Source organism: Solanum pennellii, chromosome 7 (assembly GCF_001406875.1).
Source record: "Solanum pennellii chromosome 7, SPENNV200".
NCBI classification, from domain to species: Eukaryota; Viridiplantae; Streptophyta; class Magnoliopsida; order Solanales; family Solanaceae; genus Solanum; species Solanum pennellii.
Window position 1 is genome coordinate 68,004,445 of NC_028643.1, and position 62,896 is coordinate 68,067,340.

General features: G+C 32.8%; 5 protein-coding genes across 8 annotated transcripts in view; 3 read left to right on the forward strand and 2 right to left on the reverse strand.

Moving 5' to 3' along the window:
* LOC107026194 (polyamine oxidase 2-like) overlaps positions 1-6,321 on the forward strand; it is a 6,451-nt gene extending 130 nt beyond the window's left edge. The window contains exons 1-10 of the mRNA XM_015227074.2: positions 1-306; positions 1,580-1,695; positions 1,780-1,868; positions 1,986-2,099; positions 2,270-2,357; positions 2,519-2,604; positions 2,710-2,812; positions 4,151-4,248; positions 4,359-4,788; positions 5,590-6,321. The exon at positions 1-306 is cut by the window's left edge and continues 130 nt beyond it. Of these exons, the coding sequence (XP_015082560.1) occupies positions 267-306; positions 1,580-1,695; positions 1,780-1,868; positions 1,986-2,099; positions 2,270-2,357; positions 2,519-2,604; positions 2,710-2,812; positions 4,151-4,248; positions 4,359-4,788; positions 5,590-5,898 (1,473 nt within the window). The 5' untranslated portion in view covers positions 1-266 and the 3' untranslated portion in view covers positions 5,899-6,321. The remainder of the gene's footprint in view (positions 307-1,579; positions 1,696-1,779; positions 1,869-1,985; positions 2,100-2,269; positions 2,358-2,518; positions 2,605-2,709; positions 2,813-4,150; positions 4,249-4,358; positions 4,789-5,589) is intronic.
* Positions 6,322-13,949: 7,628 nt separating this feature from the next.
* Positions 13,950-20,361, forward strand: LOC107026130 (pentatricopeptide repeat-containing protein At3g59040). Its single transcript, XM_015226990.2, has 7 exons — positions 13,950-14,146; positions 14,727-15,039; positions 15,177-15,467; positions 17,602-17,850; positions 18,670-18,794; positions 19,348-19,446; positions 19,596-20,361. Exons 1-7 carry the CDS (start codon positions 14,082-14,084, stop codon positions 20,185-20,187), a joined length of 1,734 nt encoding a protein of 577 aa, XP_015082476.1. The 5' UTR covers positions 13,950-14,081; the 3' UTR covers positions 20,188-20,361.
* A 2,574-nt stretch (positions 20,362-22,935) lies between these two features.
* On the reverse strand, positions 22,936-31,245 carry LOC107025966 (auxin response factor 6-like). Of its 3 annotated transcripts, none has more exons than XM_015226783.2 (14): positions 30,568-31,245; positions 30,352-30,464; positions 29,975-30,073; positions 29,840-29,896; positions 29,611-29,769; positions 29,366-29,450; positions 28,352-28,442; positions 27,769-27,933; positions 27,572-27,694; positions 26,286-26,361; positions 25,986-26,133; positions 24,773-25,890; positions 24,438-24,628; positions 22,936-23,390 (listed from the first exon to the last, which is right to left on the reverse strand). In XM_015226783.2, the coding sequence occupies exons 1-14, from the start codon at positions 30,608-30,610 to the stop codon at positions 23,189-23,191; spliced, it is 2,670 nt and encodes an 889-aa protein (XP_015082269.1). In that variant the 5' UTR covers positions 30,611-31,245; the 3' UTR covers positions 22,936-23,188. The 3 variants fall into 3 exon arrangements, with proteins under 3 accessions (XP_015082269.1, XP_015082268.1, XP_015082267.1); XM_015226782.2 differs by having other exon boundaries at positions 30,352-30,467; XM_015226781.2 differs by having other exon boundaries at positions 30,352-30,470.
* Positions 31,246-39,152: 7,907 nt separating this feature from the next.
* Positions 39,153-40,025, reverse strand: LOC107024196 (40S ribosomal protein S25-2-like). Of its 2 annotated transcripts, XM_015225117.2 has the most exons (2): positions 39,854-40,025; positions 39,153-39,462 (listed from the first exon to the last, which is right to left on the reverse strand). In XM_015225117.2, exons 1-2 carry the CDS (start codon positions 39,971-39,973, stop codon positions 39,256-39,258), a joined length of 327 nt encoding a protein of 108 aa, XP_015080603.1. In that variant the 5' UTR covers positions 39,974-40,025; the 3' UTR covers positions 39,153-39,255. The 2 variants fall into 2 exon arrangements, with proteins under 2 accessions (XP_015080603.1, XP_015080602.1); XM_015225116.2 differs by lacking the exon at positions 39,153-39,462 and having other exon boundaries at positions 39,543-40,025.
* Positions 40,026-42,692: 2,667 nt separating this feature from the next.
* LOC107024117 (probable acyl-activating enzyme 1, peroxisomal) lies at positions 42,693-44,770 on the forward strand. The gene is made up of 2 exons (XM_015225016.2): positions 42,693-43,073; positions 43,153-44,770. Exons 1-2 carry the CDS (start codon positions 42,732-42,734, stop codon positions 44,608-44,610), a joined length of 1,800 nt encoding a protein of 599 aa, XP_015080502.1. The 5' UTR covers positions 42,693-42,731; the 3' UTR covers positions 44,611-44,770.
* Positions 44,771-62,896: the final 18,126 nt, after the last annotated feature.

The window sequence follows — 62,896 nt, forward strand, 5'->3', positions numbered from 1 at the left end:
CCGATCATCGCCAATTTGATTTCAGAGATTATCTGATCAGAAAATTTATATACGCATGAGCTGCTGTTTGGTCAAGCTGGGGTTCGCTTCAAATTCCAATAATAATCACTTGTTCACTTGTCTTTTGATCTTCCTTCTTCATTATTCACCTAATTCTACTAATAATAATAATAATAATTGTGCCAGCAATTCTGTTTTACTCAGATTATTATTGAGATTATTGACTTTTAGTTTACTAAATCCACACTTCTCTCGCAATTTATCTCATGGATTCTCAACACAAGAGTAATCGTCAACTCCAAAGAGGTTCGTATTTTTTATTAACGTTTTCTCGATGATTTTTTTACTTGATTCCGTTGTGTTTTAGAGTGATTGATTAGATTCTGGCGTTTAATTTGAATTTTTGTTTTATTTTAGTATTTTGAATTGAATTGAGCTGAATTTTTTTTAGTGTGTGTGGATATTTTAGATTCTGCAGGGTTTTCGTATGGAAAACTTAATTATTTTTTTTCTTGGGGGGGGGGGATTTGTTTTAATATTTCAATTAAGTTTGTATTGTTTGAGTTGTAAATGATTATTGAACTATGATTGTATAACCCGTTAAATTTTTTTTAAAAAAAGTTAAAAAGCTTTAGTCTATGATGAATCATATGGCCGATTTCAGTTTGTTTGGGATGGAGAGATGGAGAGGTAGTTGTTATTGTACATAAAATTAAATAAAGCCTTTTGCAGTTTTCAAGTGGCAAAGAATATGTTTTTTAGTATACCTGTTATTGTGACGCGGGCTGCTTTTGTTTTTTATGATCAAACACTTTTTTAGCTACTAAAGTATGCTAAAAAATGTCCACTGAAAGGTATAAGGGACCCTCTAAAAATCTTTTATTGGCTACTTTTGATCTCGCTTACATCTCGATATCTTTTGCTTTAGTTAGATGACTATAATCACACAAAAGGTAAAACTTAGCCGCACCGGGTGTTTACACCGAGCCAATACATGCATGTCATGTGTTTAAATTTATAGTTCATTTTACTTCATTAAATCACGTAATAATGGAAATTGCATTTGCTTGATGTAAACACCAGGTGCGGGTAAGTTTTTTCCTTAGGGAAATTGATATGGCGTCAATTTTCAGCCTGCTATATTGGTTCTCTACGAATTGACTAATGAAGAATAAATTACTTTGATCCGCTGCGTTTTGATTTTACTGGACTATGAGGGATCATTGGTGTCCTTCAAGTTATATTTTGTTCTTTTAACAAAATGACCCTTTGTTATCTAAATCCTGATACCCGGAGCATCTGATCATTGTGAGATTTATCTAAATGTGATTGTTAGTCCTAGTACGGAATTTTAGTCGTTTACTTTAAGAAGCACATTAATATATTTAGATAGTATAACAGCAAACAATATGGTAAGCTTTTATTTGAAGGATTTGCATGTCACTTTGTCACTTTTTGAGTCATTTGCCGTTTATTTAATGACCTTAAATATTCATGCTTGCCTAATTACAGGTTTCTTGCTGTCTTCTCTGTTACTTTAGCAACTTTTGTGACTGAGTTTTTTGGTTTTGTCTTCTAGCTCCTTGCTTCTCAAGTGCTGGACAGAGGGCTGAGGCCTCACCATCTGTCATTGTGATTGGTGGGGGAATTGCTGGCCTTGCGGCTGCTCGGGCACTTTATGATGCATCATTTCAGGTATGAATGTACAAAAACTTGTCTTCACTTGGTTGGTGTAAGTGGTGATGTTTATGTTTAACAAGGATAAGTATATTTCTGTAGGTGGTTGTTTTGGAATCTCGAGATAGGATTGGAGGCCGTGTGCACACTGACTACTCGTTTGGTTTTCCTGTTGACTTGGGTGCATCCTGGTAATGACTTCTACTCTTGCTTTTGCTTTACAATCAAGACTTCCCTTTTCATTGACAAAATTAAGTACAACCTCTTTGCTTGCTGGAAAGTAATTGGCTGTTTGCCGACTGTTTTAGGTTACATGGTGTCTGCAAAGAGAATCCTCTGGCACCTCTCATTGGAAGACTAGGACTCCCTCTCTATCGTACAAGTGGTGATAATTCTGTGTTGTATGACCATGATCTAGAGAGGTTTGTATTTCAAGTCCTTCTTACCTCTCACATGCCAGTTTTTCTTAATGTACATCAGATTCACACACAAATAATGTATATCTAAGTTGGGTTATATTATTGATTGCATAACTATTTCCCTGACCTTATTAAGAAACGCATACTCATTTCACCTGGCTTTGATTCTTCAGCTATGCTCTTTTTGACATGGATGGTAATCAAGTTCCCCAAGACTTAGTGACTAAGGTTGGCGAAACATTTGAGGGCATTTTGAAAGAGGCATGTTCTCTCTCTCTCTCTCTCTGCACCTTCATTTCTTTAAACTTTGAATTGTTGTATATCTTTTCCTTCTTCATGGAAAAGAAGTGTTTGTTACGTGTCTTTAAAATGTGTGGTGCTATGGATATTTTCTGATAAGAGCTGATTCACTTTTGTTGCAGACTGATAGAATTAGGCAAGAATTCAGTGAAGACATGTCTATTGGTCGCGCTATATCAATGGTTTTTGATAGGAGACCCGACTTAAGGTACCATCTAGTATTGTTTTATTGATATACTGATCTCTTCCCCTAAACTTAACTGAAAAGATTAAGAAAAGTACCACTTCGGCTAAGTGACATTTTTTGCTACAGGCTCGAAGGCATTGCTCATAAGGTGTTGCAGTGGTACCTTTGCAGAATGGAAGGCTGGTTTGCTGCAGATGCTGATTCCATCTCACTCAAGTACTGGGACCAGGTAGATTTCTTTGCCCCCTTTTAGGATAAAGACGATGCTTATATCTAACAGAGTATTACTTGCTGAGACCACTGGTTTACAAGGTTAATATGTAGAAATGTTCTTGATGTAGTAAAACAGTTTGTTCAGAAAGAGTGCGACATTTCTTCCCTTTTTTCATATGGATTCTATCATCTATGACACATGTTCGCAAAGCTCATTAGAAATGATATCATTGGATGAAGAAAGAAGCATTTTGATGATGATATATGATAGAAATTGGATTTGATATTAGTGGAGCATAATGGTTGCAAAGATTGAATATCATTAGGGTAGAGAAAGCCTATATTAACAACAATAGTTCCTAACTGACTGTCAAAAATAATGTCTACCATGTTGATGCATAATGTTAGTTCTGCTAATTTCACAAGATTTCAGCTCAAAAAATTGTTGTATTTGGTTGTTTAATATCTTTAGTTCTTGTTCAGTAGTAGGACCAAGTTAAGTTTGAGGGTTACCCTTCTTGGTATATAAAGCCTAGCACCCATTGTCACATCTCTACCCAATACAGATGTGCTGTGACTCCCGACATGCAACCCTGTATGTCCTACGGCCTACACCTCCTATGGTTATGGCACCATCAAAGTGGTGAACCCTGGTCTAACATTAGCTTATGTAAGAAGACTAATGCTTTGACCAAATAAGGACCAATTACTTATGATTACCTTGTGATAATAGATTCATTACTACCTAAGTACCTTCCTTCTGAAAAGAAGGGGTTCCGTTGTACCTCGATTGTGGTCAGTGGTAAGTACATGCTTGTATAATTTAACCATTCTAAATTTATGTCAATCTCTTTCTTTGCTTAGGTCCACTATATCCAACATGTGTCTATGAGTAGGAGGATAATGATACTTATAATTCATACAGATAGTAGGTGAGAGTCATTTCATTGTAAGACCAATAGCTTTTCTCGTATCTCCAGGTTCTAGTTTGTATTTCTGTTGTTATGAGAAGTTTGACATATATGTCTCTGCATATACATAGAATGAATCCTTCTACTTGGTATCATGTTGATCGGTTAAAATGCAAAGCCCATGTATTTGAATGAGTCTTCCTAAATTTAGAGATACTACACTAAGCAAAGCTCAGATCTTGTAACCTGTTTGTGTCAAAAGTAACCTTAATGTAAGATGTTTAAGGTTCTGGAAGATAAGAATGTTTTTACGTGTGTTATAGATATACCCGTATTTTTATGCTTGTATCAGTAGATTAAAGGAAAAGGTCAAAAAAATTCCTGTTCAGTCTCCTGTCCCAGCCAACATTACTGTCTTACCAATTCAGTTTTGTAATATACAGGAAGAATTGCTTCCTGGTGGGCATGGTCTTATGGTTCGAGGATATCGTCCTGTCATCAACACACTAGCAAAAGGGCTTGACATTCGCTTAGATCACAGGTTAGATAAACCTACCTCTTGACATCTCTGTTTCTGCACCTCCTCCTCTGAATAAAAAGGAAAAAAGCAGTCTTGAATGACTAATTTGTTGTTTCCGGAACCTTTCTCAGGGTTACACAAGTAGTAAGACGTTATAATGGAGTGAAAGTGACTGTTGAGGATGGGAGAACTTTTGTAGCTGATGCTGCTGTTGTTGCTGTTCCTCTTGGTGTTTTAAAGTCGAACCAGATAAAGTTTGAACCCAGATTACCTGAATGGAAGGAGGCTGCCATCAATGAACTAGGTGTAGGGATTGAAAACAAGATTATTCTGCACTTTGAAAAGGTGTTTTGGCCAAATGTTGAGTTCTTGGGGGTAGTTGCTCAGAGCTCATATGAATGTAGTTACTTTTTGAATCTTCACAAGGCCACTGGCCATCCTGTCCTAGTCTACATGCCTGCGGGGCAGCTGGCCCGTGACATTGAGAAACTATCAGATGAGGATGCTGCCAATTTTGCTTTTAAGCAACTGCAGAGGATTCTTCCCAATGCGACTACTCCGGTAATGTTTTGTACTCCCGTTTTTTTAACTTCTTATCTCTGGACATGTTCGCTGCATATGTACCCTATGCTAATCAATATAAATATTGTAAAGTAATACAGATAATATTATAATAAGTATGCCATGGCTACACGAAATTCGAAGGGAAAAAAATGCAAGTTCAAACTAGTGAGCTAATTGCATTTTTGATTGGTATCCACATACTTGAGTGTACACTACCCAACGAAATACAACTTAGATACTTGCTCAATAGAACCAGAAGAGAGATAAGCAACTGCAGGAATCCATTTAAATCGAAATCATCTTTCAACTTTATATAGCAAACAATATAAAGGAGAACTATTTTTGAGAATTAACCAAATGTCTTAATCCTCCACCATTAAGCATTAGGGATTAGTGAATACTGTGACTCTCCATTCTCTCCTGTTACAACTCTTCAGTCTCTGAGGACCTTTCATTGCATTCAACTATCGCTTTTTTTGTATGATAATATATATATATATATATATATATATATATATATATATATGATTTTTGTTTCACATCAACCTAGTAAGAATCATTTGAATTTTTTTTTAACTAAAACTAGTTGAGCCTTCTGCTATTTCCAATCTTGACTTCTGGAAATCGGTTGAACTTTTTCAAGAGAGTGCATTTGGTTAGCCTGAGATTGTTAGTTGATTGGTTTGCTACAGGAGAAAGAGAACTACTGTAGGAAGCAAATATTGTCTGTGTGTTGCTTTTATATTGTGTAATGATATTCAAATAGCTAACTATCTTTTCCTCCTGGTCTTTCTGCAGATCCAACATCTTGTTTCTCATTGGGGTACAGATGTAAACTCACTCGGATCCTACAGCTACGATGCAGTAGGGAAACCTCATGAGTTCTATGAAAGGCTGAGGATACCGGTGGATAACATATTTTTTGCTGGGGAGGCGACGAGTATGGATTACCCAGGTTCTGTGCATGGTGCATATTCAACAGGACTAATGGCTGCTGAGGACTGCAGGATGCGTGTCCTAGAGCGGTACGGAGAGGTGGATCTGTTCCAGCCAGTCATGGGTGAGGACACTCCTGTTGCTGTCCCCTTATTGATCTCCCGGATGTAACTAATTATATATGTATAGACACAGTATTCAAGTGTCATATGGGATTGGCTTAACACATCATGTGCTGACTGTTTAGTGAAAATTGTGGAACCACAAGGTTCCTCAATGAATGATCAAGCGTCAGCGCATTTGTATAGCCAACTGTATGCAGTGTTTATGGTATTTCTAAGTGAACTAGGAGACACGACAAGATCTACTGATATGTAAGGTTATATTGTACGATGGTGCAGCTGTGGAAGTCGCCTGTGGAGATAGGGTCAGACTGGTTACATCTGCAAATCGCGGTGTTTAACTGCACCTTTCAGTTTAATAGCTATTAGCTACTGTGTGTAACATGAACTGTGCTTGTATAAGATAATGTGTGATTTTCTAAGACAATTTATTCTCATTTGACATAATTTTCATAGTTGAATTCTGAATTTACATCATGCATGAAGTCGAAAAATTGTCAACTTTGCTAACACCCTTCAGTTTTAAGATTGTATTAAGAGAATCGATCAGTCCATATTCATATGTAAGTAATTAGATAGTCCTAATTAATATGAAATATGTCTACTTTTGTCCTGGTGGGTTATAGTTTGGTTCAATTTTGAGGTAAAAAATAACCGGAGATATTGATGAGCCAATGGAAGAAAAAGTTATAAGGGGTAAATTCAACTTTTTCCCATTCTAAATCTAATGTTAGTGTGAATTTTCATGTATATGGGCATAAATTTTACTTTAAAATTGGCCAAATACATAGATAGTTTAACTTACCCACAATTTTTATTTTGGCATTCTATCTTAACCTTGTTTCATTTTAATTCTTCAAATTTATATTTTTGTGGACCATTAAAATTCAAAACATTATCTTTTATGATTTTCAAAATTTTTATTTATGCTTTTTAGCGCAGCTTTGCGTTTTAGAATCAATGTTTTTCTTGTTATTTTTTGTTAAAAAAATTAAAAATTCACGGACAAACATTTAATTTTTTGAAATGGTAATTACTTTTTGAGATTTTCTTTGTATTTTTACATGAAAAATAATCGGAAAAGGTGCAACAGTTTTTTCTCTTAAAAAAACTCAGCTAAATTTTAATTAAAACCCATCTAATTAATTATCTACACATTTGATTCCCCTCCCACATAAATAACCCACGGAATTTCACCATCTTTAAAATCATATATTTTGAATCTGCGAATTCGACTCCTTGAATTTTACGGTTCTTCTAATCTATTTTTTTTAGCTTTGTAATAAGGTTGTGTATTGTGGTAAAATTGCTAAATATTTACTTCCTTGATTCCATTAAACACCAACAAATCAGTTAATTACTATCCTAAGTCTGAAGAAATTGGATCAAGTAAAATAATTGAAACGAGTTTTTTTAAATTAGTCTAAATTTTTAGAATTGAAATGGCTTTTCTTAATTTAGTTTTATGTTTAGTTTTATGTCACTCCATGCACACTTATTTATTAAAGATTAATCTTTTGTACTATTTTTACAGTTATAACTTCCGTTTTTTAAATAATAATTATTATTATTATTATTATGTGGTTTCTTCCTGCTAGATAACATTAAATATTCAGCCTTTTAATGGAAAAATTAGCAAATTAGTTAAACTCCGTAACATAATTATTAAAAACATTTATACTTTAAAATAATTAGTGAAATTGTCAATATGTTAATATTTTACCAAATAAAATGTATCTAATAATTAATTTTCTTTCCTTTTATTTCTCAAATCAGGCCCCACATTTCACTAATTTTACTCCCGAGTAAATATCTTAAAAGATCACTCAAGTATGTGAAATTATTTCAAAAAGTCACTTAACTTTGTTTTGTATCAATAAAGTCACTCAACTTATGGATTTTCTTTTATAAAATCACTTAACTTGAACTATTTTTCTAGGAAATCATTATAACCAAAAAATAAAAAAACTAATTACACAACTCACCCTTCAAGTTTAGTTTTGTAATACTTATTTTCATTATAGTTTATAATATTATGTTTAACTCTCTTATCTTATTTTCTTTAACAAATATTTTCTTAACCTAATAATTATTATTAACATAAAAATTTAGGATTTAATTAAATTTTGTTATAAACAATTTGTAGTATAGTGAATGTCTAATTATGTGGAGTCCTTGTAGGATATGGTTAGGAATCCTACTTGGGGACCAAGTAAGGTTTTCCCTATAAATAAAGAGTTTTCCTTCATTGTAAATAAGATTTGTGAAAGATCTATGAATCCTTAATATACTTCAAGAGGAATAAGAAATCTTTCTCTTCTCCTTACTTTATTCGTAATCTAATTTCATATAGTATCATAACACGTTATCAGCACGATTGTTCTATTCTTAAAGAATTATGAAGAAGAAGGAAAAAGTGCAAAAGATATGTTGCATAAGTTATGCAATAAGGTTCTTATATCTTCAAGGTATGATTTATCTTTATGTTATAATTATTTATATAACAGATCTGGAGATACCATCTAAAGTAAGTATTTAAAGAGACTTGTCGACTTTCTATACGTTTAATTTTAATCGACTCGAAAGAGAATTCCTTAATTTATTTTAATAATTAAATAAACACAATTTAGTGAAAGGTATGTTTTCAACCTTTAAATGAGGTATGTGATCTATTAAGTTATATTTATTAACTACTAATGTTGATTATAATAAATCAATAATCTCAATTTTGTGTGTAATTATAATGTACGATCATATTAATTATCATCAAAAGTGATAAAATTATAATTATTTTGAAGGCTTGAGGTTGAGCCTTATTATGGGTAAGACGATAGATTTAAGTTTTATCGCACCAAAAGAATAAGACGATGGATTTATGTCCAATCGCAAAAAGAGGGTAAGACATGGGATTAAAGTCCTGATGCACCATGATGATAAGATATTGGGTTCAAGATCCATTGATTTATGACCTAAGACACTTTTATATGGATAAGACATTGAATGTGAGTCTCAATGCACCATATTGATGATATAATAATGACTAAAGGGAAACTAATATGTTTTTGATGAGGAATCATGAAATTTACTGAATTTGCTCCATTACGTAAAGTGAATGTGGGTGTAGTGCATAATATGTCTGAAAGAAGACAAGTAATTGAATAATGCACATAGATGTGGAATGAGGTACTAAAGTTATCATTATTTGATATGCTCACATATTTGTGTTTCATTCATGAAGAATAAGAATTTTTGATAAATGCTACAAATATAGATCCATTCTCTAAAAGGAATGAGGTGTAAGCCACCATGCTAGGCATGAGAAAGATTGTGATCTTTGATTAACGATGTGGTATTATCAAGAATGTCTCTAAGAAGACATGTATTATAGAAACGTTTTATACTTTATCTTCAGGCTTGTATTGGACAAGAATTAGTTCAATTGAGGCACATTCTATGATAAATAAGAAGTTTTTTAATTTCAATACTTTCTTAATTTGGCATGATTGTCTGAGACATCATTAGTCTATAATGTTTAGATGAATTGTGGAAAATTAAAATGGACATCCGTTGAAGAACCTAAAAATTCTTTTAAATGGTGAGTTTTCTTGTAATGATTGTTAGCAAGGCAAGCTAATTGTGAGACCATTATAAACGAAAGTTGAGATTGAATTCTCTGCATTCTAGGAACGTATACAAATATTTGTGGACCTAGTCATCCGCCTAGTGGATTGTTTAGACATTTAATGGTCCTAATAAATGTTTCTTCTATATGGTCTCATGTGTGCCTATTATTATCTCGCAACTTGATATTTGCAAAAATGTTGACACAAATAATATGTTACATGCACAATTTTCTTCAGATTAGTTCATTCAATGATGGGATCATGACTCACCTAAAGGGTGAAGTAATTGAGAAAAAAATAAATCTGAAAATTACTCTTGGATTAATAAAATTGAAATTTACTCATATAATAGTAAATTAGAAATTTACTAAAGCAAAAGGCACATGACGTAGCAAACTTGGAGTTTACGAGCACTAATAATTTTATTAGTTGGCATGAATAACTTGGTCATCCCAAAGATGTGCATACTGAGTAATGGACATACATTGAAAAACTAGAAGATTCTTCAAGAATTTTTTACGTTGCTTGTTCTCGTGATAGAGTTGATTGGATCAACTAAAGTTGGGACTAAATCCCTAAATTCTGAAAAGTATAAAAGGTGAATATGGGCCCGTTCACCTATCATGTGATAATGATAAAAAGATGCATCTATAAGATAATCACATGTATTTTGTTGTCAACATGTAGTTTGACATTCACAAAATTGTTTGTGCAAAAAATAATTGAGTTAAGAGCACAATTTCAGAATATATAATCAAGACAATTTATCTTGATAATATTGATAAATACTCAAGATGATGTGACACTAAATGTCTCAAATAGTAAAATCATTGTTTATGAAAATAAAGCTTCATATGTCTATATGAAATACGATATTTCATACAAAAATAATTGTATGCATCAGACCGATAAATTATGATTTCTTTCAATTAATTTATGGTCGGGATCAAATATTTTTCAACTGATTACTTTGATATGTGGTATATAATCAATGAATATACATTGATGCACAAGGATAGATTCTCCAAAGATTGAGATATATGTTAGTTTATCTAACATAAGGGGGAGACTAGAAGCAACACAAAAGTTGTAAATACTCCTATTGAATGTCCCTTAAAGATAGAGTCTACGACATGCATGAAGCATGATAGACTAATCAATTCTAAATATAATAATCCTTGAAAAGGGGAGAGGATCAAAGAATCAAAATGATCATAATAAGGAGACAATGTGCCCTTGGAGAGCCTACGACATAACACTTTATGAAACCTCATGAGAGGGGTAGCTACCTAAAAATAATGAAGTGATGAGATCTCAATAAGTTTTGTCGTATTGTGAATCGATACAAAATGGTATATAGTTGACGATATATTTGATACAATAGCGTGCAATATTGTAAAAGATTATAAGGATATGAATTCTACATCTATTAAAGCATGCTTGTGTAGAAATAATTATCAAGTGAAAAGTGGAATGATGCATCTTGGTAAGCGTAAAGCTTATTTGACTTGCAATCTAGGCACTAGAAGATGTCATACATCTAATAGTAAATGTTGTTACTTGACGAAATTGATATGAAAATATCCAATGGGTTCAAAATCTAAAGCATATACAAGTTTTTGGAAAACTTGTTTATCATCCTCATAAGGATTAAATAGATTCAAAATGCATAGAGCATATACAAGTATTATTATGCAAGTTGACGACTAGAATTAAAACTCTTGAAGAGTTCTCAAAAGGCAATATATTATTTGCTTAAAGAAGTAGAAGTAAGGAACTTGCAGAAATCTTTGATCCTTAAGGAAAGATTCATAAAAGCAGATAGAAGAAAGTATATTTCGTCAAGGTTTTTTTACACTCATAAGCTCCCAAGAATGGTGATATCAACATGCAAGAGGTTTGTTCAAGTAATATTATTGTTGATTTATTCACCAAGTCTCTACCAACTACAACTTTCAAGAAGATGGTGCACAAGCTTGAAAAACGAAGATTCTAGTCTCTGAATTGATGTTGTCGTTAGGGGGAGTTAATACGTGATGTACTCTTTTTTCCTCACAAGGTTTTGTCCCACTGGGTTTTCCTTGTAAGGTTTTTAATGAGACATTCATAATGTGTATTATTAGATATGTGTACTCTTTTTCCTTCACTAGATTTTTTTCCTACTGGGTTTTATCTAGTAAGATTTTAACGAGGCACATTATCTACCGACATTCAAGGGGGAGTGTTATAAACAATTTGTATTATAGTGAATGTCTAATTATGTGGAGTCCTTGTAGGATATGGTTAGGAATCCTACTTGAGGACCAAGTAAGGTTTTCCCTATAAATAAAGGGTTTTTCTTCATTGTAAATAAGATTTGTGAAAGATCTATGAATACTGAATATACTTCAAGAGAAATAAGAAGTCTTTTCTCTTCTCCCTACTTTCTTCTTCTTCTAAATTTATATAGTTTCATAACAAATTTCCATTTATCACACATTTATTAAATTGGTCAACATATATGCAGTTTCTTAAGAAAAAAAAAGTTAAAGAAATACTTAAACGAATTGCGTAGATTATGAAAAGAATGTATAGATCAACTTAATGAAGCCAAAATCAGCAATAAATATATCCATTTAATCATTATGGATGCAGGTCTGTAATCATATACAAATAATCGACAAGGTATATATTAATGGAATGAAGAAATTATATCAATCATAAAAAATTAAATAAACGTATGATAGATAGAAATTTAATCAAATCATAAATTTTTATGTTAATATAATTAGGTTAAAAAAAATATTTGTTAAAGAAAATAAAATAAGAGAGTTAAAGCATAATATTATAAACTACAATTAAAATAAGTATTACAAAACCAAACTTTAAGGGTGGTTTGTGTAATTATTTCTTTTATCTTTTGGTTCTAATGATTTTCTTGAAAAATAGTTCAAGTTGAGTGATTTTATAAAAGAAAAGTCATAAGTTGAATGACTTTATTGATACAAAACAAAGTTGAGTGACTTTTTAAAACAATTTCACATACATGAGTGACCCTTTAAGATATTTACTCTTTTACTCCCCAATACGTGTGAAAAAAGAAGGAAAAAAATTTCATTACTCACTTTTCCCTCTTTCTAGGTTCTTACTCTCAATTTTTCTCTTCTCTCTCTTGAGTTTTTCACCATTGTTCTCTTCTTTCCTTGTGAAAATTACCTCTTCTATTTTCTTTCAATTTATTCAAGAAATCTCTCAATTCTTTCAAAATATTGTCCACCCAATGATAAAGGTACATACATTGTCGTATCTTTTGAGATTTCCCTTTATTATGTAAAGACACTATCTATAAAATATAAATAAATTTTTTTGGGTGCCTGAAAATTTCAAAAAAACTTGTTGAAGACCACGAACAATTTCGTATGTTGAAGATCAAGAACAATTTCGTATTAGTTTGTTTTGTATTTATAATTTTTTCTTAGAATTTTGTATCCTTTCTCAACTAATATTCAAATTAGTATGTATGCTATTAATAAATGTATTCATTCAAAATCTCATATTGTATAGTTTATGAATCTTGTATTTGTTCCCAATTGAATCCATCTCAAATGTATACAAACTACATATGTATTTTATTTATATGAAGAACAACTTCCTATTAGTTTCTTTTGTTTTTTTTTTTGTAAAAAAAAATATTCAAAATTTCGTATCATTTCTCAATTTGTATTTAAAATCGTATGTATACAATTAATATTTGTATTCATTCAAAAATCATGTTGCATAGTTTATAAATTTGGTATTTGTTCGAAAATTGTATTCATTCTAAAGATATGTCAACTAGTTTTATATTTTATTTAAGAATGATTACAACAAATATTCATTTATTCCTTTTTTCAATTTTATATTTCATTTTCACTTTTTCATCATACTATTTGTTTGTATTTTATATATTACTATACAAAATTCTAAATAAAAACTAGAACAAATAGAAATACAAATAAAATACATATTGAAATGAATATAAAATACAAGATTTTTAAAGAAAAAAATAAATAGACATGAGAAAAATATATGAATACAAATATGTTTCTTAAATAACTATAGATTCATTTGGCATACCTATTGAAATGAATATAAACTAATATAAAAATATAACATAAAACTATAATGAATATAAATAGAATACATAGTGGAATGAATACAATTTAAAAAAGGTTAAAATGCTGGAGAAAAAAATAAAGTTTGAGTTTTCTTTGAAAATGTAACTGATGAGAAAATTAAATAATCGTTATCTTTTTTTGAAATATTTTCTCCCTTGATTTATTTTATTAAATATTAAACTAATAAACCTTCTTAAATATTAAAATATTAACATTTTGAAAAATTTTCCTAAAACTTTTTTAAAGTGAGAATAAATTAATAGAGAGAAAGAGTGTGTATCTGTTTAAACTTGGATAATACTAAATTATATTTGACCCTTTCCGAAAATTTAAAACTAAAACAGTATTATGTGCTTGGCTTTTAAAAATAGGATAAACAAAATGAGAAGAAATATCCCTTAAACTCCATGAGCATGAAAGTTGGAGTCTTGTAGAGCAGTGAAGGTGAAGGGGAACCAAATTGTAAATTGTAAATGCCTCAAACAATGATGATATTCCTCAAACCATTCATTTCTCCTTCATCTTCTTCTCTTTGGAGGTATGTTTTTTCAAATTATTTACTCATTTCTCTCTTGTGGGGGTGCTTCATATTGTAAAATCTTGTATGTACTAAAGGGTTTATTGGGTCACCAAATTTGGAATTTTTTTTTTATTTCAAAAGGGTTCAAGCTGGGTGTTGAGAAAATTGAGTATCCCCTTTTGTTGTTTTTTTAAATTCTGGGCCTTATTTGTTTGCTATTTAGAATTGGATTTGTATGAAATAGTTGAGTATTGTAAATTTACCAAAAAAATCTTATCTTTCAAGATTTATTGGATGAAAGATTTGATTTTGTCTTACTTTTAGTTATTAACAGTGTGGCGCTGACCATATCCAACCTCTGCCAAGTTATGGCTCTATTGAACCAAGATAGCTGTGTTAAGTGGTTCTTGAATCTTATACCTGATTCTTTTGGCTGTTACCCTTTATTTTTGCTGCAAAGAAACGTAAGATTTTTGCAGTTTGTGCTATTTTGGTACATATATGAAACACTATTGGATTTAAAGGGTTGTCTTTGGATTTCAGTTTTAATTCCATGTTGTGAAGTTATGCTTAGCAAAACACGTCATTTCTAATGCAGTAAATCAAATAGTGGTGAGAATTCATTGAATACAAATGTTAAAATATGTAAAAGAGCTGAAGTGGTGTGTCAAGGCATGCTGACGCCGAGAAAGTTCATGCAGAAGAGGAGGAAAGTAGAGGTTTTCAAGAGTGCTGAGGATGAAGCAGATCAGAAAAACTGGAGAAAGATGATGAATGAAATTGAAGAAGCTGGTTCTGCTGTTTCAGTGTTGAGAACCCAGAGGGACAAGAACCAGGCTCTTCCAAAGAACCTTGTTCTTGGAAGCTTGGTTAGATTTAAGCAGCTTAAGAAGTGGAACCTTGTTAGTGAGGTTTGGACTCTTCTCCCTAGCATGTCATTTGAGGTTTTACTTCAGTTATCTTCCTTTATGCAGACTATAGAGAATACCCGTCTATGCATACTTTGATTCTTGATTCCTTTTGGTCTAATCTGTTGTTTCCGTTGTAGATTCTTGAATGGCTTCGAACTCAGCATTGGTGGGATTTTAATGAGATGGACTTTCTGATGCTTATTACGGCCTACGGAAAGCAAGGGGACTTCAGTAAAGCTGAAAGGATTTTAGGCTACATGAATAAGAAGGGCTATCCTGCCAATGTGATATCACACACTGCTCTGATGGAGGCATATGGAAAAGGAGGTCAGTATGCCAAGGCAGAAGCGATATTTCGGAGAATGCAAACTTCTGGCCCTGAGCCTTCTGCTATTACATACCAAATCATTCTCAAAATCTTTGTTGAGGTAATGTAGCAAACTATACAACGGAAGTAGTTAGACTTGGGAGCTCAATTATTAAAGAAATAAGAAGGCGAATGATAATGACTGAACATACCTATGAAATTTTATGTGTACCATTGTAAAACTGAAATTTACTTGTCAATTGAATTGAGCATGTTGTGTGACACAGTTAGTAGGCTATTATAATTTGGTTTATTGATTCATCCAACTTTAGAACAAATAATTCTGAGAAGATGTTGAGTGTGAAGTTGTAAACTTAAACACTTGCGATCAGAGTGTTCTCTTTTAAGACTGATGACTTGTTGTGGTGAAAAAGAACATTTGTACCATACATTGGCTGGTAATGAAGCTTTGCTTTGGAATGACAAAATCATGACTTTCATGTGCAAGATAGATCCAGTATCTTGCAGCCAAGACTACATAATGGAATCGGATTAATAACGATTGCTGCAATCTTAAAATGGAAAATTGCTTGATCTTTAATTAAGAGACAACTGGTCCATCTGTAAGTTCCGCTACCATTATCTGGTAGAATGAGAAGAAAAGCTTGATAAAATGGAAGAATAGAGAAATAATTGCTGACTGATCAGATGGGATGTGTTATTCTTTAACATCCTGTGTGATGAGTGTTGGTAATGATTCTGAGAAGATCTGTGCATTTGGCTGAAACTCAGGATGAAGATCGTTAATTTTATTCTTACATTATTTATTAAAAAATGACCATTACCGATATTTCTGTATGAATCTTTAGACTGTAAGATTTTGATCTGGACATTTTATTTATGTCAAATAGACTAATCCGGAGGAGTTTATTTAGCAGTTCAAAGAAACACTTTGTGATGCAGATGTTGACTAGACTTTTTTGTGTCTTGTGCTTCTTCAAATCCTCAAGTAAGGATGTTTAACAATGACAGTACTAACTAGAGGGAAAAAAAACAAAATGTCCCATACTAGAGCATTTTTGCAAAGTCTGTTTACTTCCTCTGGCTTTCTGCTTTTCGAAAAATCTCACCCTTCTGAACAATATCTGAAGATTCTAGTCTTTCTAAATCTGTTGCTTATATAATTAGCGACTCTTGTTGTTTGTTCTCTTGCCAATACTTACCTAGTGATAAAAGGGGATGAGGTAGACCTTGTACCATTACCATGTGTTACATACTTTTATGGACAACCAAGTATTCCAAGAAAAAGAGACGTTGACAAAGATCATCAAAGAAATCTTTTCGAAGAGTAGCTACTGAAATAAGATGAAGTGTCATGCAGGAAATCGGTACTTAGTAGTAGTAGCAGTAGTTAGAATTTAGCAGGTTCCACATATAATTTTCAATACCAAAAGCACCCAAAATCTTGATTTTGTTTCTGTACTTATTCAAATTAATTGTTGTCTTTATATTGATAAGATCTTTTTCGCTGTTGTATACAATCTTTTTGTATCTTTGTTTTTTCTTGGGTAATTGATATTAGTTGTCTGATGTTTATCCCGTATCTGAATTTTTAAGTTCAGATTTTGAAAGTGGGTACTATGAAGCCTTGAGTAGTTTAAAGTTTATCTATTTTCTAGATGTAATTAATTTTGGAGGGAAAAAGATAGTTTTAGAACCACTACATCAAGTCAAACTGAAATGGTGCCTCCAAAACCAAAAGTAATTATTTCTGAAACCTTTGCTTGGTTTTGAATAGCTGATGCTGATTTGGTACTAGACTAAAGGAAAAGGTTGACTGAACTGAACCTGAGCACCCTTCATACTTAACTAGCAATAAGAAATCAAGAAGATTGAGAAAATATAGTAGCTAATGCCGTTTCTTTGATGACTGTAGAATCTTGTTCTGCTCTCACTCTAAGATTGGTTGTGGTTTTAAAGCATTCTATTTTTGGAGGAACAATATCTGCGAATGTCAAAGGATTATTAACCGGGAATAAAAACAGGCAATGATGTATAAGAAAGTAGTTCTACATGCAGTGCTTATGTGGGGGTAAAAGATCTTTAGATTAACTGAAGAATCCAAGGAAATTTTGTTTTTTGATTCTCTAGTTCCTTTATTCATTTATATGAATCTCCTCGGGTCCATGTGAATTTCTGTGCCTAGACTGGTTTATGAAAGTTTAAGTATCTTGCTGATGAAGGAGTTAATGCAGGGTGACAAGTTTAATGAAGCTCAAGAAGTCTTTGAAGCCCTTATGGATATGGATGCACCTCCTCTAAAACCAGACCAGAAAATGTTCCACATGATGATCTATATGTATAAGAAGGCAGGAAAATATGAAAAAGCCCGTCATCTATTTTCTTTGATGACCGAGCGAGGAATTCCACAAAATACCGTTACTTACAACAGTTTGATGTCATTTGAGACCAACTATAAGGAGGTCGCAAACATTTATGATCAGGTAAATTGCAATTTATTTATAGGTTCTGCTTTGTTCTGGAAATGATCTTAGGTATGCTGGAACAACTCCATAAGTGTTTGATGTATTGCTTCCTATCAAAAAAATGTATTTTATGCTATTATAGGTTATTTCCCTTAGCAGTTAGCATTAGTTCTCTGAATTAGTCCCTGATGCAATAGTATTACAGTGCATTTTAATTTTGAAATGTTAGATGTCTTTCAAGAACCTCAAATTCTTGCTAATTTCTTATAAGGTTTTGACACTTAATGTTTCTCTGTCACAGATAGTTTGTTGTAACTTATTTTACTGAAGAATTTATTGAGTTGATTTGTTGTAACATATTTGATTTAAGAACTTACTGACAATAAAATTAACCTGCAGGGGCTTGAGCCCATTTGCAGACACAGTTTTGACCTGAAAGCTACCCCTATATAGACATATTTCACTGACAATTCCTAAGTTTGCTGGATTTGAGATCTTTATTTACATTATTATTTATAGTATTAGATTTGGCTGTTTCAGTTGTGATTTCATGCTTGGTGAAAATCAAGGTCACATGGAATGGCTTCATAAATTTGCACACTGGCAGTTCTACATTTGGTTAATCACTTCTTTGCTTTTAGTTTTGTGATGTGTTACCTGAGCCAGGGGTCTTTTGGGAACAACCTCTCTACCTCCATAAGGCAGGGGTAAGGTCTATATACACTCTACAGTCCTCAAGACTCCACCTGTAGGATTACACTGTATATGTTGTTGTTGCTTTTAGTTTTGTATATATAGAAATTTGATTAACATTTTGAAGCGAATGCCTAATTTTAGATGCAAAGAGCTGGTCTTCGACCTGATGTTGTTAGCTATGCACTGCTCATTAGTGCATATGGAAAGGCTAGAAGAGAAGAGGAGGCACTAGCTGTTTTTGAGGAAATGCTTGATGCTGGTGTCAGGTATTGAGTTCTCTACACTACTGAATATCCAAGAATTTTTTACATCATTTTGCTCTCCTACAGCTTCCTTCTTTTATATACCAAAAGTAGATGCTCTGCATCAAAACATGATTCTCTTCATAAGATACCCAGGCAGCTATTCAAATAGGTTCAGTTCATTGTGCTCTTTCAATCATCTGGAACTAATTGCTCCTGACCAGTTACTAACGAGCATGTTTAACATAACTTATCCATTTTCCTCCTAGTGATTGGAAGGAAATCACATTAAAAGATGAAACCCATTCTATCTCCAGAGTGCACTTTTCAGAAAGAAAACCAATGAACTTTCTTGCTTACATTTACGCTTTGACTGAAACTTAATCATCTGGTAGAAGAGATGTGTTTAAGCCAGGTTCTTACTGATTTAGCAAGAGTAGCTCAAGTTCAGAGACACATATATGTTCTCTGTCTCCATGCCAGATGATTTTATCTTTCTATGGATGCTTTATAGCCAGTCACAGTGTTTTCTTATCCTTTAATTACAAGGGTTATATGAGGTCATCTCTTTTTTCAGGCCAACACAAAAGTCTTACAACATCTTGCTAGATGCATTTGCTATCTCAGGAATGGTGGAACAGGCTCGGACTGTCTTCAAAAGCATGCGAAGAGACAGGTGATGTGTTGTGTTTACATTTCCATGAGACTTCTTTTAACTTTACTGTTTGTATTTATTCAAGAACTTCTATGCGTTGTTTTTGGGCACCAGAGGTCTGATCAAGGAGTCCTCCAAGTAGACTTTTGATTTTCCGTCTTTCCTTGCAGATGTAGCCCTGACCTTTGCTCATACACAACAATGCTATCAGCTTATATTAATGCATCAGATATGGAAGGTGCAGAGAAATTTTTCAGAAGAATAAAGCAAGATGGATTGGAGCCCAATGTTGTTACATATGGCGCACTGATTAAGGGATATGCAAAAACAAATGACCTCGAAAAGATGATGGAGAAATATGAAGAAATGCGGGTCCATGGTATCAAGGCTAACCAGACTATCTTCACTACAATCATGGACGCGTATGGCAGGAATAAGGATTTTGGCAGTGCCGTTGCTTGGTTCAATGAAATGGCATCTTCTGGCGTCTCTCCTGATCAAAAAGCAAAGAACATTCTCTTGTCCTTGGCAAAAACATCAGAAGAAGAGATGGAAGCTAAGCAAATCACAGGATGTGCCAACGAGCTGATAGTCGACAGTATTTCCAGTAACATCAATGATAATGATGAAGACGAGTATGACGATGATGATGGAAGTGGTGATGATGATGATGATGACGACATCGATGAAAAAGAGAGCATTTTGTCAGGAGAAAAAATGGATCAACTGATAATTAGTGGTAGTGCTGCATCTCAGACATAAGAAAGTACTGCAAAATGAAGGCAGAAATTTTGTAAAATCTTATAATCTTGTTAGTTTATAGTATTATTCTTCTCCCCCTTTTGTATTGTTATCTTAGAAAGTAAAAATGTGAAACTCCAGAAAATGAATTTTGACTTTGAAAATTGAGTAATGTTCAGCTAAAGGTTTTCAATATCATGATATTATCAGTTTTCTTGCTCTCAGTGTGCATTTATAGGATCAAATATGAGGCTCCTGAATTCATGGTTTATCTGTAAAATAGTTATTTCCTGTATATATTTTCCAAAATTGGTATAAAATCATTGGTTGACTTCCATACTATAAGTAAGGTAAATACAATGTAATTTTCTAAAATTGGTATAATATGTAATTTTAATTTATTATATGAAACATATATAAATGATCAAATACACACAATTTTGTATTATTACATTTTTTTTTGGGTCAGAAGAATTTGTATTACTACTCTCTCTATAGTCTATTTCATATTAATTAAATTTTGTCATTATACAAAATAATTGAATTGTTCAAAGTTTAAGATAGATATTTAATTATTATCATAATGAGCGTGCTAAGTCAAATGTGACAAATAAAAGTGAACGGAGGAGTATTTATCATTTCACAAAAAACAATAGCGAAAAATATGATTTAAGTTATGTCTTTAAATAGGCCAGAAATTTAAAAAGTCTATAATATTTTTTTTAATTTTAAAATAAACTGATTTTTTAAAAAAAAATAAAAAGATAGCAAAATTAAAATGATAAAAATATTAACAAGATAAAATAACATAGTTTGAATATGTTATCTTATGATTTTAGCTAAATTTTGATCAAATTTTCCGATAGAATAAAACTATTGGAGTTTGGACAGCTTTCTCTATTTCCAAGGCATTTATTTGACCTTTTACTTTCAACTTTAACTTCCTCTCAATAATTAATCATAACAAAGGGTAAAAATCATACAATTGCTTGCTGAACTATCTCCAGGGTTAAATGACGAGTTTAAGAAACTGACGAAAACTTTTAAATTTTTTTAATCTTAAGCTAAAAACAGGTAGAATATACCAAAATGTTATTTCATCCTTAACATGTGTATAAGCAAATTAAAATGAAAGGATTATCTTTCTGAAAATATTTTATTAAGGTTTTATCATGGATCAATTATAAACTATAATCAACCTAATTTGAAGATGAACTGAATTATTGCGGTCATTGATTTTATATGAATTCGGAGCTTAAAGGATAAAAAAATTGACAAAAATTCCAAAAAAGTATATCAAAAAATTTTCTTATCAAAACGATAAAATCGCTTGATATAGCAATTTATTTGGCCGGTGTTAGAAAAATCGCTGCTCTAGGAGCCTGCCTTGGCAGCAATTTGTTAAAGAAAGAACTTTTGAAACGATTTTAGTTTAATTTTTTTTTAAATGGTGTTGTAAAGGATCTTACTTAAATCGCTCCAAAGACAATTTACAACACACAATTAAAAAAAAAAAAAAAATCGCTGCAGAGGCAGCGATGTACTATTTATTATTTTTAAACAGTTAAGTAAAATAGCTGTAAAGGCAGTGATTTACTATAAAAAAAATAATTTAAGTAAAATTACTGCACAGGCAGCGATTTACTATTTTTATAAAAAAATAATTTAAGTAAAATCGCTGCAAAGGGTAGCGATTTATTATATTAAAAAAAATAAGTAAAATATTTACAACACAATTTAGAAAAAAAAACTAAAATTGCTGCAAAGACAGCGAGTTACATCACAATTTAAAAGAAAATAACTAAAATCGCTGCAAAGACAGCGATTTACAATTCATAATATAAAAAAAACAAATTTCATTAAAAAAATCGCTCCCTTGGCAGCGATTTGTTAAAAATAAACATAAAATAAAAACAATAACAAATCGCTCCTAGAGCAGCGATTTTTCTTAACGCCGGCCAAATAAATCGCTATATCAGTAGCTATTTTACCGTTTTGATTAGAAAATTTTTTAATATAACCCTTTTAAAAATTTTGTTAATCTTTTTACCCTTTAGACTCCGAACTTAATTTTATATATACATGAACGAATTACACGAGTCATACTTGCATGAGCTAATTTTAACACGTTGCAGGTGTTTAGTGACCATCAGTCTATAATGTGACAAGATGACTGTGTCTTCATGCATTTGGTGAATAGAAAACAGCTGCATCCAGCTAAATCAAAAGTAGGAGGACCCTACAAATACATTCTTCAATAAATTATACACTTTACCTATAAAGGAGTTTGATGTAACTACTAGACCAAATATTTTGTTATTTTATTCTTAATAATTTTATTATTTCTTAACTTCATTTTTATTCGAAATCCGTCGCTTTTAAATCAAGAATACTTCTAATAGAATAAAATAGTTGTCATTCTTACAATAGAATATCTTATCTATATTTTTTGAAATTATCTGATTTTAACTTCACACGAAATTTAATAGACTAAAGTAAATTCCTCTTCACTGCTCTAATATGCATTACTCAAACCGAGTCTTTCGAAAACAATCTACTACCTCTCCAAAGTAAGAGTAAAATTTGCACCTCTGCCTCCCTAGACTCTACTTATAAGACTTCAAACAGATTTGTTTTCCGTAGAATGTATCAAAGAATTTTTTAAATCTTGCAATCTTAAACATATCATATAAACAAAATGGAAAACTAAAACAAACAAATTAAAACAGGGAGGTAATATTTTCATAGAAGTTTAAATGAGACTTGAGATGATTAGCAAACTTGATATTTCTGCAGCTGATCACTAGAAGGTAGTTCCAGTCTTATCAATAATAAAATATTTATAATTTACATTGTACTTCTCTGGGGTAACAAGCTACAAATGAGACTTGGCCCTTGTCTTTAGATAGAAAAGATACATGACACTTAAGACACAACAGGGTACAAAAAATTTGCAGACATTAACCAAGGGCAACAGCAACTATATAGTACAATTACCTTAGGCAGGTCACACTAATGGTCATTAGTAGTCAAGTGACCCCAATGGTATCCCGTTCATAGTATTTCGGGAGCCCTTCTGGTTCATATAATCATCACATCCATTGACATTGCCAGGAAGCGTCTGCGCTTGGACACCATTTGGAAGATCAAGTCCCTCTTTCCCCATCTGCTGCACTTCATGTGGAGAAAGTATCTTGATGTACCAAACATTGTTCACAAACTCCCTAAAGCGAGATAGAGATGGGTCAAAACTAGATATACTAAAATAAACAGACGTGTGGAGTAAAACATCCATCTAAGTGCAACTATGCAGATCTCAATTCTTGTATAAAGAAAATTGCAGGCATAGATAAGTGAAAATATGATGTTGTGTGTCATACAAAATGTCAACAATTGGCCCACGGAACTTGAGTATACTAAGCCTAATAATACTTGTACCAAAAAGTACTCTAATGTTAATCTTTGAATGGCCAACAGAAAAAACCAATCTGCGGAAGCTGTTTAATGATTTAAAACTCAACATAAAGTAACCAATACTTGGCCTTTTGTTCTGAAAAAGATTCTTGAGATGTCACTAAGCAATGAAGAATTTCAAAATGAAGCAAAATAGATGGAGCAGATTCATATTAGCCGATATAATAGGGATTGACATGTAAAACCAAGAGTCTCTTTTTTTCTTTTGCATTAACAATTGGAGTGGCCATCTTATATGCACCTCATCTAATGTATCAGGTAACTACTATCTTCCACCAACACAGACAATGAATGGATAATTCTATTCATCAAGACTATGACCAATGAACAGAAATCACCAACTTTTTACCACCTCTGCTAGGATTTGAACCTTGATCCCCCATAATTCATTGGAAAGACTGAATTAAATAGACGGCAAGATGAATATGTCATATATATCCAAAAAATCTCAATTTGAAACTATGCTGCCATAGATTTTAGGAGCAGTTTTTGAAAATTTATCTTCAAATATTTTCAAGCTCTCAAAAACTGGCCTTCCACTAGCAAGTTCACTTTTTTCAGGTAAAATGCACGTCAAAACACAAGTTCAAAAATTCAAATTTCAAATTTCAACTTCGAAATCTATGGCCAAAAGGGAGCTCGGGGCAGGGGGAGAGAGACAGGGAGTCTAGGGCTATAATTTGACCAGCCCCTACTCCCCACAGAACGGGGAAAAATATAAAGAGACTCCGGGCAGGGGGAGAGAGACATGTTGTACTGGAAAGCTTATAAAAGAAAAGAAGTGATCAAATTCTTACTGCCAAGGATCGTCACCGAGGAGGAGGACATCATTCTCTCGGTCAACAATTACAAGCTGCCAGCCTGATCTCTCAGGGTCCTCCAACAAGCCTTCTAGCCCAAACATGCGAGCAAGCTCACTTCGAAGTTCATGATAGCTGCTAAATTTGGAGATATCGAGTGACCGTCCAAAGGACCCTGATTTTTGAACCTGCAAGAAACATGCTGTGAGAAACAACATAATGCGCAGAGCATTCCCTCCTTTAAAAGCTTTTAAACTAAACAGAGTGTTGTTAGCCCAAACATTTCAGATAACAAAGAATGAATTGTATATCAAACAAGCTTATAAGCTCACCTTCACAAAGATTCTATTAGTTGGGTTTGCTTGGTCCCCATTTTCGGAGGACTGCAAGAAACCTGATTCATCTACACAACTTGAAGCTGTCATGTCTGAGTTAAGGGGGTACTCATTGCCCACAGTACTTGTGAAGGTAGAGGTAGCATAAGGAATAGATAAAGATCCATTATCACCACTACTACCCTTCATGTTGGACATACCGGTCTGCAGTATGTTCAAAGAGTCTGCAAATCCATAGAGTGCATTGCTTTGGCTATCTTCTACTCCTCTATAATCAGAAAAAGATTCTCTACCAGGAAAAGGTGGCAGTAAAGAGGAAAGATCTGAGACCTTAGTATTGTGCGCTATCACATCCTCAGGCTGGGACACCACAAATGGAGTAACCCGAGAAGGGAGCTGAGATTCTAGAGCAATTCGCTTAGATGATGAGGATGAAGATACTAGAGGGTGAGTTTCATGCATGTTTAGGACAGCAGATGCTCCATCACGGGAAAATGAACTCAACAGACTTTGCATATTAGAATTACTAGATGCATTAACATGGTTACCCAGTATATCAGAAAAGGTTTGCGGGGAACCAGTCGAACTTAGGACTTGCAGATGAGAAAGATGGGGCTGCGTGGCTGAAGCCATCTGAGAGAGACCGGAGATGGTCTTAGTTTGCTGTTGATGTTGAAACTGCGAGTTCACTTCTTGGTGCTGCTGAAGCTGTGGCTGCAGCAATTGCTGTTGATCATTGAAGTTTTGACGGCGCTGTAATTGCTGCTGAAGCATCTGCGCCTGAGATATTAAGTGGTTTTCTGAAAAGCCTTGGATCAGATTATGCTGTGAATGAGAAGGCTGCAACATCTGACTCTGACTCAAAGGCGCTGAACTGTTAGGAATACTATGTTGGAACTGCATAAGGGATTGATTTGCAAGTTTCGATGGATCTAGTGCTGCCATTGTTTGCAGAATGTCAGGTTGCAAACCTAACATAGAAGCATCCATTCTTGGTTGCATAAACGGAGTTGCACCAAATCCCTGGAAATTAAGCGACTGCATCCCTTGATCTCCCATGTCACCGCGCAGCCATGAGAGTGGAGAATTCATAGTCAAATCACCATGTGGAAAACCTGAGTGAAAGAGAGGTAAACAAACCACTGAAATTTAGAACTCAACCAAATTTTATCTGGTCTCCCGGGGCAACAAAAACAAGGAGAAACCTTACCAGGGAGAGAAGGTAGTCCAGATGGCCAAGGCCGCTTTAGCCTAAGGGAGAAAGGAGAAGGATACATAGGAAATGTTGTCAGAGGTTCAATTTCCCACAGAGAAACTCTGGGCTGCCTTTCTCCAGCAGTAGATTCATCCCATCCAACCTGCAACAGGAACAGTTGCAAAAGATTATAATTTATATACAGAAGTACCAGCAGGCGCATGAAAAATTATAAATTTATGCTAAGATCCAGTAGCATTTAGTTTATCTATTACTTTATAGTTTATACAAATGACCGCCAGTTATAAAACTAACCTTCACAGACCGCCAGTGTGAATTTGGCCAACGAACAGGATCTAGATCACTGATGCCAGTAATTGTGCCCATATACCTAAATCCAAACATATTAAAATGATTAAAATGTGCATATGTGTTTGTATGTGTGTGCGCGCGCATGTGTGTCAGTGAGTGAGAGAGAGAGAATTGAGGGAACTTGGAACAGGTCAGAACCAATTTTCCACTGGTAGCAATGAAAATTTTTGAAATACTAACAAAGTTCTCAAGAAATTTGGTATTCCTAAGGCAAAGAAAGCCATTTATTTAAGTAGACAAATCAAACAGCCATATTTGGCACCTTCAGTGCATCATTCATATTTCTTAATGAACTCAGAAATCTTTACTTAAGCTTGGTTATGGTCTTCATTATAAACTCAAATCAGAGAGGTTAAGACTAGAGAACTAAGCATCTCTGCATGTATCTGGTGTCTTTTTCTCAAAAAAAGGTTGCAATCTATGAAAATTTTCCACTTCAGTACTTTTTTCACCGCGAGACTCGAAAATATAGCCATGAGTTAGGCATATGTATATGGCTGGCCCTTAAATTAAGTGTTCAATTTTTCTGGAAAATAATCGATATGGTCTTGGAAGAAATCTTCTTGTTTATAGAAAAGTGGGTCCTTACTATCTTACCTCTTATGAATACATGAATGATTGATTGAACTTCCAAAAGCAATTCTTTGTTGATGGGCTAATATAACCTATCCTTCCAATGATATGATCCAACAATCCTGAAATCAGCCCGTCGACAAAGAATTGCTTTTGAAAGTTCAACTAGACATCATAAGTCATTCATGTATTCAAAAGAGATAAGATAATAAGGGCCTATCTTTCTATAAACAAGAAGATTTATTCCAAGACCATATCCATTATTTTCCAGGAACTGTTAAAACGTGATCGAAAAGTCACCCAATCAATATAGTACTATTTAGGTTTTGCATGTAAGCATCCTAACAGTATAAGTACTTGGATATCTTTGTTTGGTAGGAGAGGAAATAATAGCTCAGAGATTTTGATCTCCTTAGTTTGTTTTCTCTTCCTACAAGAGCTTTCCCTGCCTCCAAATCAGCTAAAACTTCGGGAAGGCACCTTAGCATAGAGTGCCTTCAAACCCAAGCTCTAACAAATGTTTTTCAACCACCCACCGAAGTCTTCCCTTTTCACATAGATGTCCCTCCCTTTTACTAGAGACCTGGCTCTGCAAGTCAACTTGTCATTCAAATTACTTTAAATAGTACGCGGAAGTCCAAGAAGATAAGACCTACCTACGGACACTTGATTCTTCTGTTTCAAACAGCATCCGGAACCTCATACCAACAGATATTCGAGTATGATACACTGCTTTAGCATACTTGGCAAGAGGTATGACAAACTCTGATGGGCTGGCCCTGAAATTATGAAGCTAAAAGGTAAAATGTGACTCAACTTTGTTAGCAAATGAAACAAAAGCAACAACTTTTACCTTGGATTATAAAATATTGTAAAGCGGGTATTAGTTGCAGCTGCATGAGCTGCTGCAGCCAGGAGACCAATGTGCATGCTATCACTTGACAAGACTGAAGAAGGCATGACAGTTTGAGGACGATTAGCACGTCGAATCCCCAAAAGCAATTGATTGTTTTCGTTCCTGATAAGAGGTGACAGTACTTGAGCAAAGATAAAATCCTCAACGAATTGACTGGGAGAAATGAGAGTGAGTTCCTTCAATTGCAAATGATTATCCAACTAATTACTGTTAAACCACGCAATACGCGATGCAGGTTTACAGCTATCTTTCTCCAAAAAAAGAAAATGATGCAGGTTCACAGATAAAAGTTACTGCCATAAAAGATTGAAATCAATTGTAAATTTTTGAAGATTCTCATTTGAGTGGGAGAAATGAGAGTGAGTTCCTTCAATTGCAAACCATTATCCAACTAGTATGGTCAAATGTGATTCTGCACTAAGAATACATATGCAATTTATCTTAGAAAATATAGATCATTTGAAAAGTTCAGGATGCTGGAGCTGAATCTTATGAGGAAATTAAGGACTGAATCTTATACCAGATAAAGATGACTGCATCGCCTGCAACAAGTCTCTTTGCACTCACAAACACACTCCATCCGGTTGTCAATAGATGCCTCTTTGGTTGTCCTAAACATGAGCAACCAATTAGTGCTGGTAATGCTAATGCCCATTTTCATAAATGAGAATCATGTAACCAAAGCGTTTGCATATTTTAAAATCACTCCCTCCACCTCAAAATAAGAGATGTAAAAGCGGAAACAGGTTAAGTAGAATTCCTGAAGGCCCTTAAATCATCAAGTGATGCTCCACTTGTCATTAGATTCAGTATAGTTGCTTCACTCTGATTTTAAAAAGCTTACTAATATAACATATTAAGTTCATTCAGAGTATGTCACATCTCTGGTAACTTCCAGGCTAAATGGCTTTAAAGGACCGTAACGTTGGCAAAGATGTAATGCATGCAACTAAGCTTCAGTGCCTTCTCTCGCCTTAAAATTAGCCAAGAACCATCCAGCTAAATTGCTCAGAAATACAATATAGAACCTCTTCACACACTCACAAGTGGTCCCAATACCGGCCAACCCCTCCCAAACAACAAAAACAGAAAAAAGTTATAACATTTAAGGAACCAGATATCAGAACCTCTTGCATTTTCATCTTCTTGTCTGGCCTTTAAGGCTTTGGAAGCTAAATTGACAAGGTAAAAGAGGAAGTAACCCTGTATGAGGTGTCGTACTGACACCCTCACTAGTCCAGAAAATCTGCTTCCCAAACTAAAGTCACTCATCCACTAGACTACTCTCTCTCTCTCTCTCTCTCTCTCTGCAGATATTCTTTTGGGTTTGAATTGGAAGGACAAGTCAGTAATTATGATGAGGATATAAACATCTCAACTCAATGTTGTGACTTTAAAGTTCCTAAACTTGCAGTAGACCAGAAACCCTAAACCTGAGCTTGAATTTGCTTTTCATTCAGGTGCATTTGGATCATGGTACCAACTACCAAAACACAACCACTACCTCTAAGCTCCAGACTGCACAGAAACTCACCGCGAAAAATATGCCGGAATTTCCATTCGTTCCCATGGAGATCTTTTGCAATCAACTCTTGACAGGGTGGCTGCTGAGAGTAATCCTGAAAAGAGAAAGAACATTCATCACGAGTTTGTTAAACACCATTGAGCACTAGAGGGATACAACAGAATCCAATGCTGATGACACATAACAAAGAAAAAGACCAAAAAGAAAAGGAAAAGAAAAACATAATGCTGATGGGTTTTAATAAAGGGACCTACAAGAGGGGGAAAAACTTTTTCTGCTGCTCGGCGAGGGACAGAGAATCCACCATGAGTACTGGTGTCACTTGCCGTCAAAGTTTTGCAGAAATAGTTGGTTGGTTGTTTACTCGGGATGCCAAGTTCTGCCGGTAGCAGGCACACATCCTTCTGCTCTTGCTACATAGAATAAGTCCATTAGCAGAAGATTATTACTAAAACTGATTCGAAAAGATAGGAGGTGACATACTGGACTTAGTGGCTGCAATGTCATTTGAGCATATACTTCATCAGTCTCAACATCTGCCTGTAATTTAAGAACTGTTTAGAATACATTGCGACAGAAAGGTACATAAATATCACATCACAGCCAAAAAAAACTTACATGCATTGTCAGGTTGTGCAGCTGACAAATTAGTTGAGGCGGTAAACCAGGATAATTAGGGATATGAGCATCTACTTCCTTGTTGGTTGAGGCAGCAACCTGTAAACGGTGTCCAAAACTCAAATCCATGTTTCATAAGGATAACTCTGGAGCTACTTACAGCTAAAACAGGAAGAATGTCTCAAAAAACTCAGTTTGCTAAAAAAACTTAAGAGAATTCAATGGCTTGTGGAGCATACTATATTTAGCCACCAACAAACAACCAAAAGTAGAAGAGCAAGCTTGAAAAAACATCACATGAAGAAATTAAATATGAACCATATCAAACACCTCAACTTAAATGAGCTACAATGTGAACCATAATATTTACTACTAACCTGCTCACTATGCCCTTGAGGAAAATACACAACTCTGCTTCCTACAGGTGGAAGTGAAACTAGTGGTCCTGCACACGCGTGCCACAACTCTGAATTCAAGCATTTCTTCTCCCCTGCTGCTACAATTAAACATAAAAATATGAAATATGCTCATTAATGACTGCAAATAATGCTTCACTTCAAGTTCACCAAAACATAAAGTAACAACAAACAAACCTTCCTCTGGCTGAGGATTGAACCCAGATGATGATACCCTCATTTCAGCAAATCAACAAAATCCTATCAAGCAACTTACTTTTCACTAGTTAAGCCAACAAAGAGCAACCCCAGAAAGTAAAAACTCCAAAAAAATCAATACTTTGCTAGTACAACCCCCCACCCCCACCCCCCACCCCAAGCAAAAACCAAGAAACAAGAAACCATATTTTTACTCATCCAAACCCAGTTCCACAACTAAACACCACCATCAACAGCTGTTTCATACTTGTCCCAGATCTTCAATTAGTCACTTCAAAATCAAGAAACAACACAAACCCTAAAGACCCTTTTCTTCAAATAAGCTGCAGAAGCAACTGAACCACAGATCTTGAAGTTAAACAAACTAGAAACCCTTATAGAGCAACATTAACAGTAGTAAAAGAAACAACTTTTTGGTTACTTCAAGATCTCTACTGCTCTACAGAGTGAGTGAGAGCTCAAGTAGGCTATTCAGTAGATCTCTTAAGCTGTACTTTTTTCCCTTTATTTTTTGAGTTGATTGGATTTTCTTTTCACATATTGAAAGCTACAGAAGAAAGAAGGAAAGAGAAAAAGGAAGAGGGACCCCAAGAATTTAAGGAAGTGAAGATTGTGAAATGCTGCTAAGTTTGGGAACTGTTCCTTCACACTCCTTTCCAATTATGAATTATTAAAACACAAAATACTCATATAAAAATCCACCATTTGCCAATACACCATTCTTCTTCGGTTTTTATTTATATATCACCATTTTAAACTTTATATTCTTTAAAAAGTTATTACCATGTATACTTATTTAGCATTCTCTTCAACTTAATTTTTTAATTAATGAATGTAAATTAATTTAATTTAATTAACTAAATAGATCAATAGATATAAATCAATCATTTAGTTTACTTAAATTTGTCGAATTCATATTATTCAAAGTCCAGATTAATAACTCTCAAAAATAAAATTAAAAAAATTATGTTATTTATACATTAATTTTATTGACAAAAATACTAAAAACCATCTAATTTTAATATGAACGACACATGTAGATGGAGTAATATTATTACTACCTACTAGATATCAGAGGAGTCTGCACTACCACCGCGGGCTTAATATATATTACTCCATTTCTTGATCTTAATTTATATAATATAAAGGGAAAATGCACAATTACACCATCAACATATGTTCAAAATTTCAGAGACACACTTATATTATACTGAGGTTCTATTATCCAATTGAACTTATTTTATAAGTAATTTTCTACCCCTTTTCGACTTACGTGGCGCTAGATGTTGGGCCCACAAGATAATGCCACGTAAGCCGAAAAGAGGTAAAAATTACTTATAAAATAAGTTCAGCGGGGTAATAGAACCTTAGTATAATATAAGTGTGTCTGAAATTTCGGACTTAAATTGATGAGGTACTTGTGCATTTTCCCTAATATAAATAAAATTTGGAGCATTTAAATTTTTTTAAATATATTTTAAGTTATTAAATATTATGATTTATATTATTTTTATGTAATTTTAAAATAATTTAAAATATTTTAAGTTGTCACTTATTATAATTTATAATTATGATACTCATTTACATAATTTTCAAATAATAAATGTTAGTTGTTTTGTTCAGTTTATGTGGCATTAATACAATTTGATAGTTAGTTAACAAAATGTCTTTTAATTTTAATTTGTTAATTATTATGATTTATAATAATTTTTAGTTCATCTTCAAATAATATATGTTACTTGATCTATCTCATTTATGTGATACCAATAGAATTTTGAGAGTTCGACAAGTTTTGTATATACCTTTTAATATTTTCAATTATTGATTATTGAGATTTATAATAAGATTTTACGTCATTTTCAAATAATATATGTTACTTTTTTTATACCATTTTTATAGCACGGATATAGTTTTGAGAGTAATCAGATTTTATATATAGCTTTTTAATATTTTAAAATGTTACTTGTTGCAATTTATAATATTATTTACATAATTTTTAAATTTTTGAATATATAAAATGAATCATAAAAAACAAACAAACAAAAAATATAGTACTTCTAGCCGCTTCTGAAAAATCAAACCTCCATCTAAGAAGGTTATAATTAAGTAGTAACTAATAAAAAATCTTCAAAAATTTGAGCATAAAGTTGCTTAATTTTTTATTAGAACCTTGTTATAATAGACAGGTCTAAAGCGTTACATGTTGATTTATGAAAACTTGGTTACTATTTTTTTAAACTTTATAAGTATTTTTGAATTAAAGACTCATAATATTCAAATGTTGAATACTCTTATTATCATAATATGTTAATTAGTTGGGAAAAACAATAAATACATTCTAAACTATCGTAAATGATATGCATATATCCGGAATTTCTTTTTTTGGGATATTGATGCATTTGTCCTTCAAAAATTAGAACATATATGTCATTTACTCTAACGAATGACTAAACAGGGAAACGTGACACAATTTTATCTATCGATCGATGTTGAGATTATGACACGTATATGTCTGTTAGAACAAAGGGCATATATGCTCTACTTTTTTTTACTACTGAGGCACTAATGTCTCAAATGTAAGACGGAGGACATCTGCATACCTCTGACCCTAATTCCTTGACCATTCCGACTCCACCGCGTTCCAACCCGACAACCCCACACCATCTAATATAATACTATTTTGCTAGATTACATATGAATGTTTTTGAAATAATATGTCTTTACTTATTTATCAAATACAAAAAAATAATTAAGAAATCCATTTATTTTCAAATAGAATAACATTTTTCTTCCAACCAAACATGCTTTTTAAGTGTAAAAATAAAAAATTTCAAACTTAAAAGAGTTTTTAAATATTTTAAAAGATATTATTTTTTAAAAAATAAATTAAAGAGAATGTTACATAAAATGACACATAGAAAACAACAATTCTTGAGTTATTATTCATTGCATAATAATTATGTCTGTTTAAAAATTCCTTCATAAATCATTCATGAGTCAAACGGACAGTACAATTTTCTATTTCATTTATTTGAAATTATTTGAATGGGTAGGTTTCTTTATTTTAACCCATTGAAACTTCCTTCTTTTTTTTTCACAAAAGATAAAACCATCGGTACTTTAATCACTATTTTAATGAACTGATTTTTTTTTTCATAACAACATTTTTAACTATATTAAATCACGATTTTTAGTACTTTTATATACAAATTTGAATAGTTATTTTTTAAGACTAAAAATTTGTACATAAATACATATCTAAATTATGTAAAAATCCAAAGCATTAACCTTCGTAGTTTGAATACCAACATTAATTTCAGGTAGGTCTCATTCGAGTATTACTAGTCTAATGATTATTTATTCAAACATAAGTTGAATTAAAGGAAAGTATTAATGTTAGTTTTTTATTTTCTGATATTTGATACTCTCTCTGTTCGCTTCTATTTAATTTGTTGAGTTTTATTGTCCAAAAGTTAAATAGTATGATTTTCTTTTAATTTTTTTATATCTATATTTTTTATCATATTAATATGAAAAAAAAATTGCAATCCATACTATTTTCATATAATATTTTAATATTTGAATTTTATGATTTGAAAATTAAATGAATTTAATTGAATTTGGATTTTGGAGATGAAGTAAAACTCAACAAGTGAAAAGGGAAAAAAAGAGAGTAAAGTAAATAGAAATTACAAAAAAAAAAAAGAGTAAACATATCTTTAAACTATGTGAAAATTAAATCAAATGTCCTTCGTTAATAATGTGATCCACAAATACCTTTACAGTTACTTAATGAGCAAAAATTGTCCTTCTCTTAATAATTAGTAGATTTTTTTTTCTTTTAACCATATTCTACTTCTAATAAAAAATGTCATTACCAAAACACTCTATTCTTGTTTTTTCAAATTTAAAATCACTTTAACTAATAAAAAGTAAAAATAATATTTTTTTTCTTCTTAATCTCTTTTCGATGATTTAATAGATTAATTTCATGTACCTTTTTAATTAATAATATAGTTCACACATATATAAGATCATAGTGACCCAATCATAATTTTTATATAGATACCAACAAATAATTCCTAGTAAAATAAAAATATTTTATTTCTTAATTTTTTGAATCGAAGCAGGAAAATCATTTTCAAACAAAATCAATAGAAAAATTCATCTTAAAAGAAAAATATTTACTTAAAAGGGGAATTTTTTGACCTATTACATAATAATATGGATATATTTGAATTAAATTATTGATAATGAAGATATATTTAAATAAATTATTAAATAAAGATATTTTTATTCAATTTTATCTAATTTTATTTTTTTTATCCATTTCAATAAAGGCAAGCAAAAAGAGAAATGGGTGGGACAGGGAAAAGGAAACATTTCTATAACATTGAACCCACTGTATTATTAAAATTATAGATTCATATCGTCTACTATTTATTGCACTTCTGGTATATTTTAACACCTAAAATTATGATCCACATAAAAAAAATTGTTCAAATAAATTCAATTTTGACACTCTACATGTGCCTTCGGAGTGGGCTGTGTTAAAAGGTGACAAGATAATTAATATAAATTATTATTTAAGAAATTTATTTATTTTGTTTCACTTACATTAAAAAATCATTTTGTCCATATACCAAAAACATTCTAAATTTTAATTTTCAATCAAATAAGCTCTTGATTTAATTGGATATAAAGCTTAAGAAATAAAGAGAGATTTTTGCAATTTAAGATTAATATATATATAATTTTTACATTTCGTAATTCTAAATTTGCCAAGTTGTATATCGTAACTGAAAAACTTATAAGTACTATGTATAGAAAAAGTCAATTTTAGTACAAATTATTATAAAGAAATAAAACATTTAAATTAGGAGGGGGTGGGGGGTTGGATACTTTCTTCATTTTCATATCAGGCATAATACATAAGTGTGCCATTTAACTTGGCTTTGAGTCATATTTATGCCCTTTAACTTTGGATATGTGCAAGTAGACACTTAAACTTGTATAAAGTTGAACAAATAGACACAAATGTCCTACATGTCATTTTTTGTCCTACATTGTGTCCTACGTGTATTATGCCATGTAGGACTCATGTGTTTATTTATTTAAAAGTTGAATAGTTAAAGTGTCTGTTTGTGCATTATGAAAGTTAGAGATCAAAGTTAAAATTTGAAACCAAATTTAGGATCTAATATATGCATTATGGCTTCATATTACTTGATTCTGGTTCACGAAACAATACACATCCATAAGTAAAATTTTAATTAATGATGTCTTTTATCAACTGTCTTTACAATTGATACTTTCTATCTCTAAATTTGATTTACGCACCTTATTAATGCAGACATTATGTATACACTTTATCCTCGTCAAAATCTATTTGTAAAATATTACAAGATATATTGTTGTTGAACTCTAAATTTAATTATTTTTATTTTATCTAAAATGGACAAGTAAATTAAAATGAACAAGTAAAGTGAAATATCTATTTTTTAAATGTCAATATCAAATAAAATAAAACAAAGAAAATACTCCCTTTAGTTCATATTAAATGAATTATTGGGGATATGACACACTTTTTTTAAAAAAAAAAATTAAAAATAAAAATAGAGACTACTTTTCACTATTTTTTTTGTATTCTCTAACTATTTCCTTAAAAAGTTAAAATAGTTAAAAACTTCATTAGATAAATGATAAACATGAAAAAACTAATACCTTTTAAAAATTTGACACTTATTTTGAACTGTAAAAAAATCTCAAACAATTTAGAATTAGAAGAAATACTATTTAGGTGAATAAAAATTTGTAGTTTAAAAAGTAAGCTTTGATGTGTGTGTGTTAGAAAAGGGGGCCTTTGTAGTTGGAAGAGATAAGGTTACGTAAATTACTGAGCTGTCTTTATTGATAATCATTGTAGGTTGATTATCTAGTGATAATGCAAATGGTTAAGCATTAAGCATATGATTTAATGATCAGTAAAGTGACTGCAAAATTTAACATTTTAGGTTTAAAATTTAGCAAAGATAAAAAATATTAGCTATTTTTTTTAATTTTATTTTTGTTATTTATGTCATAAAATTAATTGAGACATGTGAAAATTGAGCGAAACATTATAATAATATGTCAAGATTTAACTTATCAAATATGTTGTGCTATCTTTAATGAAATATTATTTTATTTGTAATAATATTTTTTTAAAATTAGGCAATTGTTATGTACAGGTAATAAACTCATTTCTTAATAGAGTCTAATATATTGTGCTATCTTTTGTTAGATATTATTTGCAATGATATAAAAAAGAATTAGGCAGTCAAACATATACAAGAAATAAGCACCTTTCGTAATAGGGTAGTTCAATATAAGTTTCATACTCAATTAAATTTATAATTATTTTTTAATGAGGCTGATCAATTTTCAATCAAATGTTTTTAAAAATTATTTGTGCGAGTCTCGCACACAAGATTTATGTCATTCGACGTGACTCAACTTAATATTCATTCGGAAATTATGTATTTGTTAGAATATAATTAAATTTTTTTGACAAATAAAAAGAAATTCATACTTTTAATAATTCATAATTTGTTCAGATTATCGGTTAAGTTATATAAATTTCTCTCTTTTTTTTTAGGTGATCATTCGTGTTTTCTTTCTGTTCCTAAGATTCGAACAAATATCACCTTAGAAACTAACAAATTATTATATTATCTTATAACGTTTGTAAAATCTTATCAATTTTTTTTAAAATCTCAAAACGAAATAATCGATGATATTTTTGGGAATTAAAAGGAAAGGGGCCTCGTTTTCAGGGTTGGGCTTTGATTTTGATGACGATAATGGGCCGAAAATGTACAACAAATTGCACATGGGTGGGGTCAACTGGGCCCAAGTGCTATGTTATCGATGAAGATATTTCCTTTTAGGGAAAAGAGTCTGATATACCCCTCAATTTTGTCATTTAGAGCTGATATACCCCTTGTTATGAAAGTGGCTCATATATACCCCTACTTGCAAATAAATGGCTCACATATACCCTTTTCCTCTAACGGAAATGAACAAAATAATAATTTTAATCTAAATTTTTATTATTTTTTTCTAAAAAATATAATCCCATATGAGTAAATTTAATCCTCGTCAAACATATTCTTTTTGACCTTTTTTTTGTTTCAATGACTAATTTATAATTATTATTTTGATAATCAAATTTATTTATGTTTCACTAATATTCTTGTAAAACTTATTGTAGATGACTAAATTTTTTCTTCGAATACGAAATTAATTTACAATACACACAAAAAAAAATAGTTTAATTTTTTATTCTTTAAACTAAGGAATGAAAGAAAAAAATAAAATAAGAATAAGAAATTCAAATAATTATAATAAAAGAAGTCAAAAAGTAATTTATATATGAAAAAAATTAAAATATACCTTGAACTTTGATAGAAGAATCATATATACCCCTAAATAATTTTTTAAAAAAAATTAGAAGTAATAAATATAAATTTAAAACTATTTTTTTAATTTCCGTTAAATGAAGGGTATATGTGAGCCATTTTGTAACGGTAGGGGTATATGTGATCCGTTTTTATAACGGTAAGGGCATATATGAGCCACTTTTATAACGAGGGGTATATTAGCTCCAAATGACAAAGTTGAGGGATATATCAGACCCTTTTCCCTTCCTTTTATTATTTCTTAAAATAATTTTGAAGGTTTATCTCTAAATTTCGCTTTCTAATGCTAATAGTCTGTTCGATCAAATTTATTTTTATTCGAAAATGCTTATTAACTTATTTTTGTTCAGTGCTTATTTTTTTAAAAAAATATATGTGTTTGTCAAATCACTTTGGTAGAAAATAATTACTTCGAAAAAGTAACAAAAGAATATTTTTCAATTTAATAAGGTGAAAAATTAATACCAATTAATATAAAACACAAAGAGTACCTTTGAAGATATTATTTTGGGATAATACCCAATTACCCCCCTAGCCTATACCCAAAATCCCTACGACACACCTTATCTTTGATGAGGTCCTATTACCCCCTCCAACTTTTTTTTTAAGTAATATATTACCCCTTGCGTGCCTACGTGGCAAAAATCGTGATTTCACCCATGTAGGGCGCGTGAGTGCGGAGTGAGTGCAGCTTTTGGCTAACAATGGCCAATAAAAATGAGCCACGTGTCAAAGCAACTTGAAAAAAAATTCAAAAATAAATTTTATTGTTTCTATCAAAGCATCTTCTTCCTCTTTTCAAAAAATAACCCCATGTTTATGGTTTTTCATTTTTGAAGAAGCTCCATCCATTATCATTCAAGCTCCTTGATTTGAAAAGGTAAAGTAAAATTTGATATATTCTTCACATCTTTTTATGTCGATTATTAATTCTTATTTTATGTCGATTATTAATTCTGAACTTGATAATTATATTAAACCAAATGATAAAATAATAAAAGATCAATATTAACAATTTGAAACAAAACTCATTATCTTTATTCATATAGATTTATTTTTATTTTTTTCATCAAAAGGTTACATAATTTTCGGAAGCCCAAGTACTCAATGAGTAACAAATATTCAACTCATAGCACAAAATTGTCTTAACATGGTGTTTTCAAACAAAATGAAGGCTAATAAACAACAAAGTCTAAATATTAAAGCCTTAGGTGTTTGTAGCTCGGGTGTAAATCTGCTGGCTAGCATGAGCAGACACCATCCTGATCAAACCTTTAGCCATCAATTCCCTGATTGCCTTCCTGGCAAGGGATCCACTAATACTCAAACGGTCAGAGAGGACGGAAGGAGTGATAAGCTTATACTTGGGTGCTTCAGTGATAAGCTTGTCGTATGTACCCTTATCGAACAAAACCATGTTGTTCACCTTCTCCTTTTGCTTTCCCTTGNATTTTTTTTCAGCAAAAGGTTACATAATTTTCGGAAGCCCAAAAATTCAATGAGTAACAAATCTTCAACTCATAGCACAAAATTGTCTTAACATAGTGTTTTCAAACAAAATGAAGGCTAATAAACAACAAAGTCTAAATATTAAAGCCTTAGGTGTTTATAGCTCGGGTGTAAATCTGCTGGCTAGCATGAGCAGACACCATCCTGATCAAACTTTTAGCCATCAATTCCCTGATTGCCTTCCTGGCAAGGGATCCACTAATCCTCAAACGGTCAGAGAGGACGGAAGGAGTGATAAGCTTATACTTGGGTGCTTCAGTGATAAGCTTGTCGTATGTACCCTTATCGAACAAAACCATGTTGTTCACCTTCTCCTTTTGCTTTCCCTTGCTCCACTTCTTCTTCTTCTGCTTGCCACCACCGGACTTGGCGGGCTTGGAAGACGGTGGAGGAGCCTTTTCCTTCTTAGGTGCCATTGTCGCCGGAAGTTTTTAGGGGTAAGGGGATGGGGAGTGGCGGAGGCTAGGGCTCATATAGATTTATTAATTATGGGGTATAGGGAGTGGGGTGGGACGTGAGAGAGGAGGCTAGGGGGGTAATTAGGTCACTTTATCGAAAACTGAAAAAGTGGGTCCTGGCGCGTGTTCAACAAACAAATCAACCTTGCAGATTATTTTTGCCACGTAGGCACGCTAGGGGTAATATATTACTTAAAAAAAAAGTTGGAGGGGGTAATAGGACCTTATCAAAGATAAGGTGTGCCGTAGGGATTTTGGGTATAGGCTAGGGGGGTAATTGGGTATTATCCCTATTATTTTTTCAAAAGTATTTTTCAAAGTAAGTTGATTCAAGAAGTTTGCCCAAATTTTTTGTATGTTGTATATGACATTAAATAATTATCTTGAAATTTAAACTCTTTAATTAATGAGAAATTAGCAATTTAAATTATTTTCCCTCATCTATGTTGTATCCCTCTCCCAATCCCATTACCACAATCTTCTCTCACCCTCACCTCCCACAATGATCATACACCTCCACCATCTCCCTCTCTTCCTCAATCATATCCCAAATTCAAAACTAAATCTTGATAATTAGAAGTATATAAAAAGGTAAATTATCATTTTTTATTCAATATTATAATGATCTTGGTTTACATCCCATTTATGTATTTGAGATAAAATTCATGTTACTCTAAAGTTCGATTTTATTAACTTTTACAAAATATATTTTACATTGTTTGTTTTTGTTGTTTCTCACCATGTTAATGGATAACCATTCACAAAATTGGATGGTTTTTGTTAAAAGCAACAACTCTATATCAATTCAAGCCCATTAATTTTGTTTGTCTTTTCATTTAACGATTTTGTTATGCATCTTGTTGTTGCAGGGTCTTCATCCGCTAATATTCAAGTCAAAATAGATCTAAGTTTAAGAATGACTCAATCAAAATGAAAGAATTACTCCAAACTTTAATTAACAAAACAGATATACAATTAACGCTTTAAAACTGTTGGATACACACGTTCTTGTCTTTACTTCAACTTAATAACTCATGTACCACAACTCTTAAAACTGATGAATACACATATCTCGCTTTTAATGACACATATATCTCGCATTTATTATCAATGAAGGAACTGATGAAGAAGCTGAAGTTTAGGATACAAAATTACTTTGGTTTATAATTTCACTATTTTGGGAAAACTTGCTAGAATTGATATGCAAGGATCTTGTAAATCAGTTTGAGTCGTTAATTTGTCATCAATTAATTCTTTAATAAAGGGAATAAGTTACACCCCCTTTAATTCAAATTAATAACTTGTATATCTTAACTTTTAAAACGAGTGGATATACATATCTCGCTTTTAATAATATATATATCTCGTGGTTAAAATATTACATAGAAAGTAATTAATATTACAAACTATCGTGTATCCTAGTAATTTAGATCTAAAGTAACAAGATTCATGTAGTTTGTCCTTCTTTAAATGACTCAATATATAGTATTTTTTAAAAAATTTGTCGAACTGTTTTGTTTGAATATTTGAACTAAGTTCTATTTTAATTGAAAAATATGTTTGTGACCATATCAATCAATAAAGATAAAATGGTAAATTCACTATACCAATTATTATTTTCTGAATAAGTGTGTTAAGTCAAAATTTGACAAGTAAATATAAACAGTGAGAGTAATACTAACGTTTGAAAAGAATTAAATTTATATAATTGCAAAAGGAATCAAAATTATATCAAATCCTATCAAAAGTCCTACTCGATTAAGTGCCAAAACAAGTCAATTCTAATTAAATCAATCATACCTCTTAATATAATTTATTTGTTAGGCAGCCAGAATTAGTTAGGCAAAGAAGATAATAATCAATGTGCAGACGCTATTCAATATATTTCATGCTTCTAACGGCTAATAATGGAAATACCAGTTTTTTAAAACTGATTAATTAGAATTTTACCTTACTTTAATGGAATTTCATGATAAACTTTTAACTTTTATGCGAGCAAAATATTCTCTCAATTCTATATTAATTGAACTTTTTTTTTTCTTTTCATTATTTAAAATAATTGAAATATTCAAAGTTTAAGATGAATATTTGATTTTTTTTTCATCTTAGCCCTTTCATTTAATGAAGTTTGATGTTTTCTAGGAGATAAGCTACACTTTATAAAAAGTTACAATTATGATAGAAAATATGTTTTAAATTTTGTCCTTGAATGTTTTTGTTAATAAGTGTGTATTGCCCACAAATTCAGTTAATATGAAATAGAGGGAGTATCAAACGATGTTCTGAATGCCAGTTGGAGAGGATTTTAATGGATCAATTACTACGTTTTAACTAATGTTTTTAGAACTTTAAGTAAATCTTGACGATGAAATACTTATCACTACAACAAAAATAGCCTTTAGCCAGTATAAATATGTCTGTTAATAACGAATATTAAAATATTTATCTGCCTTAGTTAATTTTCATCGGATCCAATATTGCTATAAGTTTGAAATTGTCACTAGTAATTGCTAAAAGTTTGTAACTGGCAATGCCTTTAAGTTTTGTTGGCTATGCTTCCAGGTAGCAGACGAAATTCATTCTTCAATTAATGCAACACTAAATTGAAGAATATACGTATACTGTATGCACACACATATATATATATATATAAATCCAAATCTATATATTACTGCATAAAAAATATATATTTGCATAGTTTTTAGGCTGCTGCACCATGAATAAATTCTTCAAAACCTCTAATATTGCACTAAGGTTCTTTAATGGATCAGTCCAGTTACCCGCACCTACTCATAGGGTCCGGCAACTGTGCCAACTTGCTGGGAGTATTGAATCAACCGATGAGTCCCGAAAATTATTGGAGGGTGTTGTTACTAGTGCAGCAAATTATGTTCCATTGACACCTATAAGTTTTTTGGAGAGAGCAGCAGATGTTTTTGGCGATAGAACTTCCGTTGTGTTTGGGTCTAGTGTGAAGTATACTTGGGAAGTGTCACACTCTAGGTGTCTAAAACTTGCCTCTGCTTTAATTCAGCTTGGAATTTCGCGGGGAGATGTGGTAATTAAGATTTTTTCTTTTCTCAACTTCATTTGTTTTGTTGATAGTAGCGTAATATAAATTCGAACAATTATTGCAGGTTGCAACTCTGGCTCCGAATGTACCAGCAATGCAGGAGTTGCATTTTGCAGTACCAATGGCTGGAGCTGTTCTATGTACGTTAAATACTCGTCTTGATTCATCAATGGTGGCTGATTTGCTCAAACATTCTGAAACCAAGATGATATTTGTTGATCAACAATTCCTCCAAATTGCTCAACAAGCACTTTCTCTTCTTTCAAAAGACAAAACAATTAAACCACCAATTCTTATATTAATCCCCAAATCTAACAATTCATCTCCTCCTGCATCTAACATTCACGAATACGAAAATCTTTTGTCAAGTGGGAGTAGCAATTTTACAATAAGATGGCCAAAAAGCGAATTTGATCCTATCAGTATCAATTATACTTCCGGTACAACATCCTCGCCCAAAGGGGTCGTGTACAATCACAGAGGTGCATATCTCAATTCTATTTCTGCTTTCCTCTGTCATGGCATGGCTCCGATGCCAACGTACCTTTGGACACTTCCAATGTTTCACTGCAATGGATGGTGCATGAATTGGGGAATGGCTGCAATCGGTGGCACAAATGTTTGCCTTAGACATGTCTCAGCGAAAGATATATTTGAAAGTATTTCTATCAACAAGGTCACACATATGAGTGCAGCACCAATTGTCTTGAGTATGATGGCAAATGCTTCACCAAATGACAGGAAGCCACTTCCCCATAAGGTCGAAATAATGACAGGCGGATCACCACCGCCTCCACAAATTCTTTCCAAAATGGAGCAACTCGGATTTGGAGTATCCCATGGATATGGACTAACAGAAACTTACAGTGGTGCTACGACTTGCTTGTGGAAGCCTGAGTGGGATTCTTTGCCCCTTGAGGAACGAGCTGTGCTTAAATCAAGACAAGGGGTACAAGTTCTTTGTATAGAAAAAGTTGACGTTAGAGACCCGGAGACCATGGAAAATGTTCCAGCTGATGGAAAGAGCATTGGTGAGATTGTGTGCAGAGGAAATACTGTGATGAGTGGATATTTGAAAGATGTTAAAGCAACTGAAGAAGCTTTTAAAGGCGGATGGTTTCATACTGGTGATGTTGCAGTGAAACATCCAGATGGATATATAGAAATTAAGGATCGGCTGAAAGATATTATAATATCTGGAGGTGAAAACATAAGCACACTCGAAGTGGAAGGAGTATTACATAGTCATCCAGCAGTTGTTGAGGCAGCAGTAGTCGCACGACCAGATGATCATTGGGGACAAACACCTTGTGCATTTGTGAAGCTGAAAGAAGGATATGAAGAAATAACTTCAGATGAAATAATCAAATATTGTAGGGATCATTTGCCACATTACATGGTGCCTCGAGCAGTCGTTTTTCAAGATTTACCAAGAACTTCAACTGGCAAGGTACAAAAATTCATCTTGAGGGAGAAAGCAAAAGCTTTGGCCAGTCTTTTCAACACTGACAGAAAAGTGTAATATGTTGTTGGCATAAAAATCCTCAATACTCCACAAGTACTTAAAATAAGTCAATTCAAACGTGCTCTAAAAGCAAATATATTATGTTTCAAACGATATATATGTACGAAGCATTAGTTTACATTGTTTGCGAAATATTGATTTCTTCTGTGTTCGGTTATTTGTCAAGAATTTATCATGAATGAATGTTAATGGTTCTTTTTCCTGCTAAAGACGCCTCTACACTTTCCCAAAACGTTCTTGAATGAATCTCAATCCAAGCCCTTGATCTAGAGAGAAAGCAACTCACTTGTCGAAACCTACACTAGTAAATAAAAGCCAAATACATCGCTGACCTCCTAAAATTGACATTAAATTTTACATAGGCATCCTAACTAGACGATGTTCATTTTAGACACTTCAAGTAGGATCTTGTTATGTCATTTTGGCACTTTTTGCTGAGTTGGCATATTATGTGTGTTACACTTACTTTGAGCGCGTGGAAGACATAATTTTATGATTTTTAAACTTTTTTATTTCTTTTTCTTTTTCTCTCTCCTTTCCACACTTCCTCCACCATATACAACCACCTTGCCACCATTGCATATTCAACTTTCTCCTCTCTTTGTCATTTCTTGATGTGGAAAATTAAATTAATTATATATGTCAACAAAAATAATTGAAGAAAGGACCAAAAAATAGAGCATATATCTTCTTCATGATATCAAATTTTTCCACCTAATTTTTTTCATAGTTTCATTGCTGGAAAGTTTACCGCATCTTCAAATGTTTGTTGGTCTATTTTCACCTCTCTCTATTTGAGTTAATTTTTTCAGATTAAATTTTTGAAATACTGATTTTCTACTTCTCAAAACTTTTGACTTTTTCTATTTTGATGAATCCATTTCAAATAAATTCATAAATAGATCTGATTTTATCATGAATAAAAAATTATGGAGTACATTGAAACTTTTAAAACGAGCAGCTCAAATGGTGAAGGTGATTGAAGGAAAAAAGAAGAAGATGAATTTGAAGGATTGAAGAGATCGTAATAATATGATAGTTAGATTATGAGTATTTGCTTATGATCTAAATTGGTTATATAGATTTGAAGAAAAAGATGATAATAGTGATAATCTTCAAACTTGAAGAAGAAGACATCAAAGTAATAGTGGTTAGAGGAGGAAAAGATGTGGAAATGGTGAAGGAGAAAAATTAAGGTGTTGTAGATTTTTATTTTTATTTTTTTTCTTCTTTATTGAAAGGTAATTTTAAAGTAATTAGTTAATTAAATAGTTTTAAAATGAGTTTTTATTCATAATATATTTTTTAAATAATTTTTTAAATATATATGCCACATGTCATTATTTAATTCGCTACTTTGACAAGTCATCGGCGAGTGTAATACACATATTCAAAATATTTGGCTGGTTGTCAAAAATGTGTCAATATGACACAACGTCCCCCTACTTAAGGTGTTTAAAATGAATAAGGTCTACTTGAAGTGTCCAAGTGAAAATTAATGCCAACTTTAGGTGGCTACCTGTCACGACCCGAAACTACCCCCTAGAAGTTAGGGAGAACCGTTCGGTCATGACTGGGCGTACTTGACCCTTTGGGGTCTTGTACAAACCCTTAACTATCGTTCATTACATAAGACATGAAAACTAGTGCGAAAATTTAAAACTTTTCACGAATAATTTAATAAAAGAAACTTTTTTCATAAAATGCTAAGGAAGTCTCATCGTCACAAGGCAACTTAAGGACACAATATAATATCTTCGGGACACGACCCTTTATATTGAAAGAAAAATACATAATAAGTCTTAATATTAAAACTAAGAAAAAACATAAACTATGTCCTCGAATATATGAGGATATACCAAATCTTGAGAGAGTAGATTTCCTAAGCTTCGCCTTCAAATCTTCCAAAAGCTTCCAACCTATACTTACAAAGTATAGAAAAGCATGGGGTTAGTACAAAAAATGTACTAAGTATGTCATATGCAAAAACATGCCAAAAGGGACGTTTTTAGTATAAATACATTTTCATGCCAATTAAGTAAAACATTCATGAATATAGAAGTAAAACAACATAAGAAACATCATTTAACACTTAGAAAAGAATTTCCACAATTTTAAACCAAAGGACCCATTTACAGTAAAGTAACCAAAATGTTATAGTGAACTCTTATAGCTTTAAAGTGAACCATTTTTGACTCCAAAAATAGTGAACTTCCAAGATATTGCCAATGAGGAAGTGAACTCATTTCTGTAGGAGTTTCCTTACCGAGGTTATCCTAACACTCGTCAAGGTAAGACATGAAGGAAGTACACATATGCCTCCTTCAATACACACCAAAGTGATCCTCAAGATTATCCCTTTTCGGCTTACTCACCTCGGGAGAACAAGCCACTACTTCATTAACAAGAAATTTGGGAGAACACTAAAATAAGACACCAAGACTTACCTTTCGGAATGCCTACTAGTGCAATGAGTAGATGGCGTCCCATACCACTACCTACCCTAAGTAGTACACTCTTTTAGAAGGCTTGGCACCAAGACTCCCCTTTCGGAAGGTCCTACCTAATGCAATGGATAGATAGCGCCCTATGCCACCACCTACCCTAAGTAGTACGTTCTTTTAAGAGACTTAGTTCATTCAATTTGTACAAGACTCACCAAGATCCTATTTGAGAATGCCTACTTAGTGCAATAGATAAATAACGTCCCATTCCGCTATCTACCCTAGGTAGCACACTCTTTTAGAAGACTTAGCACATTCATTTCTTTTGTGGGGGTTAGCTTAACCGACATAGACCATGAGATCTAGACATAAAATCCCGATATTAGCCCCTAGCGGATGAAAGATCCTCAATTGCCTAGAGTAAGGTCATTCTCTTAGCTTTTACATGGCTTGCCCAATAGCTACACCTATGTGGGCGCATAGTTAAGGGATAAGGAGATTGATACTAAGTAACTCATTCTCTACTAACGAGGAGTACTCATCTCAAGAGGTACATTGGAATACAGCATCTCAACTTATGAAGTGTAACCACCTCTTCTTCATATCCTCTCAGTGCTAGACATAACCCCCACATATTCTAAACAATATATACTATAGGTTAAGGATAACTAGTGAACACCACATATCAACTCACGAAGGGCATTCATTCTCCGATCTATCTTATAAAGCTCTTAGGATGTAGTGAGGTTGCTACCAAACACTTCATCTCAACTCACGAAGAGTGTCCACCTCAAAACTCCTCTATTTACTTAACTTATCTTCATTCATTCATTTAAGTGTGTGTGTGTACATGTGAGAACACCTTGCACATAAGCATCATTTTATTTACATTTAACTTCTATACATGCTTTAGACCTTCAATTCATCAAATCACACACTTTACATGCTTTAGACCTTCAATTCATCAAATCACACACTTTACATGCTTCACATAATCATATACTTCCTTTAGGCATAATCTAAGCACAACATGTAATTCAGCTCCACAATACACATTACAAACCATATTTGTTATCACTTCATTTCACACATTAAGCCTTTAAGGCCATACTCACAATACACACCAATTATATCCAAAATCATCAAGTAAACACCGTCACCAAGAAGGTGGACCATACCACTTAAAAGCTATTTATAATAAGAATTATATAGTATAAGCAACTCACCATTTAACCAAGCCATCACCAACTATAACCAATTTCTTAATATTTCATCATAATAAGGCCCTTAGGGCAGTAGCTAAACTATAATAACAACACAAGAAAACCAAAGTTCATACCTTACACAAACATGTTCATTTGACCCATTTCTTAAGCTAAAAGTTTGAAATATGCATAAAAAAGAGTTCATTAGGGTTTTGACATTAAAATCATCAATTAATACTAGAAGAAACACATTTGAATCATTAAAACACTTTTACAAGAAAACCCATGCTTAGAATCAAAGATAGAAGAAAGTAAAGTTTGAAAATCCTTTTTGAAATCTTTTGGAAATGACTCCTTGAATGGAAGAGGGTTCAAGGATGGATACCATACCTAAAATTAAAGAAAACCCACTAATTTTGATTCATTTTAGGGTGTTACACTACCGATGTTTCTTCACCAAACATCGGTAGTGTAACACAAGCACTTTCTAAGTCACACCTTCCGAACGTCATGGACGTTCGACCTCCAAACTTAACCAAACTTCACATACTGCCTAAGAACACTGATGTAACTCATTTTAAATTAAAATTAACTCAAGAAACCATCACAAAGCTCTAGTTAACCTTAGTTCATTTTAGGGTGTTACACTACCGATGGGTTAAGCCTAAAATAAAAGAAATATGGGTTAGTACACAAAAATTTACTAAGTATGATGACCATGCAAAAACATGCTTAAAAAGGACATATTATTTGAAAGTCATGCATGTGCCAACTTTTTTTAAATCTTCATGAACATAAGTAAAAGAGGCATAAGATACAGCCACATTATACAAGTCATTTCATCAAATTAAGTCTTCACCTTAAATAACCCAATGCTATACCTTGTGCAATGTATGAATAGCCTCCCATACCACCATTCACACTAAAGTACCACATTCACCAAAATGAACTTAACATTTATCCTTTTCGTCCTTTCACATTAATCATACATAAGAGACATAAACATTTCATAAGTCATGATAAGGAATGAACTCCGATCATTATATAATCCAACTATAACATGCTTTATTACATTTAAACATATAAAAGTGAAAATTCTTCATTAGCTTCATTTAGAGAACTTCCATTCATTTGTCATTAAGACATTAGAGAACCTTTATAACCCTCTTAAACCTACTCATGCCATGTATGGATAGCATTCCATATTACTACCCACACTTCATAGAACTTTTCAAGAAACAATAATGCACATCTCACATGATGGGAATTATCATAAATAAATATAGACCATAAGAGCTAAATCATGAAATTCGATTTACTATTCCACATCATAAGGGTTGGTCTACTTGCCTATGGTAGAAACGGTAAGTATCCTATGTAAGCACATAGTTATAGGATAAGAAAGATGTTCATTGTAATCTAACCTAACATTGAGAGAGTCAACATCTTAGCCATATCCACTCGGTATTTAGCCTCCACTCCGATAGAGTATTTCATTCACATTACGTTCTTGTACTTGAGACAACCACCAACATTAGGAATACCGACCCAAGGTACATTACACATTAAAGGGACACCAACCTTAGGTCTACTAATTCAAGGCACATTAAGGTTAAATCATTGACTTTCCTAGAAAGGGCCACCAACTTTAGGTCTACCACTTCAAGGTCACTTATTTCACACAATAAAGGGCTACCAACATTAGGTCTACCGCTTCAAGGTTTATCATTCATTAGTTTCTAGACTCATTATGAAGGGCCACCAACATTAGGTCTACTAATCCATTTCATAACCTAGAATAATACTTCATCATCATTTAGAAAAGGGCTATCAACACTACGTCTACCAATTAAATACATTAAGTCAAGATACATTCATTATTAATTTGTGAACGGCCATAGGTCTATTGATTCGTATTCATTAAGTCAATACAATTTATTACACAAGAGAGGATGCCTAAGCCTACCAACTTAAGATTTAACAATCCACAATACTTTTATTCATTCAATAAGAGGATGCCTTAGTCTACCAATTCAAGATATACAATACATTTAAGAACCCTTCACATTCCATCATCAACATTCATACGTGTCAAATTGAGAAATAGCCTTTCAATAATAACACCATTACTTTCAATACATGATCACCTTATCTTCATGGATATCACACACTTATACTTCACATCGTGATCGTACATAGATCCTTCATATATATAGGTAGAAGGAAATTATACATCAATTCTATACCACAATGTGTATAGTAATTAAACACCTCCACCTTTCAAGTGGATCAACATCAATTCACAATTCTAATTCAACATGTAATTTGATCATAACTTGCCTTTAGGACTATAAATCACAATTCCCAACACACCAATAATTTACTACAATTTAGGCATGGGTAATGATACTTCAATAATCTAAAGCAATTTAGGCAAATTCTATTCATATGCGTTCATCATCAATAAACCCACTTCATAAAGGCACAATTTAAGAATTGATGAAACTCATGGGTTCTTAGAGTATTTTTACCATAAATCATCAATTAATCACTAATTCAGTCATAATTTGTAATTAATAGGCCATTAAAATTGTTTGAAGAAGGAACCCATGATATAGAGTAAAACTTAGGGATTTTGAGAAACTTGAAAACTTTGAAATTATTTTTGAATGGACTCTATGGGTGAAAGTTACACCTAGATGAAGGACCACTATACATTCAGAATTTATTGCTATTAAGATTTTTGAGTTGAGTCGTTCATGTTAATAATTATACATGAACCCTATGATTAAAGTTATAAATTTTAAAAAGCTTTTTAAATCCATCACTTGATTTTTTAAACTTAGTTTTGAGAAAAGAGTTTTCTAAAACATGGTTAGTATGACAATCGAGTATGCCATCAATGTATGAACAATATGGTATCTAGATATATCATCAATGTTCATGAAGTATGACTACCCGAGTGATCAATGATCATATTATAATATGATTTTGAAACGTTTTTGAGAAAAAGAAGAGTTGAGTTCATTTTTTTAAAAATGATATATGGAAACCAAGTATTTCCAAAAGTAAATATTTTCCAAGAGGAGAAAATTGAGATTTTCAAAAGAATTTTGAACAATTTGAGTAATATCTCTTTTTAGAGAAAGATTTTGAGTAATAAATCAAACCACAAAAAGAGTTATGTTTGTAAACATATGAGCTAGTTACATTTTGGAAGTTGTATTGAACATCGATATGGGGACGGTTTGAGTTCAAATAATTCATAGTCTCCATAAATTGTGTAGCCAACATGGATATAAAATGGCCATATTTTTTAGATGATTTCTTAATGCTTTTAGCATAGACTAGTGGATCCACTTAAGGAGTAGGTTCTATACTCCGAAAAGTATAGGATGGCCCTGACAACGTGCGGAAACATGATGTATCATCACATAACTCATAATGATGATTGTCGATTAGAGAAACTCATACAGGGATATTTTGTGTTCTTATATACACAGAGTTTACTCTGTATTTTTTATATAAAAGCATATTTTATCTCCTATCATTGCATACAAACTGAGTTACTATTGCAGTTTTCAATACATTGAGTTATTTTCTACTATTAAAAAGCTTTATATAAATTGCATCTGTATTGTTGCTTTATATCGAGTTGAGTATCTAGAGTGATACCCTAGAGTCGAGTATCTTATTATTGAGTCAAGCCTTATTTTACTATGTTGAATATCTTATGTTTGAGTTGGGTATCTTATTCTTGAGTTGAGTTTAGTTGAGTGAGTTGAGAAGAGGTAAGTATGTATCCTTTTTTATCTAGTTCAAGCTTATGTTATGCTTTATAGTTCCCCTTACATGTTCATAAATTCTACGTACTAAGCCATTTGGCTTGCATCGTTTCATAATGTAGATACATTAATTCAGGATTATTACAGGCGCTTCGTTGATACCACATGCAATTTGAGTTAGCTATTGTGAGTCTCATTGCTTCCAGAGGGTTCCACTTGTACTTTTAGTTATATAAGTTGTTAGGATGTCATGGGTATTGCTCAAAATTCCATATTTGTCAATTAGAGGCTTCATAGATAGACAATAGAGTTTGATAAGTGTCATGCCCCGAGCCTACACCCTGAGCATGACCGACACTAAATGATCATTGCTGGCCTCTAACGAACCCTTGGCCTGACTTACTTAACTCAGCGGAAGACAACTAAACTAATAACTCTCTATGAAGCATCTAAAATGACTGAGATGGTTGTTGGGACAAACCCCAAAACATCCTAATGAACTAACTAAAAAGTAATAAAAGATGTCTTCCGGAATGCAAGGAGGCTCACCAATAGACTCTGAATGCTCAAGCTGGATCAACGGTGCGCTGGATGCCAATCCTCATTGCCTGCGTCTGCATCATGATACGATGCAGATCAACTGACATCACTACATTGAATGTATGAGTATGCGAGTTGGAATGCTAAAACAACTTAAGCTTGAAAAGAGTAAGAAGAAACACTTACCTTGGGTCTTCAACTCATGAATAACATGACTCAATAGTACTGACTCATTTCAATATAAAGCAATTAAAAACAAATTCAATATAAAGAAAAGCTGTTTGAAAACATGCTGTAAATTCCTAATGTATACAAGGAATACAGTTAACTTTGAGATGTATGTGAAAATACAAATAAACTGATGTGTATATATATAAATATATTTAACCTCTGTGGGAGTTTCTCTAACCGGCAACCATCATTTAAGAGTTAGAGTGATGATACAACGTTATGAGTCACGCTGCCAGGGCCGTCCTACACCTTGCCATCGATATAGGATCTGAACTGCCTAATGGATCCACTAGTCTATGCTAAAAAGCACTAAATGAATCATCTAAAAAGTACGACCCTTTTCTACCTATGGTGGCTACTGGTTTATGGGGGCTGGCAGTTATTTGAACTCTCCCCTATATCGGCACTTAATAGTACTCTAAAAAATATCATTATATTAGATCTTATGTTTTTAAAACATACTTCCTTTTGTGACTTGAGATTAGTAGTACTCAAAACTTAGCTCAAAGACTATCTTGGAAATCTCATTTTCCTGCTTGCTTCATTTAGAAAGCTATTGCTCTAATCTGAAAGCTATTACTTTTTTCTGAAAACTAGCCCGAAGGCTCTATGAAAATCTCAGTTTCCTTTTTTTTTTTTTTTAAATGTGAAAACATTTTTATACTTTCTTGGGAATACTTAGTTTCCATATACTGCTTTGAAGAAAAGACTTCACCTTACTCTCAACTGAACTGAAACTTACATCTTAAAATGACATTAAAACGTCTTTGAAAGATTTATGAAACTTGAAATGGACTTGTTCTTCTTATCGTTACTCTTTACTTAACCTGATCTTTAAGTCTTAAAACAAGTTTAAAAGCATTTGTTAAAGATTTCTTGAAAGGAATCTAAGAACTTTCTAAACTTGACTCTAAACATTCCTTGAATTTGAAGTTATAGATTCAAGGTTGTAATTTCATGTTTCTGGAAGATTTCTATATGATTAGAAGTCATTTAGAGTAGTTAGAATCATTAGAATGTTTTAAAACACTTTATAAAGGCTTAATCAGACTGAATTTTGAAAACTGGGCAAAAAACGCCGATTCAGGCGCATCCGAGGCGCACCGCGCCAGCCCCAACTGACTAAGGCACCAAAATGGAGCACTGCAGGTGCGCCGCCCCAGGCCTTCTGGCGCAGATGGGGCGTGCCGCGCCTGCCTCCCCCCAGGTGACACCTGACGAATTTTCATATCGCTTTTCTGACCTTAAATCGTTCATTTTTTATTTCTTTTCTCAAATTTACTTAGATTTAAAGTACCGACATCATATATACAATGATATGACCCAATGAATTCAAGAACAACACTTAGATCATCAAAGGAATCCTAAATCTCAACTCATGTTCAAGAACGAAAGAAATTGAAGAAACCACATTCAAGAACATACAAAATCCAAAATTTTTTTTGGAATGAAAACGCGCTGAATCAAACATGCTTGCCATGTCAGTGAACGAACCCAACATTATGGATGACTTACATACCTTTTTAGGGATCACAACCGAAATCCACAAGTTGATTAGATGATTTTGATGAATCTCGAACGCCCATCTCCTTTCTCCTCTTTTTCTTCTTCTTTTCTCTTCTCTCAAAACCCTAACTCTTTTGGTAGAAGTGTAAACTGATCTAATTCAAGTTAGACACCTAACTTAATTACCAAAAACATATTAAATTAATAGGATTAGGAAAATACCAAACTACCCCTTCTTGTTCCAACAATCCAACTTCCAAAGGGCATAACTCACTCATATGAAGTCGAAATCGCGCAAATTTGATGGTGTTGGAAAGATCATTCTTAGAGATTACAATCATAGCTAAAACTACTCCTAAATCATCATGATCTAGGGGTTATGGTTGTTTGGAAATGACCAAAATTCACTTTTCTAACTTAGACAAATTTTCAGATTTTCTTATTCTTTCCAAAAATAAGTATTTTCAGATTTTGAACTTTTTTCTAGTTCCTTCTAGTTGCGAGGTGTTTCAAGAAGTCAGTTTCATTTATCTTATTACATGTTTTAAAGACTTGAGTTGCCTATTGTTGACTAGTTGAATATTTTATTTATCTTTAGAGTAAATCATTTGAGTTAAAGCTTTGTATTTGAGTTTCATGCATTTTATTCAGTTTTTAAGTTTTTATATGCTTGATTTAGTCTTACGCTTGTTATCAACCATGATGAGGGTTTTCTTGGTGACCAATAATGGTTCTCGAGTGGCGACCACTTCAAGATGTAAACTCAGATCATGACAAACATATCACTTTATTGATAATAAACTCAATTTCCACTCACACATACAATACGTTGGCTTTAACCCATATAAGTCCAAATTTAGTATTCATTAGCACTTATATTGCTGTTATATAGTCCTTAAACATCACATTATCATAGACAATTGATAACAGAAAAACGAAAGCTAGAAAAAGGTTGTGGTATATGCGGTGGTCGTCTTCAACTTCTGTAAGTCCCTTTTCTCTTTAGGGCATCTCTAACCCTGCACTCTATTTTACTTTTCAAATAGAGAGTTCTCTATATTTTTCAGACAACCAACTCCAACCCAATTCTCTATTTTACTATCTAAAAGAGAATCTTTTTCTCTCTCTCCTCAATATTATATTACTATTTCTATTTCATTTTATTTTCTATTTCGTCATATAAATCTTTCTTTCTTTAATAATCACCCTACATAAATTTCATGTTATATAAAATTCAATTTTTGACATTCTTTATTTAATATGAAATTATATTTTATTCTAAATTTGTAAAGAACAACTACGAATAATTGAAAAAAGAAATCGACATGCACAATCCCAATCACAACCACAACTTCTCTAAAGCATACACTACATTGCTTCCTTTATCTAATATTGTTAAATCTAAAAGATGTACTACCGGATTACTAAATTATTGTTGTGATTTTTAAAATTATTATGTTATGTATTGTATTGTTGCCTTGTATTTAAATTGTTATGTTATGTATTGTATTTTTAAGTTAAAATTTGTATCTTATCATTTAAATTTTGTGCATTCTTCATAGTAAATGTTAATAATAACATCAAATTGTATCACAAAGTGATGAATTTTTTTAAAAATATTATTAATTCGAGATGAAAGTAGTACTTATTAAATAACATATATTTTAGAATGTATATTACAATTTAAATGAATTATGAATATTGGAGATTTAATTGATAATCTTATATGAAAAATAATTTGTTGATTACAAAATAATAGCAATAATAATATAATATTCAAAAAGTGAAATAGAGAATATGAAAATTACTATTCAACTCTCCATAATTGGAGAGTAGTGTATAAAATAAAGAGTGCTTGGAGAGGGCATTCTCTATTTTACTCTACAAATATTGAGAATGGAGGGTAAAATAGAGTAGGGTTGAAGATGGTCTAAAACTATTAAACCCTGTATACTTATTTCAACACATAGAATAACTTATGGGCTTGACCCATTAATCACCAACTAAATAAATAAATTATTTAATAAATTAAATATCTCACAATTTGAAATAACTAGGAAGAAGTTAATAATTGTAAATAGTGATTTTTGAAAAGAATTGAAATCTGAAATTTTTGTTAAGTTAGGGAAAGTTGAGTTTTGGTCAACTTCAAACGTCGATATTGTAGAAAAACTCTTGGAATCATCTTTTCAGCACCGGAAAGTTTGCGCGATTTCGAGTTCGTATGAGTGAGTTATGCCCTTTGGAGGTTGGACTGTTTGAATAAGGAAAGTCCAATCCAGATTTTGGGAGGTTAGTTTGGTCTTTTGCTTACTCAACTTAATTAATTCGTTTTAGGAGTTTATTTGGGGGGAAAAAAATCAAGTTTTAGTCAGTTTAGAAAAATTGAAGATTCACGCTAGGGCTTGGAGAAAAGAGAAAAGCGGAGAAGGTAGAAGAGAAATCAAGATTCGTCAAGATCGTCGAGTTTATCTTGTGGATTTCGTCAAGGGGTGATATTTACGAGGTATGTGAGATCACATAACATTGGGTTCATTAGCAATTTTCGTCCTACAAGAGTTACACATTGATGTTCTTGAATTTTTTTCATTCTTGAACTTACATGTGATTGATGGGTTTTCTTGAGGCGTTTTATAATGTTAAGATTCTTTTCACATTAGATTATAGTGTACATGTGTTGGGTATCTGATTTTAAGAAAGAATCGAGAAAAATGATCGATTTAAATGATTTCGAATCAGAAAATGAGTTGAAAAGCTCGTCAGACATACGTACGACGCGCCTGAATAGAGCCTTAGTCGAATGGGGCTGGCGCGGCGCGCCTGGGATGCGCCTAAATCATTGTTTTCAGCTAGTTTTTGTCATTCAGTCCACTTAAATCTTTCTAAAGTGTATTAACACTGTCTATTGACTACTCTAAATGACTTCTAAATATCTAGAAATCATCCATAAATATGAATTACAACCTTGAATCCATATATCTAATTCAAGGAAAGTTAAGATCAAAGTCGAGATGTACCATTTAAGTCTAGCAGTTAAGAAACAAGTCAAAGAGAAGTTTATAAAGTTTTCAAAAGTCTTTTACAAATATTTATTTTAAAACTTATGTTTTGAGTTGAGTAAAGAATAAAGATTGAAGTCATTTCTTCAAAAGAGTATATTGGACTAAGTATTCCCAAAGAGTAAATGTTTTCACATTTAAACAAGAAAGGAAAATGAGATTTCAAAAAAGAGACTTTGAGCTAGTTTTTTTTAGTAAAGAGGAAATTTTGATTTCCAAAAGAGCCTTTGAGCTAGTTTTCAGTAAAGAGTAAATGCTTTTACAATCAAGAAAGAGAGGAAACTGAGATATCCAAGATAGACTTTGAGCTAAGTTTTGAGAAATTATCTTAAATCACAGAAAGAAGTTATATTTTTAAACATAAAGAGCTAGTATATTTTGGGAGTAGTATTGAGCACACGTATGGCGAAAAATTTAGAAAATTCCGAGCCGCCATAAACCATGTAGACACCATAGGTAGAAAAGGGTCATACTTTTTAGATGATTCCTTTAGTGCTTTTTAACATAGACTAGTGGATCCACTTAGTAGTTCAGTAACTATACCCTTGGCAAGGTATAGAATGCTCTTGCAGCGTGAGGGAAATCTCTATATCATCACAATAGCTCTTATATGATGGTTGTCGGTTAGAGAAACTCCCACAACAGTATTTTGTGTGTTTATGTATATTAGTATTTATATATACAAACAAATTTCATATTGTTTGCATACATATAGAATTATCATTTTATTTCTAAATATACAGAGTTAAAAACCATTTTTTAAAACTTTTCTGTATACTACATTTATTTACACTACTTTATATTGAAATCAGATGAGTTCATTTGAGATGCCAGTTGGTTTGCATCGTTTAAATATGCAAATGTAGGTAATCTTGAGAAGCATCCAACACTTTGTTGATCCATTGAGCACTCAGAGTTAGTTGGTAAGCCTCCTAGCTTTCTGGAGGATCCTTTTATTGCTTTCAGTATGTTAGTTTATTAGGATGTCATGCGCGTGTCCTGACATCCATATCAGTTGTTTAGAGGCTTGATAGATAGTCAGTCAGATGTTAGTTCATTTGTCATCATTTTGTTATTGACTTATGTTCAGATTTGAGTTGCCATTTTGGCTAAGCTAAATGTTTATTTTCTAAAACATTTTGAGTTTAGTTTAAGTCAGTTCATTTATTTAACATTTGACTTCTTTCCTTAATGCTTCAAGTCTTCCGCTGAGTAAGTAAGCCACCCCAAGGGTTCGCTTGGGGTCAACAATGGTTTTCGAGTGTCAGTCCCTCCTAGGGTGTAGGCTCAGGGCATGACAAACTTGGTATCAGAACACAATGTTCAAGAGTCGTAGGGAGTCTATGAAGATGTGTCTATATAGTCCTAGTTATCGGTGTGAAGCGCGCCACATCTATAATTAAGAGGCTGCCACATTTAGGAAATTCCTCATTTCTTTCATACTCACTTCATGCATTAGAGTTTATCTCTAAAAATATTTCTTTCTAAATCATGCTTACACGTAACAGATTATGAGTTGGGCTCTGTTTGAGGAGGTCTTTTTGGGGTGTTTCATTCCTTCGTGAGCTAAGAGAAGTAAAGAGATGGTTTTTGACATGAGGAGTAGAATAAACTTGTTTGTTGCTGGGTTGTCTCGTTTGTCGAGTAAGGAAAGTGAGGGAGCCATGAACAATAGATGACATGGGCATAGCAAGACTAATGATCCATGTCCAACAAGTTGAGGAGGAAAAGTTGAGGGATATAGAAGAATTTAAGAATAAGAGGGATAAGACAAAAAGAATGAGTCCGGTAGCAAAGAAATAATGTGAACTGGTTTTCTTTCTAACAGAATCAGAAAAGACCTTCTCTATCATCTGCTAGTGCACCTGAACCAAGAAACAAAGGTATTTTTAATAGTCAGAATTCTCAGAATTTCAGAGTTAGACCTATGCATTTGTTAGGTATTAAGACACAAAGGGGTACTAAGACTCCTGCACATGCTAAGTATGGTAGGAATCACTCCCAGATGTATCGTGATGGTTCAATTGGTTGCTTCAAGTGTGGCCAGAACGATAATTTTATAAGAGAGTGTCCTAAGAACAAGCAGAGTAATGGTAAAGAAGGCAATAGAGCATGTCTTCTTCAGGTGCTTCACCAGATAGAGCTGCATCCAGATGAGCTAATTTAAAGGCAGGTTGGAAGGAAAATGTCTTTATGCTATCGCTAGTCGACGAGAGCAAGAGGATTCGGTAGATGTTGTTAGTGGTATGATCCAAGTCTTTAATTTTAATGTTTTTCCGAAGAAATTTTTTGAGACCTTCAATGTTTGTACACATGTTGGTGAGTCTATTATAAAGACAGTCTATCATGATTTTACCTTTTCGTCAATCACAAAGTACCATAACTGATTTAGTCGAGTTAGACATGGTAGATTTCGATGTCATTCTCGGTATGGATCGGCATGATGCCTGTTATGACTCATTTGATTGTAGAACTGGAGTTGTCAAGTTTCATTTTTCAAATGAGCCAGTCTTAGAGTGGAAAAACAGTTCATCAGTGCCTAAGAGACGTTTCATTTCGTACCTTAAGGCAAGGAAGTTAGTTTATAAGGGGTATGTCTATTACTTAGTCCGAGTTAATGACTCTATTGTTGAAATACCTCATATACAATCAGTTCCAATAGTAAAAGAGTTTCCAGAAGTCTTTCCAAATGATCTACCTGGAGTCCCTCTCGAGAGAGAGATAAACTTCATTGTAGATGTTCACCAAGATACTCGTCCTATATCTATTTTGCCATATAGAATGACACCACCAGAGTTGAAAGAGCACAAGAGAACTTGAAAAATCTTCTAGATGAAGGTTTTATTCGACCAAGTATCTCACCTTGGGACACTCTGATCTTATTTGTGAGAAACAAAGATGGTTTCCTTAGAATGTGTATAAATTACCGTCAACTTAACAATGTTACCGTCAAGAAAAAATATCCTCTCCTAAGGATTGATGATCTTTTCGATCAACTTCAAGGTGATAATTTTTTCTCTAGGATAGACCTTAGATCAGGCTACCATCATTTAAGCGTAAGGAAATGTGATATTCCAAAGACAACTTTCAGAACCCGATATAGTCACTATGAGTTTCTGGTCATGTCGTTCGGTTTACTAATGCACCTGCAACGTTTATGGACCTTATGAATAGAGTTTTCAAACCTTATTTAGATATTTTTGTTATCGTAATCATTGATGACATACTAATCTATTCAAAGAGTGAATAAAATCGTGCTAGTCATCTCATAGTTCTTTAGACTTTGAAAGATAAAGAGTTATATATTAATTTCTCTAAATACGAGTTTTGGCTTGAGTATGTGGAATTCTTGAGGCACATAGTTTTCGATGATTGAATTAGAGTTGATGCTCTGAAAATAGAGGCAGTGCAAGATTGACCTAGACCCACATCTCTAACTGATATTAGGAGTTTCTTGGGTTTGGCTGGCTGTTACAGAAGGTTGGTAGAGGGGTTCTAACCTAATTCATCCCTTTTAACCAATTTGACTTAGAAGACAGTGAAGTTTCAATGGTCTGACGCTTGTGAACTTTATGAATTGAAAAAGAGGTTGACTATTGCTCTAGTTTTGACCTTACATGAAGGTACTCAAGGTTCTGTGGTGTATTGTGATGCATCTAGAGTTGGTTTGGGTTTTGTGTTGATGTAGAATGACAAGGCTATAAAGTATGAGTCTAGACAGTTGAAGGTTCATGAAAAGAATTATCCATCCCATAACTTATAGTTAGCTGCTATAATATTTGCTTTAAACATATGGCGTCATTATTAGTATTGTGTTCATGTTGATATTGTCACGACTGGAATCTAGACCCCAGACGAGATCGGCGTCGTTGACCTCTCAGAGGTTGCAAACAAGCCTACTTACGTCATTCTTACTTTACATAGGTTAATTTTAGCGGAAAATTTGAAATTTTTTTGATTCTTTAAACATACTTGCTAAACATTCTTAATATTTCATAATCGTTCATCATCAACCATCTAACATTTAAGAGATAAGCAACTGAGAGAAATAATTCATTAAGTATTAATTGTATAACGGCCAAAATAGCACCAATACAAAGTCTGAACCAAAACAGGAAAGAAACGCTAGTGGAACATGCTCCACTAGCTCAACTCTAAAACTACGTTAGAATGTAAAAAAGTAGCATCCTCGAAAGCATGAGGACCTACCAAACTCCGGATGAATGCTGACGTCCAGATAACTGCAACAACGAATCTGTAGCTCTACCGCCCACCTGTACCTGCACCTAAAAGTAGATTTTTGTATGGAATTAGTACACACTTGTACTAAGTATGGGTATATGCAAGCACACACCAGGGACATGCATGAGAAAGAATAGCTCTTTTCTAACGACATGATTTTTGGAAGTCAAGTCAGTGGACTTGCCAAATTGAGATTGGGAAAGTTATGCCATGAGAGTGACATGCATCATTATAATTATCGTACTACATACAACACATAACATCTTCATATAGCACATAACATATAACACATAGTTTCTTCCATATTATTCATTCATATGCCATGAGACCTTGTTATCATGGACTTGAGCTTAAGACTTTCCAAAATGAGGGCTCAACATATGGGACCTCAACTAGGGAGCCTTCTTTAGCAAACACAGAGTCTGCTTCATTCATTTATACGTACCTCATTTCAGTTCATTCATAGGCTAGTTTGAACACCAGCTATACCTAGGATGTAGTTTAAGACTTTCATCGGGTTTGCTGTGCAATGATCAGGAATAACCTAATGTCATTACCTGAATCTAGCTCACCTCTTGATTATCCTATCCTAACACCTTCAGTATCATTCATTTCTTTATATGATTCATTTGAGGCTGGCCTCATTTATTCATTGGGAACTTTAACTTTAACCGACATAGATTATGTGAGCATCATGAAATCCAATGTCTCCCCCACACCGAAAAGAGGTAAAATCACCGGCCAAAGTGACTCAATAACATTCTAGCGTATATGGGAATTTAACCCCGCCAGATCCTTATATTGGCAGTATAGGTTCAAAGACTAGGAGATGTATGGAGACCCATACCCGGCAAGCTGGACAGTCTCATCTCATTAGAGTTACGTGAACCTTCGCCCTTCCCGAAAGAAGGCATCACCGCTCATAGCTAGCCTATTGGTGCTCAGTATAAAGTTCCATTACATTCAACTCATACATCATGGAAGCTGGCTTCTAGTATGAGGACATCATAGCTCATTAGATGATTTCTCATCTCATCATTAGTATTAAGTGTTTTAAACCCAATTTTTTCATTAGAGTGTTCATAGAGACTTATCTCTTCATTATCTTACACTCTCTGTAACGACCTGTTTAGACGATTCGAGCAGTAAGATTATTTTGATAAAAACTGACTGGGTCGACGGACCACGCGACGGACCGTCATGGTCACGACGGCCCGTGATGGATTCCGTCGTCCCATACTTGTGAATTTTCTTCTGCTACTTTTCTCATT

Bases quoted from the DNA above. Each gene is read 5' to 3' on its own strand.
- LOC107026130 (XM_015226990.2), top strand. From the start codon at position 14,082: ATGCCTCAAACAATGATGATATTCCTCAAACCATTCATTTCTCCTTCA. The intron at 15,468-17,601 runs GTAATGTAGCAA...GAGTTAATGCAG, and splicing joins TTCTCAAAATCTTTGTTGAG to GGTGACAAGTTTAATGAAGC. The intron at 18,795-19,347 runs GTATTGAGTTCT...CTCTTTTTTCAG, and splicing joins ATGCTTGATGCTGGTGTCAG to GCCAACACAAAAGTCTTACA.
- LOC107025966 (XM_015226781.2), bottom strand. From the start codon at position 30,610: ATGAGGGTATCATCATCTGGGTTCAATCCTCAGCCAGAGGAAG. The intron at 26,362-27,571 runs GTAGGTCTTATC...GTTTGGATTTAG, and splicing joins GAAGAATCAAGTGTCCGTAG to GTATATGGGCACAATTACTG. The intron at 23,391-24,437 runs GTAAGAATTTGA...ATCTCGCTTTAG, and splicing joins CTCGGTGACGATCCTTGGCA to GGAGTTTGTGAACAATGTTT.
- LOC107024196 (XM_015225117.2), bottom strand. From the start codon at position 39,973: ATGGCACCTAAGAAGGAAAAGGCTCCTCCACCGTCTTCCAAGCCCGCC. The intron at 39,463-39,853 runs GTTTTGTTCGAT...GTGAACAACATG, and splicing joins AGGAGAAGGTGAACAACATG to GTTTTGTTCGATAAGGGTAC.
- LOC107024117 (XM_015225016.2), top strand. From the start codon at position 42,732: ATGAATAAATTCTTCAAAACCTCTAATATTGCACTAAGGTTCTTTAAT. The intron at 43,074-43,152 runs GTAATTAAGATT...CAATTATTGCAG, and splicing joins GAATTTCGCGGGGAGATGTG to GTTGCAACTCTGGCTCCGAA.